This window comes from Eptesicus fuscus, chromosome 8, assembly GCF_027574615.1.
Source record: "Eptesicus fuscus isolate TK198812 chromosome 8, DD_ASM_mEF_20220401, whole genome shotgun sequence".
NCBI lineage: Eukaryota > Metazoa > Chordata > Mammalia > Chiroptera > Vespertilionidae > Eptesicus > Eptesicus fuscus.
The window spans coordinates 15164224-15236312 of NC_072480.1; the positions used below are offsets into that span (position 1 = coordinate 15164224).

The following is a 72089-nucleotide window of genomic DNA, read 5'->3' on the forward strand; positions in this document are numbered from 1 at the left end:
TTGCTAATGAAAAGAAAATAGGATTCTACTGAGTCTCCTATCTACCTACTCCAGGACTTCTGTGAGGATCAGATGAGATGAGGCATGGGAAAATGCTTCACAAACATTTGGTTGAACTGTAAAATGTTTGCACCTGGCTATAAAGCAAGTCATGTTCCTGGGCTGAAGAAACTCCAAGGAGGCTAGTCGCTAGGGAGAGGAAGCCGGGCATTGCTACATAATATCATTACCCAGTGCCCACAGTGACCGTTTCTGGGCTGGGCTGGGCTGTGGGCCGCATTTTGCGCCATGGGGTCTTGGTGGCATTGGTTGTGATATGGTGGGGTGTTGCTGCGGAGTAGTGGCAGGGCCTGTGTCCCACTTGGGGGAAGCTGAGTGTCAGCACCAGATCCATGGTGCTGTTTATTTTTAAATGGCCAGTGCACGTCATGGCAGCTCCTGCGTTGAGCATCTGCCCCCTGGTGGTCATTGTGCATCATAGTTATCGGTCAGAGGGAAGGATGGACACTTAGCCTTTTATATATATAGATAACCAGAAACTGCAAATAACTAAAATGTCCATCTATAGGAAAATGGATAAATTGGCATATGTAATTTTAAAAATTACACAGAAATTTTAAAGAACTAATACAACAACAATGTGAATAACTCTCACAGACATTGAGTAAAAGAAGGCAACACACAAAACAGATAAATGGTGAAAGAAGTCATAGTAGTAATTAATTACTTCTGGTGTGTGAGGAGTTGCCTGGGAGGGGCAAAAGTAACCTTTTGGGATGCTGTAAATTTACTAGCTTTTGATGTGGGTGATAATTACATAGGTCTATCTAATATATAAAAGGCCAGGGTTGTAACGACCTATCACGACCAAAGGCTGACCAACCAGGAAGTTGTTCAGTCAGCACTGGGTTGCCAGGGCGACCCAGCACTGACTGCCCAGCTGCAGCCTGGTGACCCAGCACTTACTGCCCAGGGGGCTGAGACCCAGAGAGAGAGAGGCAGGGTCTGATCTGCAGCCTCAGTGGCAGCTGTTGATCAGTACTTGCCTCTCTCTATCTCTCCCTCTTTCTTTCTGAGCTTTGCCAGCAGCCAGGCTTTTCTTTCTTTCCCAGTCTCTGAGGGGGCTGCTGTTAAGCCCCACCTCTCTGATCAGGCCCAGTGATAGGCCCAGAGATGCTGACTGGCATAGAAACCGACCAATCAGAACCAAATGTGGGTGCTGTGGGGAGCCAATGGCTGCCTAGGATGCGGAGCTTCTGATGCTGACTGGCATAGAAACCAACCAATCAGAACCAAATTGGCTAGCAGAGGAGTGCAGTTGGAGGCAAGATCAGGACTACAGGGGAGGGCAGTTGGGGGCAACCAGGCCAGGAGGGGAGGACAGTTGGGGGTGAGATCAGGCTGGCAGGGGAGGGCCATTGGGGGCAAGATCAGGCCAGCAGGGGAGGGCAATTGGGGGCAACCAGGCTGGCGGGGAGGGCAGTTAGGGGCAATCAGGCCAGCAGGGGAGGGCAGTTAGGGGTGATCAGGCTGGTAGGCAGAGGCAGTTAGGAGCAATCAGGCAGGCAGGTGAGCAGTTAGGAGCCAGCAGTACTAGATTGTGAGAGGGATGTCTGACTGCCCATTTAGGCCCGATCCCTGTTGGGGATCGGACCTAAACAGGCAGTTGGACATTCACCAAGGGGTCCCCAATTGGAGAGGGTTCAGGCTGAGCTGAGGGAACCACCCCCTTCCATGCACGAATTTCATGCACCAGGCCTCTAGTATGTTTATAAAAACTCACCAGGCTGTATACTTACTATTAGTGCACTTTATGTACTTTCCTGTATATATTAGCTTCCTATGGTGACTGTAACAGATAACCAAAAACTTAGTGGCTTAAAATAACACAAATGTATTATCTTACAGTTCTAGAGCTCAAAGTTCTAAAATGGGTCTGCAGGACTGCATTCCTTCTGGACACCCCAGGGGAGAATCCATTTCTTCACCTGTCCCAGCTTCTAGAGACCACTTGCATTCCTTGGCCCCAATCACTCCGACCACTGCTTCCATCATCTCATCTCCTCTGATTCTTCCCCTCTTGCCTCCTTCTCATCAGGATGCTTGTGCCTACATTGGCCCAACTGGATAATCTAGGATAATCACCCCATCTGAAACCCTTATTTTAATCACATTTTCAAAATCACTTTAACATGTAAAATAACATATTCAGAGTTCTGGGGAGTAGGACATGGACATCTTTGGGGGCCATTATTCTGCCTAAAAGATATGAATAATGATTTTTTTCTACCTCAATTAAAAGAAAAGAAAACTAAGTCTATAAATGATAGATTGTTTCACAAACTTCAATGATAATGAAAATCAAATGTATTTTCCAAGCACAGAAATAAGAAGCCTTGCCACTGGAAAGTTTTTTTTTAAGTTAAAATATTGCAAAATTATGTGATGTCTTTTGAATATATTTGAAAATTCAAATGAACTTTTTCAAGTTGAAAGAAAATGAGAACAATCTCATTAAAGGGAAGGATATATCATAAAATTTATCATCAAACTTACATTATTTTAAGATACATAACCTTTTCTTTAATATTTTCCAATTTCCATACTTGCAATTAATATGTAGGAACATGTTTAATGATACGGATTTGGAAATGTATTGCTCTCACTTAGATATTGCTTTAATAGACATGATAATAAGATTTAAACATTTTTATGAACATTAAAATACCAAATTGGATAACTAATGTACTTGAATGTGGACCATGTTATCCAACTTTTTAGGAACATAAATATTTTGAAGGAGGCCAAAGAACAATTTAATCAATTTAACTATAAAAGGTTTCAGATGCAGTTAAAATGTTCATACTTACTTTCTTGGAAAGAAGCTAAATGACTTATAGTGTTTCAAACTATACAATTAGTGGAAAAGGGACTCAGTGCAGTAGTGTAGTTACTACAAAAGCATCAAAACCAACTGAAAACACATAACAAAGGAGATTACAGGATCATATTAATAGACTCAAAGCCAATATTATAAAATTAGTTTCAAGTCATATATGCAAGGATTTTATTGAATTTCATTAACAAGGCTGTTTTTAAAATACTCATACTATTGCCATCATAAACAGGAGTGGGCAAAAGTAGATTTACAGTGGTGAGTACAGTTGTAAACAGTTTATTCTTGTATTATTATTAATTACTAGAGGCCCAGTGCATGAAATTCGTTCGTGGGGAGGTGGGGGTTGGGGGTTTCCTCAACAGTTTAGGCCCGATCTCAGTAGTTGTACATCTGGCAGTCAGACATCCCTCTTGCAACCCGGGACCACTTGCTCCTAACCGCTCACCTGCCTGCTCACTCCTAACCACTTGCCTGCCTGCCTGCTCAGGGTACATCATAGTTTCCGGTTGTTCCAGTTGTTCCGCCGTAATGGTCGCTTAGGCTTTTATATACATAGATTTATTATGTCTTTTTCCATATGAAAACTGTAAACCTACCACTGTATATAAATATATTTTTTATTTTTAGTGTCATACTAAGAACATTATTTATTGAAATTATTTATTTATTTTGGCAACATTATTTGACTTGTTTTTTTACCCTTAAACTAACACTGTCTTGTGAAACCTACTATACAACTTTTTTTAGCCTTTCGTACTAATTTCTGTTCTCAATCCAGACCTTATTTTCTGGTAGTATTAAAAAGTATGATCTCTAAGACATTGTTAAGTACTAAGGCCTGAATGTACACCTCTTTATTTTATAATAATAGCATAATATTGATTTCTTTGAAATTATCTACATATATATTGAGTTATTTATGAATTAATTTAGATTATTTATATAAATGGAGGCATAAGATCTGGTGAGGATGAGAACCCATGAGTTAAAGGTAGAGTTCCTAATGAGGTAAAAACCAAAAACAAGATGATGAAACTAGGGAACTAATGAGCAGAGATGGGGTGGGAAAGATAAAAACTGACAAACTGGAGGCCTGCCTGAAGGATCAGGAGGGAATGCTGTTTTGCTTTTCACTTTTATAAAAGTAAGTAAAAAATGAGTAGTCAACACAGAAACTCCCGGTAGTCTTTACAACCATAAAGCATGTACAAAGGTATTTTTAAAATCTTGGTATTTGCTTTCTTACTACCCATATTAAGATTAAACCAAGCATGTTTATTCTTTATAAAATCTTTGTTATATGGGTTATAAAAAGTCCTGTATAATTTTCAATAAGGACACCAAGACAATTCAAGAGGGAAAGAATGGTCTTTTCAACAACACCTGCATCTCTTTGTGCAAAAGAATGAAGTTGAACTCCTACTTCATACCACATACAAAAATTAATGTACAATGTATGAAAGACCTAAATGTAAAAGTGGAAGTATATAACTCTTAGAAGAAAACATAGGAGTCAATCTTCCTGGCCTTGGATTAGACAATGGTTTCTTAGATATAATGCCAAAAGCACAAGTGACAAAAGAAAAAATGGATAAATTGGGCTTCATCAAAATTATTTTTGTGCCTCAAAGGATATTATCAAGAAAGTGAGCCGGTTTGGCTCAGTAGATAGAACGTCGGCCTGCGGACTCAAGGGTCCCAGGTTTGATTCCAGTCGAGAGCATGTACCTTGGTTGCGGGCACATCCCCAATAGGGAGTGTGCAGGAGGCAACTGATTGATGTTTCTCTCTCATTGATGTTTCTAACTCTCTCTCCCTCTCCCTTCCTCTCTGTAAAAAAAATCAATAAAATATATATATATTTTTTAAAAGAAAGTGAAAAAACAACCCACAGAATGGGAGAAAATATTTGCAGATTATTTAATCTGATAAGGTCTTATATCCAGAATACATAAAGAATTTACAACTCAAAAAAAAAAAAGGATAAATAACCCAATTTTCAAATAGGAAAAGGATCCTAATAGACATCACTCCAAAGAAGAAATATAAATAGTCAATAAGCACATGAAAAGATACTCAACACCGCTGGTCATTAAGGCAATGCAAATCAAAACTACAATGAAGCCCGGCCAGCATGGCTAAGTGGTTGAGCATTAGCCTATGAACCAGGAGGTCACGGTACGATTCCCAGTTGGGGCACATGCCCAGGTTGTGGGCTCCATTCCCAGTGTGGGATGTGAAGGAGGCAGCCAATCAATGATTCTCTCTCATCATTAATGTTTCTATCTCTCTCTCCCTCTCCCCTCCTCTCTGAAATCAATAAAAATATATATTTTTAAAAACTACAGTGAGATATTGTTTCATATCTACTAGGACAGTTAAAATAGAAAACACAGACAATAACAAGTATTGGAGAAGATGCGGGGAAATTAGAACCTTTGTACATTGCTAATGGGATTGTAAAATTATGTAGCTACTTTGTTAAATATTTAACAGTTCTTCAAATATTTAAACATAGAGCTATTATATGAACCAGTAATTTTACTCCAATGTATATAACCAAGAGAACTTAAACATATGTTCACTAAAAAACCTGTATGTTGCTGAAACTGGTTTGGCTCAGTGGATAGAGCGTCAGTCTGCGGACTGGAGGGTCCCAGGTTCGATTCCGGTCAAGGGCATGTACATTGGTTGCGGGCACATCCCCTGGTGGGGGGTGTGCAGGAGGCAGCTGGTCGATGTCTCTCTCTCGTTGATGTTTCTGGCTCTCTATCCCTCTCCCTTCCTCTCTGTGAAAAATCAATAAAATATATTTTTTTAAAAAACCTGTATGTTAATGTTCATAGGTACATTATTAATAATAGTCAAAAAGTAGAAACAACCCAAATGTCCATCAACTAATTCATAGAGAAATAAAATATGGTAAATGTGTTATACTGGAATGTATTTGACCATAAAAGGAATGAAGTTCTGATATAAGCTGCAACATAGATGAACCTAGAAAACGTCATGCTAAGTGAAAGAAGCTAAACAAAAAGACCACATATTCCATGATTCCCTTTCTATGAAATGTTCCAAATAGGCAAATCCCTAAAGTCAGAAAGTAGATTACTGACTGCCAGAGGCTAGGGGAAGGACAGAAGGGGAAGTGATGACTGCTTATAAGTGTGAAGTTTCTTTTGGGGGTGATGGCAATGGTTGCACATGTCTGTGAATATACTCAAAACCATTGAATTGTATACTTTAAAGGGTTGAATTTGCTGGTATATGAATTATGTCTCAATAAAGCTGTTATTTTAAAAATTTCTATGTATAGAGTCCCTTTATATAACAACCTGCCTTACTGTATTTAATATAGAAATCTGTTTCTAAAAACTCAGTTTATATGCTACTCTCTGGGCTTTAGATGAAGTTAAGTATAATTACAATGTACCGTGTTTTTCCGTGTATAAGATGCTATTTTTTTCTAAAATCGTTAGACTGAAAATCGAGGGGTGTCTTATACATGGAAGTCAGGTGAGGAGGGAGCCACACAGGTGCATAGCTGCCCATACCTTGTCAAACAGGCTTCTTCCAATCATGAGCCTTATTGTTACTGACGTCAGCTGATGCCATAATTGGAGGTGGAGGTGGAGAGTGCGCAGATGCAACAGGGGCTGGAGCATTCTGAGCCCGTAAAGATGTCAAAAAATAAAAAGATAAATATCGGGAAGCAATTGTGTTACTCTGCAAAATTCAAACTGAATGTAATCAGCTATGCAAAAGAGTATGGAAACAGAGCTGCAGAGAGATAATTTGGACCTCCTCCCACTGAGTGTATGATCAGACAGTGAAGAAAACAGGAAGAACAACTCCTTAACATGCCAAAAAAGAAGAAGGCCTTAAGAGGAAAACCAGCAAAATGTTTAAAATATTGATTTCTTTTTTTTAAAATATATTTTATTGATTTTTTTACAGAGGAAGGGAGAGGGAGAGAGAGTTAGAAACATCGATGAGAGAGAGACATCCATCAGCTGCCTCCTGCACACCCCCCACTGGGGATGTGCCCACAACCAAGGTACATGCCCTTGACCGGAATCGAACCCAGGACCCTTCAGTCCGCAGGCTGACGCTCTATCCACTGAGCCACACTGGTCAGGGCTAAAATACTGATTTCTTAATTTTGGGTTGTAAAAGTGTGTGTGTGGGGGGGTCTTATACATGGTGGCATCTTATACACAGGAAAATATGGTATTTATTTATTTCATGGGCTTTATTCATTTGCTGTTATTATAAACATTTACAGGGTGCTGATGAATTAAGAACATATACAATGGAATTTTTTTTTCTGAAAATTTGGGGTAGTTCAAGTATCTTCCTAACTTTTCTATTTAACTCTTTTCAAAGCTTTACATATCTTTTTATAGAATGTACTAGAGGTCTGATGCACGAAGATTCGTGCAAGAATGGGCCTTCCTTCCCCTGGCTGCTGGCACCGCCTTTGCTCAGGCCAGAGCCACCTTTCCGCCTTCCCACACTGCCCAGAGGCCCGGAGTTGCTGGGGCAGTGTAGAATGCCTGCATCGTCGCCATGGCAATGATGCAAGCATCCCGCCCCCTGCCGCTGGGTGCCTGTGTATGCAAATTAACCCACCATCTTTATTGGGTTAATTTGCATGCTCACTCCTGATTGGCTAGTGGGCGTTGCAAAGGTATGGTCAATTTGCATCTTTCTCTTTTATTAGTGTAGATTAAGTACTTAGTGTAGATGGGGTATACATTAGATGTTAGACATGATACCTACAAAAGCATAGTTTAAAAGAAGAAATATATAACATTTTAAAGCATTCGGTTAAAAGTTGGAATGGCCAAAATAAGAAGAAAACTAATTCAATCATACTCAGTTCTTTGCAGGTCCATTTTCCTACACTGAAATTCTCTTGGCCATAATATACCCCTGGAGCTTTTTATCATTGCTGCTATTTCAAATTTATTTACTCCAGAGGTTTTGTTGTTTTTGTTTTTAGCAGTTTTCAAATATTGCTGAGTTTTATAACCTTTCACCAACAATTTTAAATAGTCTCACATTCCCTGTGATTTACTCTACCAGTGGCCTACTAGCTATGCCCAGAACTACACTAGCCAAACCCAGGACAACATATACAATCGTAAACAAACATGTCTTAACAGCTGGAGGTATATAATGCCCCCTCAACACGAAAATCTAGGTTCTGACAACCCCTGCAATTGAAATATTCATGTGCAGGATCATTACTGAGAAAATAGGTTTAGAGAGATGGTAACTATAAGTAAAATCTTATGAAAAACTTCATAAATATTTTTACATTCATAAAACTAAAACCATAGACACTAAATGACATTGTACCTATCTTAAATTAGTAGTGTTGAGTACACTTTAACTAATCATCTATTTCTCTTCTTTATTATAGAAACATCTTAGGATCTTCCTCAAATCATTTAAATGTCTGAGATGCTTTGGGAAACTTTTATTTTAAATATTTGGCACAGCTAAGTGTTTTCCAACCTCCCTTTCATAATACAGGTTATGTAGCCTTATCTTTGGCCATGGAAACTTCATTCAAAACACATATCATCAGCCCCTTGAAGACAAGTGACAGGTTTAAGTACTAGACAAGGAGTGTGGATCCCAGTGGATCCAAGGACTACCTTCCCTTCCTTTCTTTATTTCTTCTGGGAATGCAAAACCTACTTTGGTATCACCCTTCACTTATCATCCTTTTTTAAAATCCTCAATGTCTCTTTCTCCTAATTATTGCAGCATAGTACTTAGAATCTAAATTGGTGAGGAAAAGGTACACCAGGACACTTGCATTTTGAGTAAAAGAACTTGAGTTGGGGAGGAAATCACAGAATCCCCCTTGGCTTATTAGAGCCTGCTTTCTCTTCTATGGAAGAAAGGGAGATTAAGGTACTATTCTTCCAGGTTCGAAGTTTTTGGTAAATCACATTTTTTATCCCATGGGGTCTTATTTATAGAACAGTTGCTACTAGCTTCTTTTTTGTCCTTCTCAATATTAAACAGTTTTGCTTTATCCTCTATTATTCTTATTTTTCTGTACATCAAATTCTTTTTTTTTAACCCCATGTTCTCTTTTCTTCCTAATGCCAGATCAGTGTAGTTTCCAAGTCTTCAACCTGGTTTAACTGTTTTAGCAATTGAAAGTATCACATATCCTTTTCTTTGGGTCATTTAGAGACACCCTGTGAAGAACATCTTGTGAAAGTTTGATGGTGCAGCTAACAGAATTGTTGCAATAGAAGGTTCTCAATGTAGATAAAATACTTTATTGATCAGCAAATACAGTTAAATGTAAATGTCAATTTCAGAGGTAAGAAAAAATAAGGAAGCAAATAAACATTAGGGATTTGTTGTTAAATATAGCACCCTAGGGAGACAGTTTGCAAAATGGCTAAGAACAAAGACCCTTGAGGCGGACTGCCTGTGTTTGAATGCAGTGTCATCTCTGATTGACTGTGTGACTTTGAGCACCTTTCAAAATATTTCCTCTGCCTCAGCTTCTTCATTTGTAAAGTGGAGGATAGTTTTCCCTCAAGAGGTTATTACAAGGATTAAGTGATGAATAGCAAGAACCTACAACCAAGACTACTCTACCCAGCAAAGTTATCATTCAGAAATGAAGGGCAGATAAAGAGCTTCACAGATAAGAAAAAGCTAAAGGAGTTCATCACCACCAAACCAGTATTATATGAAATGCTGAAAGGTATTCTTTAAGAAGAGGAAGAAGAAGAAAAAGGTAAAGATAAAACTTATGAACAACAAATACATATCTATTAACAAGTGAATCTAAAAATCAAGTGAATAAAAAAATCTGATGAACAGAATAAACTGGTGAATATAATAGAATCAGGGGCATAGAAAGGGAGTAGACTGACAATTCTCGGGGGAAAAGGGTGTGGGGGGTGCAGGAAGAGACTGGACAAAAATCGTACACCTATGGATGAGGACAGTGGGGGGCTGTAAGGGCAGAGGGTGGGGTGGGAACCAGGTGGAGGGGTGCTATGGGGGAAAAAAGAGGAACAATTGTAATAATCTGAACAATAAAGATTTATTAAATTTTTTTTTTTTTTTTTTTAGTTTGTAAAGACATAATTTTAATGATTGAATATTTTAGTTTCCATCTGAATGTTCCTATTTTTTCTTTTTTTTTTGGCGTTTTTATTTTTATTTTTATTTTTTTAATATTTTTATTGAGGTATTATATGTGTACATATCTTACTATTACCCCCCCCACCCCACAAGATTTATTAAATTTTAAAAAAGAATTGCGGTATATATATACACAATGGAATATTATGTGACAATAAAAAAGAATGAAACCTTGCCATTTCTGAAAACATGGAGGGATGTAGAGGGTATTATGCTAAGTGAAAAGAGTTACACAGAGAAAGACAAATACCATATGATTTCACTTACATGTGGAATCTAAAAACCAAACAAAATAAAGACAGACAAGGGATTGTTACCAAGGGATGGTTGCCGAAGGGATAGAGACCAAAGTAATGGTCACCAGAAGGAAAAGGGCAGGAGAGATTGGTGAAAGGTGAAGGTAATACAGTCAATAATATTGTGATAAGTTTGCACAGTGATAGATGATTACTAGAATTAGTGGGGTGATCACTAATTATTAAAGTTATTAAAATGTCAAATCACTATATTGTACACCTAAAACAAATACAACCAGTATGAGATTTTATACCAACTATACTTACATCTTATCTAATAATAGAGTAATATGCAAATTAACCATCACTCCATGACAAAAATGGCGGCCCCCAAAGCCACAAGATGGCAGCGCCCAGTCCCCTCAGCCCAGCTGCTGGAGTGTCCGGCCTGTCTGCCAGAGCAGCGAGGCTGGACCCACTGCCAGAGGGAGGATCCAGTCTCCCTGCTCCACTGCTGCTGCAGTGTCTGGGCCTGTCAGCCCCACCAGGGTTCGCGGGGACCAAGCAGTGAGGCTGGATCCGCCCCCAGACACAGCAGACAGAGCCCGGACAGCAGGGCATGGAGGCTTCCTTAGCACGGAGGCAGCAGGGAAGCCCCAGGACCAGTAGACAGAGCCCAGACAGCAGGGTTTGGGGGCTTCCTTAGTGTGTCAGTGTTGGTGAAGGCCCAGGCCTGGCAGACAGAGCACACTGAAGGGCATTGGGGCTTCTTTTGCATGGTGGCGGCAGGCAGAGAGCGGAGAGAAGGGCATGGGGGCTTCATCTCCATGGCTGCAGCGAAACCCCCAGGCCCGCAGAGAGCAGAGAACCACGGGGAGTGGGCCTAAGCCATCAGTAGGACATCCCCTGAGAGCTCCTGGATTGTAGGGGGTGTAGGTTGGGCTGAGGGACCCCTGTGCATGAATTTCATGCACTGGGCCTCTAGTACAACAATAAAATTTTAAAAATAAATAAATAAGAACCCATGTGAAGACTGCTAGGAGGGGGTGGAGCCTAGAAACAAGCTGGTCCCACTCCCAGATGTAGCATTTGAGATTCCGGATATCTCAGTTGTGGAGGTCCTCCCAGGGCAAGGTGTCCCAGCCCCACACCAGGCTTCCAGTGCTGGGAAGAGGAGTCCCCACAATATCTGGATGTGAAAATCAGTGGGGTTTCAGTCTGGGTGAGATGTAAGAGTGCTGGAAACCAAGGTATCCTCTTAAAGGGTCTATGTGCAGACTCACGAACACTCAACCTAAGCTCCAGCAAAGGGACAGCAGTTCGAAAGGTGCCAGGGACATATGGGAAGAAATGGAATTGTGTGGCTTCAGGAGTAGGGTTGAAGGGGCAGCCACTACTGTTCCTATGTTGAGTCCTCCTCCCACACAGCCTATAAACACAGGTGGGCACCAGATCTGAATCTGCATTAATCAGGTGAACACTGCTCGCCCCATCTTGGTGACTCCCTGAGCCTCTTTCAGTAGCTGTTCCTGACAGGCAGCCGGCCTCAGCCTTTCCTGAAAATTCTCACAGGTCTGTGGCTGGCCTCTCTATGCTCTGTGCCTCTTGCTGAATGGCCCCAGGTCCTGCGCTGATGGCAGTCAGCTCGGTTCACAGCATGGCCTTTCCCACTTGTCTCTAGGCCAAGCACAGGCAGCTACCAAGTGTGGATTGCTTTGTAGCTCCTACCAGGTGGACCCAGGGCCAGGCACAGGCAGCGGCTGACCTTGGCCTGAAACAGCCCATCCCAAGAGGCCCCAGAACCAACACATCCAATAGCCACCTTCAGACCACAACAGAGCACCACCCAAATAGCTACATCAACAACATACCCAAAGGGTCGGAGGTATCATGCTACCAAACATCAAACTATACTATAGGCTAGCGTAATCAAAACAGCATGAGGCTGGCATAAAAACAAACACATAGATCAATGGAACAGAATAAAGAGTCCAGAAATAAAGTCACACCTATATGGTCAATTAATAAATGACAAAGGAAGCAAGAATATACTATGGGGGGACATACAGAAGGCCAAGAGACATATGAAAACATGCTCAAAGTCACTAATCATCCAAGAGATACAAATTAAAACAACAATGAGATACCATCTCACACCTGTCAGAATGGCTATCATCAACAAATCAACAAATGACAAGTGCTGGTGAGGATGCGGAGAAAAAGGAACCCTCTGCACTGCTGGTGGGAATGCAGACTGGTGCAGCCACTGTGGAGAACAGTATGGAGTTTCCTCAAAAAGTTAAAAATGGAACTCCCATTTGACCCAGTAATCCCACTTCTAGGAATATATCCCAAGAAACCAGAAACACCAATCAGAAAGGATATATGCACCCCTATGTTCATAGCGGCACAATTCACCATAGCGAAGATTTGGAAACAGCCTAAGTGCCCATCAGCAGATGAGTGGATTAGAAAAACTGTGGTACATCTATACAATGGAATACTATGCTGCTGTAAAAAAGGAACTTTTAACATTTGCAACAGCATGGATGGAACTGGAGAGCATTATGCTAAGCAAAATAAGCCAGTCAGAGAAAGAGAAATATCACATGATCTCACTCATATGTGGGATATAATGATCAACATAATTTAATGAACAAGAATAGATCCAGAGACAAATGGCAGGGGAGGGAGAGGGTTAGAGAGCAACCAAAGGACTTGAATGCATGCATATTAGTATAACCAATGGACATAGACACTGGGGCAATAGGGGCTTGCCAGGGGTGGGAATGGCTGGGGTGGGGGGTCAATTGGGAAAAAGGGAGACATATGTAAAACTTTAGACAATAAAAAAAAAGAATATACTATGGGGTAAAGACAGTCTATTCAATCAGTGATGTTGGGAAAACTGGACAAATATATGCAAAAAAATGAAACTGTAATACTTTCTTATACCATATACAAAAATAAACTCAAAATGAATTAAAGACTTAAATGTAAGACCAGAAACCATAAAACACGTAGAAGAAAACATAGGCAGTAAACTCTTTGACATTGCTTTTAGTATAATATATATATATATATATATTATATATATTACATATATATAAGGACAACCTACCTGAATGGGAGAAGATATTCACCAATAATGCATTAATGATAAGGGGTTAATATCCAAAATATATAAAGAACTCATACAACTTAACACCAAAAAACCCCAAATAATCTAATTATAAAATGGGCAGAGGACTTCTCCAAAGAGGGCGTACCAATGGCCAATAGACATATGAAAAGATGCTCAACAACATCACTAATCATCAGAGAAATGCACATTAAAACCACACTGAGCTATCACCTCACACCTGTCAGAATGACTACCCTATATAATAAAGAGCTAATATGCAAATGGTCATCACACCCTCACATCGTCATGCCCTCACACCATAACGGCTCAGACACTCAACACTGGGGAGAGAGGAATGGGGACCAGCCAGGCACAAATGAGCTCACGAGAGAGGAATGAGGACCAGCCAGGCTGCGGCCTGGGAGAGGGACGAGCCGCACGCCCCACGGTCCCAGGCACCAGCGGCTGTGTCTGCTCCTGAGGCCTGGAAGAGGGACAAGCTGCCCTCCCTGCAGTCCTGGGCACCTGCGGCTGTGACCTGGGCAAAACCGCCCGCCCATGGTCCCCTGCGGCTGTGGTCGACCTGGGCAAAGCCGGCCTGGGTCCGGGTTGCCTGCCTGAGGGAGAGAAGCCCGGGTCCTGGGAGCCTGAAACCAGCCAGAGGAGGGAATCCTGGGTCCTGGGTGTGGGGCAAGGCAGAGGCGGTTAGGGGTGATTCAGGCCAGCAGGAGAGCAGTTAGGGGTGATCAGGCAGGCAGGCAGGCAGAGTTGTTAGGGGCGATCAGGCAGGCAGATGTGGTTAAGGGCAATCAGGCAGGCAGGCGAGCGGTTAGGAGCCAGCAGTCCCAGATTGCGAGAGGCAGTTGGACATCCCCCAAGGGGTCCCATATTGGAGAGGGTGCAGGCCGGGCTGAGGGACCCCCCATGCACGAATTTCATGCACCAGGCCCCTAGTCATTAATAAATCAACAAACAACAAGTATTGGTGAGGGTGTGGAGGAAAGGGAGCCCTTGTGCACTGTTGGTGGAATGCAAATTAGTGCAGCCACTGTGGAAAGCAGTATGAAGTTTCCTCAAAAATTAAGTTTCCTCCATACTGTTTTCCATTGTGGCTGTACCAGTTTGCATTCTCACCAGCAGCGACAACATGGGTGGATCTTGAGACTATCATGCTAAGTGAAATAAGTCAGACAGACAAAGTTAAGAACCATATGACTTAACTCATATGTGGGATATAAAACTGAAAGCAACAAATGAACAAACAGGACAAACAAACAAAAACTCATAGACACAGACAACAGGATGGTGGTTACCAGAAGGAAGGGGGATAGAGGATATTAAAGGGAAAGAAAAAAAGTAATAAATAAATAAATTCAAAAAATATTGACTCAGCAATTCCACTTGTGGGTATTTATCCGAAGAAATCCAAAACACTAATTTGAAAAGATATATGCATTCCTATGTTCATTGCAACATTATTTACAATAGTCAAAATACAGAAGCAATCTAAGATTCCATCAAAGGATGACTGGATAAAAAAAAAAGTGGTACATTATAAAACGGAATATTACTCTGCCATAAAAAAGAAATCCTACCATTTGCGACAACATGGATGGATTTAGACAGCATTATGTTAAGTGAAATAAGTCAGATAGAGAAAGACAAATACCATATTATTTTCACCTATATGGACTCTAAAAAGCCTAATAAATGAAGAAACAAAACAGAAACAAACTCATAGATACAGAGAACAAACTGGTGGTTGCCAGTTGGGAGGGTGCTTGGGGGACTAGGTGAAAAAGGTGACAGGATTAAATAGTACAAATTGGCAGTTACAAAATAGTCACCAGAATGTAAAGTAGAGCATAGGGAATATAGTTAATAATGTTATTAATAACTATGAATGTTACCAGGTGGGTATTAGGCTTATCAGGGGGATCACTTTATAAGTTATATAAATGTCTAACCACTATACTATATACCTGAAACTAATGTAAAATTGAAAAATATTGTCAACTATAATTGAAAAAATTTTTTGACTTTTTTTTAAATTAAATTTATTGGGGTGACATTGGTTAGTAAAATTATATAGGTAAAAGTATATAGGGTACAATTCTATAATACATCATCCATATGTTGTATTGTGTGTTTATCACCCCAAGCCAAGTCTCCCTCCGTCACCATTTATCCTCCCTTTACTTTCTCCTACCTCTCTCTCCCCACTGCCTTTTCAAAAATATTTTTAAATTCAAAAATAAAAATAGTCCTAGCTGGTTTTGCTCAGTGGATAGAGCATTGGTCTGTGGACTGAAGGGTCCCGGTTTCAATTCCAGTCAAGGGCACATGCCAGGGTTTCGGGCTTGATCCCAGTAGGGGGCGTGCAGGAGGCAGCTGATCAATGATTCTCTATCATCACTGATGTTTCTATCTCTCCCTCTCCCTTCCTCCGGTTCATAGGTCAATGCTCAACCACTGCGACATACCAACTGGGCAAGAAATACTATACTTTAAAAATGGTAAATTGAACCTGGCTGGTGTGGCTCAGTGGTTGAGGGTCGACCCATGAATCAGGAAATCACGGTTCTATTCCCGGTTAGGGCACATGCCCCAATAGGGGGCTCACAGGAGGTAGCCAATTAATGATTCTCTCTCATCATTGATATTTCTTTTTCCCCTTTGACCCCTCCAGCCCGTCCCAGCCCCAACCCCCACCCTAGGTCCTCAGCACCCTATTTTCTGATCATGGGTTATGCATTAAATAATATTTCTGAACAAATATTTTACCTCATAAAAACTAATTTTATTTTATAGTCTATATAAGTTATGACAGTTTGTAGCCAATTTGGAGATTAATGAGCCATACAAAAATAAATTGCCTCCCCATATATATAGTTTGTTCCCCTTTTCTCTCTTAGTATCATTCTTGTCTCTCTTACTTTTTTTTTCTTTTATTTTTCTTTTCTGTTATTTCTTTTTCTTTTCTTTCTTTCTGCTCTTTTCCCAAGTTCAGATTCACACTCGTTGTTTTTTTTGTTTTGTTTTGTTTTTCTTTCGTTGTTGTTCTTTTTACTCTCCCTCTTCCACTCCTATTCCCTAATTTGTCTTTCTCTGGTGGTTACCTTTATTGGAGGTTATTAATATCGTGAATACAATTCTGTTCAGTGCCTTGTCTGTTGTGCCTGGTTGTGTTGTATTTTATACCTTTAAATCAACGCCAGAGAGAGAAATCTATATAACCAGACATCCGGAGAAGAGAGACCATGAGGAGACAAAGAAACAGCCCCCACAGGAAAGAGAAACAGGCATCACCAGAAAAGGAAGTAAACGATTTAGAGGCAAACAACCTATCAGAGAAAGAATTCAGAGAAATGATCATAGGGTGGCTGAAAAGGATGGAAGACAAATTCGACAATATGAGTAAGAACCAAGAAGAAATGAAGAAGAACCAAGAAGAAATGAAAAATGACATCGCTGCTGTAAAGAACTCAATAGAAAGCATCAAGAGTAGACTAGATGAAGCAGAGGACCGCATAAGTGAGCTAGAAGACAAGATGGAAAAAAATACCCAATTACAACAGCTTCTAGAAACAAAAATTAGAAAGATTGAGGAGAGCGTAAGGGAACTTCGGGACAATACAAAACAAAACAACATCAGGATAATAGGGGTGCCAGAAGGAAAGGAAACTGAGCAAGGAATAGAAAACCTGTTTGAAGAAATAATAACAGAAAACTTCCCTGATATAGGGAAGAAAAAACCCACACAAATCCAAGAAGCTCACAGAGTTCCAAGCAAAATGAACCCCAAAAGACCGACGCCAAGGCACATTATAGTTAAGTTGGCAAACACCAACGACAAAGTAAGAATCTTACAAGCGGCCAGAGAGAGACAGACAGTTACATACAAAGGAACCCCCATCAGACTAGCAACTGATTTCTCAACAGAAACTCATCAGGCCAGAAGGGAATGGAATGAAATATACCAAGTCATGCAAAGGAAGGGTCTAAATCCAAGAATACTGTACCCAGCAAGGCTATCAATCAAAATTGAAGGTGAAATCAGGAGCTTCACAGACAAAAAAGGACTAAGGGAGTTTATCACCACCAAACCAGCAATGAAAGAAATGCTAAAGGGTCTGCTGTAAAAAAAAAAAAAAAAAGAAAGAAAGAAATAGGAAGCAAAGAAGGTACACAGGGGTATAGAATAAAAATGGCGTCAAATAAGTACCTATCAATAATAACTTTAAATGTAAATGGATTGAATGCCCCAATCAAAAGACACAGGGTAACAGACTGGATAAGAAAACAAAACCCAGATATCTGCTGTCTACAGGAAACCCACCTCAAAAAAAAGGATGCATACAGACTGAGAGTAAAGGGATGGAAAAAGGTTTTCCAGGCAAATGTAAATGAAAAAAAAGCTGGGGTTGCAATACTTATATCTGACAAATTAGATCTCAAAGTGAAGGACATAACAAGAGATAATGAAGGCCACTTCATAATACTAAAGGGAGAAATCCAACAAGAAGAAATAACTCTGGTAAACATATATGCACCCAATACAGGAGCACCAAGATACATTAAAAAACTCCTGGAAGATATCAAAGGAGAGATTGACAGTAATACAATCATAGTAGGAGACTTCAATACCCCACTATCACCATTGGACAAATCCTCTAAACAAAAAATCAGCAAAGAAACATCAAACCTAAATGACTCACTAGAACAGATGGAATTAATCGACATCTTCAGAACATTTCACCCCAAAGCCACAGAATATACATTCTTCTCAAGTGCACATGGGTCATTTTCAAAGATAGACCATATGTTAGGACATAGGCAAAGTCTCTACAAATTCAAGAAGATAGAAATCATATCAAGTATCTTCTCAGATCACAGTGGCATAAAACTGGAAATCAACTACAATAAAAACAACCCAAAGAAATCAAATACTTGGAGACTAAACAGCATGTTATTAAACCATGACTGGGTTACCAAAGACATCAAGGAAGAAATAAAAAACATCATGGCAACAAACGACAATGAAAACACAACAATCCAAAATCTATGGGACACAATGAAAGCAGTCCTGAGAGGGAAGTTCATAGCTCTACAAGCCTACTTCAAAAAACAAGAAACAATGGTAATAAATTACCTAACCCAACAACTCAAAGAGTTAGAGAGAGAGCAACAAGATAAGCCCAGTGTAAGCAGAAGGAAAGAAATAATAAAGATCAGAGCGGAGATAAACGACATAGAGACCAAAGAAACAATACAAAAGATCAACAAAACCAAGAGCTGGTTCTTTGAAAGGATAAACAAGATTGATGGACCTCTAGCCAGGCTCACCAAGAAGCAAAGAGAGAGGACCCAAATAAACAAAATCAGAAATGAAAGAGGTGAAATAACAACAGATCCCGCTGAGATACAAAGGATTGTTACAAAATACTACGAACAACTCTATTCCAACAAACTGGACAACCTAGAGGAAATCGACATATTCCTAGAAAAATACAACCTTCCAAAACTTAATCAGGAAGATTCTAAACAGCTCAACATGCCAGTAACTATGGAAGAAATTGAAGCAGTCATCAAAAAGCTTCCGGCAAATAAAAGCCCGGGGCCAGATGGCTTCACAGGAGAGTTTTATCAAACTTTCAAGGAAGAACTAAAACCTATCCTCCTCAGACTATTCCAAAAAATTCAAGAGGAAGGAACACTTCCAGGCTCCTTCTATGAAGCCAGCATCACCCTAATACCAAAACCAGATAAAGACAACTCAATGAAAGAGAATTACAGGCCAATATCCCTCATGAACATTGATGCCAAAATCCTCAACAAAATTCTAGCAAATCGGCTCCAGCAGTACATCAGAAAGATCATACACCATGACCAAGTAGGATTTATTCCAGGAATGCAAGGATGGTACAATATCCGCAAATCAATAAACGTGATACATCACATAAACAAATTGAGAGATAAAAATCACATAGTCATATCAATAGATGCAGAAAAAGCATTTGACAAAATCCAACACCCTTTCTTGATAAAAACTCTCAACAAGGTGGGAATAGAAGGCTCGTACCTCAACATAATAAAAGCTATTTATGATAAACCCACAGCAAACATCATACTCAATGGGCAAAAACTAAAACCATTTCCCCTAAGAACAGGAACAAGACAGGGATGCCCACTCTCACCACTCCTGTTTGACATAGTACTGGAAGTATTAGCTATCGCAATTAGGCAAGAAGAAGAAATAAGAGGCATCCAAATTGGAAAAGAAGAAGTGAAGCTGTCCTTATTTGCAGATGACATGATATTGTACATAAAAAACCCAAAAGATTCCATCAAAAAACTAATAGACTTAATAAATGAATTCGGCAATGTAGCGGGATACAAAATTAACGCCAAGAAATCTATGGCTTTTCTATACACCAATAATGAACTTACAGAAAGAGAGACTAAAAAAGCAATCCCATTTACCATCGCACCAAAAATATTAAGATACCTAGGAATAAACTTAACTAAGGAGGTAAAAGACCTATACGCAGAAAACTACAGGACACTGAAAAAAGAGATAGAGGAAGACGTAAACAGATGGAAGAACATACCATGTTCCTGGATTGGTAGAATCAACATCATTAAAATGTCCATACTACCCAAAGCAATCTACAGATTCAATGCACTCCCCATCAAAATACCAACAGCATATTTCACAGACCTAGAAAGAACTCTCCAAAAATTCATCTGGAATAAAAAAAGACCCCGACTAGCCTCAGCAATCCTCAGAAAGAAGAATAAAGTAGGTGGGATCTCAATACCAGATTTCAAGCTGTATTACAAAGCCACTGTTCTCAAAACAGCCTGGTACTGGCACAAGAACAGACATATTGATCAATGGAACAGAATAGAGAACCCAGATATCGACCCAAACCACTATGCTCAATTAATATTTGACAAAGGAGGCATGAACATACAATGGAGTCAAGACAGTCTCTTCAATAAATGGTGTTGGGTAAACTGGACAGATACATGCAAAAAAATGAAACTAGATCACCAACTTACACCATACACAAAAATAAACTCAAAATGGATACAGGACTTAAACATAAGACGGGAAACCATAAAAATACTAGAGGACTCCACAGGCAACAAAATCTCAGACATATGCCAAAAGAACTTCTTCACTGACACTGCCCCTAGGGCAATGGAAGCTAAAGAGAAAATTAACAAATGGGACTACATCAAAATAAAAAGCTTTTTTACAGCAAAAGAAACCATCAACAAAACAACAAGAAAGCCCACCGCATGGGAAAACATATTTGCAAATGCTATCACTGATAAAGGTTTAATCTCCAACATCTACAGGCAGCTTATGCAACTTAATAAGAGGAAGATAAATGATCCAATAAAAAAATGGGCAACAGACCTAAACAGAATATTTTCAAAAGAAGACAGAAGGAAGGCCAAGAGACACATGAAAACATGTTCAAAGTCACTTATTATCCGAGAGATGCAAATCAAAACAACAATGAGGTACCATCTCACACCTGTCAGAATGGCTATCATCAACAAATCAACAAACAACAAGTGTTGGCGAGGATGCGGAGAAAAAGGAACCCTCGTGCACTGCTGGTGGGAATGCAGACTGGTGCAGCCACTGTGGAGAACAGTATGGAGTTTCCTCAAAAAACTGAAAATGGAACTCCCATTTGACCCAGTAATCCCACTCCTGGGAATATATCCGAAGAAACTAGAAACACCAATCAGAAAGGATATATGCACCACTATGTTCATAGCAGCACAATTTACAATAGCGAAGATTTGGAAACAGCCTAGGTGCCCATCAGCAGATGACTGGATCGGAAAACTGTGGTACATCTACACAATGGAATACTATGCTGCCATAAAAAAGAAGGAATTCTCATCATTTGCAGCAACCTGGATGGAATTGGAGAACATTATGCTAAGTGAAATAAGCCAGTCAATGAAAGAAAAATACCACATGATCTCACTCATTTAGGGATAGTAAAGAACATTATAAAGTGGTGAACAAAAAGATAGATACAGAGACAGTAAAGCATCAAACAGACTTTCAAAGTACAGGGGGAAAGTTTGGGAAAGGTGGGGGAGTTATGAAATCAAACGAAGGACTTGTATGCATGCATATAAGCATAAACAATGGAAGCAAAACTCTGGGGGGGGAGGGCATGTGTGGGTGTGGGGTGGGGGGTAATAGTAAGATATGTACACATATAATACCTCAATAAAAATATTTAAAAAAAAAAAATAAATTGCAAATCTTCATTTTGCTGAGAGGACATTTTTAGAGGATTGTAGCATTAATTACAAGATAAATTCAGAATTTAAGAAGTGGCATGATCTGGTGGAGCAAACACAAGCTTAGGAGTCATACTGATGTCTTTGAATCCTACCTTGTTTATTTCCTAGTCATCTGAAGCTAATCTAGTTCTTCATCTATAAAATGGGGGTGGGGGAAACAATATCCACCCTGAAACCTTCCAAGAATCCAATTAGATACATATGTGAAAGAGTGCTTACCTCACAGACAGGCAGAAAAAATTTCTCTACAACATTCTATATCAACTTTCCCTTCCTTTCCAGTGGGAAGAAAAGCAGAACACTAATACTTCTCCAAATAATAGTCAAGGATTTCAGTAAGAGAAAATTCCATGTGTAAAATGATTACCAAGACAGTACTTTACAGCAGTGAGGGAGGTCTACTGTGAACCAGTTCAATAATCGCTTTGGTTATTAATTCTATGCTTACTAAATCTCAAAGTACAAAACAGTATTTGTAGACAGCAAAGAGACCCTATTCCGTGGAGAAAAATCCTTCATAAAGAATATGTACTCAAGTCACTAAAAAGTTACATACAGGAACCAATTACATATTAAGTGGGCATTTTATGTCCGTTTTCCCAAGACTTGAACCCTGGGAAAGCCTTCAGGATGAAAAACCTTATCTAGGAACAGAGGTTTGAGCTAGGTTAATTCTAGAGTTTGTCCATTTTAGACGCCAAGTAGATTCTGAAGATGTTAAATTGACCAGGGACGGATGATAAAATAGGCAAGAACATGACAGGTGACCGCCACGTGAGCCTTTTACATGTAAGCAGAAAGGAATAGGCAGCCCTAACTGGTTTGGCTCTAGGCGGACTGAAAGGTCCCAGGTTCGATTCCGGTCAAGGGCACGTACCTTGGTTGCGGGCACATCCCCAGTAGAGGGTTGTGCAGGAGGCAGCTGATCGATGTTTATCTCTCATCGATGTTTCTAGCTCTCTATCCCTCTCCCTTCCTCTCTGTAAAAAATCAATAAAATATTTTAAAATATATTTAAAAAGAGAAAGGAATAGGCAGAGGGAAAGAGGGCTTCCTGACAGCCTTCTTGCTGCTTCCAGGGTTCCCTTCCCACTCCTCCGAAACCTCAGTTCACGAAGAGGATGCACTTGGAAGAGACAGGTCAGGAATCACCCTCCGGGACGCCCCCCCTCTCAGTGGCCTCCAGCGCGCTCCAGACCGCCGGCATCAAGGGCCAAGAAATGCGTTCTCTCTGCACCTAAAAGGCAGCAGGGCCGCCTCTGGTGCGCATCCAGGTGCAATTACTCCAGGGGCCTGTGCGAAAGTTCAGAATTTGAGGAAATTCTTCAGAAACCAGCCATGGCAGGGGGACGGAGGCTCTCCGTAGAGACAAAATTCTCTCAGCCCTGGGCGCGCGGAGTGGTTACCTCCCGGCTCTTATCAGCGCCCACTCCCCCAGCCTGATTTGCCTTTGTCAATTTATCTTTAAAGATAATGTCGACGTGGGAGGTGCAGTGTTAAAAACACAGCATCGACGACCCCTCAGTGTTCAGTGGACGCAGACACCCTCGCGCACCCTAAGTACTGGGGCGCACACGCGAGGCCGCCCCATGGGGGAAACCCTGCGCAGGCGCCGGCCGTGCCCTTTTCGCCGCCGGGCCGTCACGTCCTCTGCCCCGCCCCGGCCCGGCTCGCCCCGGCCCGGCCCGGCTCGCCCCGCCCTCCCCGGCTCGCCCCGCCCTCCCCGGCTCGCCCCGCCCTCCCCGCCCCGCCCCGCCCTCCCCGGCTCGCCCCGCCCTCCCCGGCCCGCCCCGCCCTCCCCGGCCCGCCCCGCCCAGATACTAGCCTAGCTCCTCCCCGCCCCGCCCTCCCCGGCTCGCCCCGCCCTCCCCGGCTCGCCCCGCCCTCCCCGGCTCGCCCCGCCCTCCCCGGCTCGCCCCGCCCAGACACTAGCCTAGCCCCGCCCCGCCCTCCCCGGCTCGCCCCGCCCAGACACTAGCCCAGCCCCGCCCCGCCCCGCCCCGCCCGCATTCTTTGGCTCTTCCGCCTAGGGCGGCAGGCCTTCACCTCAGCCTGCGCTGCGCCCTCCCAGCCTGGGGCGTCGCTGTCCGGGCCTCCGCGCTCCACACAGACACCTCCGGCGCTCGGGCGGGCCAGGTGGAGAGGAGGGGTGAGGGCGGGGTCGCCGCGGTCTAGGAGCGAGAGGCCGCGGAGGAGTCCGTGGTCCCTGCGTGATGGCCGCCTCGGTGTTCTGCTGCCTGCGGTGCTGCAGAGACGGCGGAACGGGGCACATTCCTCTGAAGGAGATGCCGGCCGTGCAGCTGGACACGCAGCACATGGGTAAGGACCCTCCCTTCGCCAGACCCAACGGCCCACTCGGGGTCGGGCGCCGCTGACAGGTCCGGGGCGTGCGGGCGCCGAAGGACCACCTTCGGCCCAGCCCCGCCGGGCGCCGCCCCCGCTCCTCCCCCAGCGGCGTCGCCCCGACCGCGTTTGGTGCCGCGGACCTCCTCCGGACGCCTGCTGGCTCCGCCTCGGCCTGGCTCCGAGTTCACGGCTACGCAGCCCCTGTCAGCGGGAGGTGGGTGCGTGGCCCTCCCCACTTTCACCGGAATTTCCCAGGAACCTCCGTGGAGCCCCCGCCGCTGAGGCTCTCCGGAGGGGCGCGGAGAGCGGGCGGTGCTCCTACGGCGCCCTGCTGCCGAGCGCCCATCCAACCCTGAGCGTTTGCAGAGCGCTCTTAACCCCGTCCTTCTGCCCGGACAGCCAGTTTTCTCTTCAGCCCATCAGTTATAGGGTGAAGCCTGATGATTTCTTGGAAGTGATTTTCCTTTCATCTTCTAAAGTCAAAACGAGGCAAGTTGCCGGAGCCTGAAGTCGCATCTCAGATCACACACTCTGCCATTTCAGCTAAAACCTCTCATTACCTTACTCCTTCTTAGTCACGATGAAAGGTGGTGTAATTTTACTAGACTGGCCTGTTCCCAACCGGTCAGGCCATTGCAAAATAAAATAGCACTTTGCTCCTTTGCATCTATGTTTTTTTCCTCCCAGTTTCAAATGGGCATATAACTTCTTATCTAATAGTCTTCCTCTCCCTTCTGTAGCCTCTATCCCCACATTATTTCTGTTCTTAGACTTTCCCCACATAGCTCCATGTTTCTGGCGTTGGGTTCTAGAGCAGATGTTTCCCACTATAATTATTTCAGAGTACTGTCTTTTTGTGTATTATTGTATTCTAAATGTACTTATGCACTTTCGATTTTCCCCACATCTCTCATGGGCTACAGGACATTGCATTGAAATAACAAAGGCAGTTCTTAGGTGCTGGGAACACAGCAAAGGGTAACCATATGTAGTTCTTGGAACTTAGGATCCATCAGCTTTAGTTCTTTTTATCTACTGCCAAAGTCCTGATCTACTGCAGTTTGCTCTTCGGAGCATTCCTTTTCTCCGGTCTCTTCTCTATGAAGAGCTGGTCAGTTGTACTCATTCCACTCACCTTTTCAACATCTGCCCAGCAGTTTCAGGAGAATAATGTCATCTCCGAATTCTCTACCTGCATGGAGAAAACCTTTCTTCCGTTAAGTTCACATTCTTCAATCAAAGAAGACATTGGGTTTTAGAAACTGAATAACGTGAAAGAGAGGCAAGGCATGTTGTGTTAAGAGTACATTTCAAGCATAAATTCATCTTTCATTGAAAATATGAGAAGCACACTAAGCAAATATGGGTATACCAGTATTTGGGTATGTGAAAGATAACCTAAAGAAGGTGATTGCTTTTTTTTTTTTCTTTAACAAAATAGTCTACTTTTCACATCCAAATGAATGTTTTCTCTTTCAAAGTTGTCACTTATTTTGGTGATATCGCATTTCAACATTTTGAGTTCCTCTATTGGAATTTTCTGTGGCATAGTTTTTGTAAATGTTTGCATTTTTTTCCCCAGATCTTTTGCATTAATTGTGAATTGACTTTTTAGTAAGAACTGTCTTCCAAGGTAACTAAGGTAGCTACTTTGAAAAAGATGCCATATATTTGAAAATGTCCCATGTTTCATAAAACATACTCTCTTTTAAAAATCTTTTTTGTTGAGAATATTACAGATGTCCTCCTGTTATCCCCCTCTTGCCCCCCTCCACCCAGTTCCCAACCTGCCCCAGGCCTTCACCACCCTGTTGTCTGTGTCCATGTGCACACAGTTCTTTGGTTAACCTCTTCCCTCCTTCCCCCTTTCCTCTGAGATTCGTCAGTCTGTTCCATGTTTCCGTGCCTCTGGTTCTATTTTATTCGTCAGTTTATTTTGTTCATTACATTCCACATATGAGTGAGATCATGTTATACCTCTCTTTCTCTGACTGGTTAATTACGCTTAGCATAATAATCTCCAGGTCCCTCCGTGCTGTCTTAGGGTAATAGATCCTTCTTTTTTACAGCTGCATAGTATTCCATTGAGTAAATGTCCCACAGCTTTTTTATTCACTCATCTATTGATGGACACTTGGGCTGTTTCCAGATCTTAGTATTGTAAATAACGCTGCCATGAACATAGGGGTGCATATATTCGTTCTGATTGGTGTTTTGGGGTTCTAATGATATATTCCTAGAAGTGGGATCACTGGGTCAAAGGGCAGTTCCATTTTTAATTTTGTAAGGAAACTCCAGTTCCCCACAGGGGCTGCACCAGTCTGCATTCCCACCAGCAGTGTGCTAGGGTTGCTTTTTCTCTGTATCCTCACCAGCACTTGTTGTTTGTTGATTTATTGATGGTAGCCATTCTGACAGGTGTGAGGTGATACCTCATTGTCACTTTAGTTTGTATCTCTCTGATGATTAGTGATGTTGAGCATTTTTAATAAGTCTCTTTAGTAAGACCATTTGTATGTCCTCTTTGGAGAAGTGTCTATTCAGGTCCTCTGCCCATGTTTTAATTGGATTGTTTGCTTCCTTTTGTTGAGTTGTATGAGTATTTTATTTACTTTGGAAATTAACCTCTTACCAGATGTATCACTGGCAAATATGTTCTTATATACAGTGGGTTTCCTTTTCATTTTAATGTTGGTTTCTTTTGCTGTGCAGAAGCTTTTCAGTTTGAGTAGTCCCATTTGTTTATTTTTTTCCCTTTATTTCTCTTGTTCTCCTAGATCAGGGGTCCTCAAACTTTTTAAACAGGGGGCCAGTTCACTGTCCCTCAGACCATTGGAGGGCCGGACTATAGTTTAAAAAAAACTATGAACAAATTCCTGTGCACACTGCACATATCTTATTTTGAAGTAAAAAACACAAAACGACAAAAACACCCGCATGTGGCCCGCGGGCCGTAGTTTGAGGACGCCTGTTCTAGATATGTATCAATGAAAATTCTGTTATGTGACATGTCTGAGATTTTGCTGAAAATTTTTGGAGTATTTGTTCTAGATCTGTGAAATATGCCTTTGATATTTTAATAGGGATTGCATTGAATCTATAGATTGCTTTGGGTAGTGTGAACATTTTAATGATGTTAATTCTTCCAATACATGAACACAGTATATACTTCCACTTGTTTGTATTTCCTCTATCTCTTCTTTCAACATCTTGTAGTTTTCTGAGTACAGGCTTTTTATTTTACCTCCCTGGATAAGTTTTTTTGTTGCCGTGGTATTGCTGTCGATATCTCCTTCAAAGTTCTCCAGAAGTTTATTTTATATATTTAGGTGCTCCTAAATTGGGTGCATATATGTTTGCCAGGTTTATATTCTCTTGTTGGATCAATCCCTTTATTATGTAGTATTATGTAGTGACCTTCTTTGTCTCTTGCTATAACCTTTATTTTAAAGTTTATTTTGTCAGATATGGGTATTGCTACCCCAGCTTTTTTGTTTGTTTCTATTTGTATGGAATTTTTGTTCCCATTCCTTCACTTTCATCCTGTGCTAGTCTTTTGTTCTGAGGTGGGCTCTTGTAGACAACATATATATGGGTCATTTTTTCGTATCCATTCAGCTACCTTATGTCTTTCGATTGGAGCATTTAATCCATTTATATTTAAGGTTATTCTTGATAGGTACTTATTTATTACCATTTTTATTCTTTATGCCTATTTCTTCTCTATTTCTTCTTCTCCCAACAGTCCTGTTAGCATTTCTTGATGTGCTAGTGTGATGGTAATAAACTCCTTTAGCCTTTTATTGTCTGGGAAGCTCCTGATTTCCCCTTCAATTTGAATGATAGCCTTGCTGGATAGAGTAGTCTTGGTTTCAGATCCTTGCTTTTCATTACTTTGAAGTATTCATGCCATTTCCTTCTGGTCTGTAGTGTTTTTGTTGGGAAATCAGCCGACAGTCTAATGGGAACTGCTTTTTATGTAACTGACTATCTCTCTCTTGCTGCACTTAAAATTCTTTCTTTGTCTTTAATGTTTGCTATTTTAATTATGATGTGTTTTGCTGTGGTTCTCTTTGTGTTCATTTTGATTGGGATGCTCTGTGCTTCCTGAACTTGTATAACTTTTATCTTTGCCAGGTTAAGGAAGTTTTCTATCAATATTTCTTCAAATAGGTTCTCTATCCCATGCTTGCTTACTTTTCCCTCTGATTCCCTTATGGTACAGATGTTGCTCAGTTTCATGTTGTCCCACAGTTCCCTTACATTGTCCTCATGCGTTTTCAGTAATTTTTCTTTTTGCTGCTCTAATTGAGTGCTTGCCTCTGCTTTACTTAGCTGTTTTTATGGCGATTCCTCCTGTTCTTTTATTTGGGACCTATTTCTTTGTTTCCCCATTTTTGCCATTTCTTTGTGTGTGTTGTCTGTGTATCTGATAAGCGTGCTGTGTCTCCCTGTCTTGGTGGGGTGGCCTTCTTGTGGAACCCAGTGGTGTATTCTCTGATCTTCTGAGCGGGGTGCTGTAGGAATGACCCTTGTGTGGGTTGTGTGGGCTGTCCTGTGGGATTTGGGTCTTGATTGTTGTGTTTGTTGGTGGGCTCAGCCCTCAGGCTTGTTGACTGTAAGTCTCAACCCAACCACATCATGCCAACTGTTACACAGGTGCTCAAACAACAACAAAAAGACAAAACCAGACCTAACCAAAAACAACATGGAAAGAAACAAAACAATAATAAAAACAACAGCCACAACAAAAAGTCTCTTCAGGTCTGATCTGCAGCCCCCTCGGCAGTCAGTGCTGGTCGCAGTGCCCGCAGTGGTGGACCATCAGTGCTGGGTCGCCGTGGCAACCCAGCACTGACTTCCGGTCGGTCGAGCCTTTGGTCGTTTTGGATGTTACGGACCCTGGGTTTTCATATATTATGATGTGCTCTGACTGTATTCAAATTGGCCTTGACTTTCTAATTAATAAAATTGTACAAATTACATAGATCCAAATATAGGGTATCTTTGTACTAAAAGAAATAGAATACATCTAAATTCCCAAATTATTCACATCATTCCAGTGTGTTCCTTGAATATACTTATCTTTTTATATAAAATATCTCAGTACCTAGCAGAATGCCTTGGAGATAAATGATATTAAAGTTAGAGAATAATACCATGTTCAGAGTTAGTTCTGTGGTTCTGACAGTAGACTGTATTGTATAGAGGGTCTTCTGATATTTCTGTTAACTTAGCACCTTAGGATGATATCCAAGACAGTAAGTTATCTACTATAGGAGCTTGACATTAGAGGATTTTAGTATGTATGGGAACCACAGAGCATTGCCGGTTAAGAAAAAATGCCATTCATTCACATAATTCTTTGAAATGTGTTTTACTTAAAATGCTTTTAGTTACAAGTAGTAAAAATTATAACTCAGAATTGTTGAAACAATGAAGGAAATTTATTGGTACATTTAACTGAAAAAAAGTACAAAGGCAGCACGAGCTTGAGGAAAGACTGCCGCCGAGGACTGGGTTTCTTTTCTCTTCTGGAGGCCAGCTTCCAGGATAACTTGCAGCAGCTCCCTGGGCTTCCTCATTTAGGGCCAGCAAGAATGAGAGAGTGTCTTTATCTCTTTGTTTTCTGTAGAAGTCCTGAGACTATCTTTGATTTTAGTGGCTTAGTTCATATAACCATTTTTCACTTAATCACTGTGGCCAAGAAATATGGAATGCATTGATTGACTTAACCTAGGTCAAAGCTGTAACCCTGAAGCCAGAGATTGAGTCAGCTTCCTTGGAACTGTTTTGATCTCCAGAGGGAAGGCTGTAGGGAAACGGAAAACAGATGCTACATGTCCACCGCAAAGTGCTTAGCAGAGCATATTTATTCGTTCATTTTTAGTTATTCGCTGAGCATCTGCTAGATGCCAAGCACTACATGGTCTTTACATCAAGAAGGAGCTGGGTCCTGGGTGCTCTTCACTTTAAATTGCTGGAGGTATATTTTGCAGCCAGATGTAACTTATTTATAAAGTTACTCAAAATTTGGAGTTTAACATTTATAATGAGAAACAAATGGATGCTAGTGAATTTTTAATAATTATATAATAGGGTCTTAGTTTTACCTTTTTTAGGAGAGTGTCTGTGATAGAGTCTGAAAATTTAGAATTGTGATTGTGGTTGAAGATTTTGCATTTCTATTATGTATTTATCTCAAATAATTTTTGTTTAAACATGAATTCAATAGTGAGTTAATGTAATAATTGCCTCCCTGCTAATACCTTTCGTTACTATGCCCTAGTTTTATTTAACCCCCTTAGAAGAAGTCCTATATAATTCTAATAGCCAGATCTTCTTGGCTTTTACACTTACTACTGGTCACAGATCTTGGGAGTCACATGCCTCAGTGCTATAGTATATTTCTTACATATTAGAATTAAATTAAGTCTCTTCATGTTCTCTTATATACATCCTTAATTGAAATTTGGAAAAGAATTGGACTTGAGGTCACACTACAGTTTTTTTTCTTACAGTCTCATCTTTCAAATGTTATTTGAGCTAAACTAAAAATTTCCATGAAAATAAAGTGCTTTTAATGATATTAAAACCTTTATCATTTATAGTAGCTATCTTATAAACATTTTTGAAATCCTAAAGTTAGCATTTTTCAGTGTTACCTATTTCAAGAACAAAGATGTATGTTTCTTTCCATATTCCATGTACTCTTCAGTTCTTCCTTGACTAATGCACTAGCATAGTACTTTGTACTTAGTAGATATTCAGCCAGCTTTTAGTAGATTGTTTTAATTCATCTGAATTGAATTGAAAATTATACCAATTTACCAGTTTCTAAGTGTTTATGCTTTTATTAAACTAAGAGATTTAAGAAATCAAATTGATTTATTGGCTAAATATTAAAGAAAGTTTTTTTTATTTTTAAACTATTTTAAATATCAGCATAATTCAGGGTTTGGAACTACCTAATTAAACAGATTTGTAGTACAAATGAATATTAAATATAAATGTTCTCTCAGGAAAAAAATAGTGAATTAAATATTTAAGTATTTATCATTATTTCCGTACCTTAAAGTACATATAATGTACTTTTTTGTTGTTGCCCAAGAGCTAAAAATGAAACAGAAATTAACCTTGATTGTTGGATAAGAAAATACAAAACTTTACACTTGTCTGCATTTTTTGTTTAGGAACAGATGTTGTTATTGTAAAAAATGGAAGAAGAATATGTGGAACAGGAGGTTGTTTAGCCAGTGCACCTTTACATCAAAACAAAAGCTACTTTGAATTCAAAATCCAGTCCACAGGTTGGTATAATGGTACTTTACTAGTATAGTCCTAATTGTTCTAAATATTAGGAGTAATTTTCAATATATGAAAAAGATTAATGAGGTAGTAAAAAAGCTCTGAACTCTTACTTAGAAGACATTTTCTTCCACGTCTTTTTTGTGTGATTCTGGTTTAATTAGTTAATTTAGTTTAATTAGATTTAGTCTTCACCTCTATAAAGTGAGATTAATGGAGCTGCCTGCCCTTCCTTTCCTTCTTCACATGAGCTAGAAAGTGTTTTTTTTTAATATTTTTTTTATTGATTTCTTTTTTTAGAGAGAGAGGAAGGGAGAGGGATAGAGAGATAGAAACATCGATGAGAGAGAAACATCATTGATTGACTGCCTCCTGCATGCCCCCCACAGGGGATTGAGCCCACAACCTGGGCATGTGCCCTGACAGGGAATTGAACCAGTGGCCTCTTGGTTCCTGGGTCAATGCTCAACCACTGAGCTACACAGTCTGGGTCATGTAAGTGTTTTAACAACAGGACATACTAGATCATTATGAGGCACTAGCATTATCCTATCTAATAAAAGAGTAATATGCAGCTGAAACCGGTTTGGCTCAGTGGATAGAGCATTGGCCTGCGGACTGAAGGGTCCCAGGTTCGATTCCGGTCAAGGGCATTTACCTTGGTTGCAGGCACATCCCAAGTAGGGGGTGTGCAAGAGGCAGCTGATCGATGTTTCTCTCTCATCGATGTTTCTAACTCTCTATCCCTCTCTCTTCCTCTCTGTAAAAAATCAATAAAATATATTTTAAAAAAAGAGTAATATGCAAATTGACCCTAATTCCACTACACCCACAAGCCACGCCCACAAGCCACACCCACCAGCCAATCAGGAGCAAATATGCAAATAAACCCAACCAAGATGGCTGTGGCCACAGAGAGCAGGAGGGAGGCTTGGCTTTCCTCGGCAACAGAGGAAGCCAAGCTTTCCGCCTGCCCTTGCCGGCCTAGGCCTCCACTCAATGCTACAAAGTTTCAATTATAGAAGGTAAACAAATCCAAACAGAAATGGCGGCAGCTACGGAGCTGGAAGAGCTGGAGGCAAGGGTTGCCCCTGGCAATGGAGGAAGCAAAGCTTCTGCAGCCCTGGTTGGCCTAGGCCTCTGCTCCAGGCTACAAAGTTTCAATTATAGATATACATAAATCCCAACAGAAATGGCTGCCACCACAGAGCAAGCAGGAGGCTTGGCTCCGCTCCAGGCTACAAAATTTCAATTGTAGAAGATACATAAATCCCAGATACCAGGGCCTCTGGTTGGGTCACCAGGGGGCATGGCCGGCCTGAAAACCACCACAGGCCCTTCACCCAGGCCGCCCCACACCCCAAGGGAACCACCACCTGATCCAGGATACCCTTCAGGGCAAACCAGCTGGCCCCCACCCATGCACCAGGCCTCTATCCTATCTAATAAAAGAGTAACATGCAGATTGACCATCACTCCAATACACAAGATGGCTGCCCCCATGTGGTCAAAGATCATGCCCCCATGTGGACACAAGATGGCCAGCACAAGATGGTCAGCAGGGGAGGGCAGTTGGGAGGGACCAGGCCTGCAAGGGAGGGCAGTTGTGGGCGATCAGGCCAGCAGGGGAGGGCAGTTGGGAGGGACCAGGCCTGCAAGGGAGGACAGTTGGGGGCAATCAAGCCTGCAGGGGAGGGCAGTTAGGGGTGACCAGGCTGGCAGAGGAGAGAAGTTGGGGGTGACCGGGCCTGCAGGGAAGGGCAGTTGGGTGGGACCCAGGCCTGCAGGGGAGAGCATTTGGTGGGGACCAGGCCTGCAGGGGAGGGCAGTTAGGGGTGACCAGGCCTGAAGGGGAGGGCAGTTAGGGGCAAACATGCTGGCAGGGGAGCAGTTAGGCATCAATCAGGCTGGCAGGGGAGTGGTTAGGGGGTGATCAGGCTGGCAGGCAGAAGCGGTTAGGGGCAATCAGGAAGGCAGGCAGGTGAGCAGTTGGGAGCCAGCAGTCCTGGATTGTGAGAGGGATGTCTGACTCCCGTTTAGGCCCAATCCCACCAGGATCGGGCCTAAACGGGCAGTAGGACATCCCTTGAGGGTGCAGGCTGGCCTGATTGGAGAGGGTGCAGGCTGGCCTGAGGGACACCCCCCTCCACTGTGCACGAATTTTGTGCACCGGGCCTCTAGTTATTAATACTAGGGACTCGGTGCACGAAGATTCGTGCACAGGGGGGTGGGTCCCTCAGCCCGACCTGCACCCTCTCCAATCTGGGAGTCCTCAGGGAGCCCTTTCCAATCCAGGAGTTTCTGTCTGTCTTTGCAATCATATGAGCAAATTGTCTGAGACCCCAACCCAGTTTGGTTTGATGCTCACAGAATAATAGAGGCATTTTTTCTTTGCTTCATTGGTGGAAATTTCCTGGAAGTTTTAGGATATCTTTCCTTTAATTTTTCCTAGACACTCTGATTTTACTTATGTCTCTCACCTTTGCTTTCCCTCCATCCCCCATCACAGTAGTAACTTGCTCCAGGCTCACTTTGCTCTAGTGTCTAAGAGATCTCTCTGCCACCAGAACTATGATTCCCAGCATTCCTGGTGCTCCCCACACTCTGGGCTTCCACTTCCGGTTCTGGGGCTGCCACCAGAACTACTATTCCCAGAATTCCTGGTGCTCCCCGCGCTCTTGGTTTTCCCTTCCTGCTCTGTCTCCATCCCACGGCCTCCTGCTCTGCCAAGTCCTCCAAGCCTCCAGCTCTCCCTCTCTGCTCTCCATCTGGCGGCTTGGGGAGCCAGGTTCCCCAAGCCGCTCCACTCTCCACTGGCTCTCCCGCTCTGCTCTCCACCTGGTGGCTTGGGGGGAGCCACGTCCCCCCAAGGCACCGGCTCTTCTGCTCTGCTCTCCATCCAGCGCCTGTGTATGCAAATTAGCCCACCATCTTTGTTGGGTTAATTTGCATACTCACTCCTGATTGGCTGGTGGGCATCATGGAGGTATGGTCAATTTACATGTTTCTCTTTTATTATATAGGATAATTATTAATTTGCAGCTAGGTGCACCATTTCATTTGGTCAAGCATATAAGGTATAGACTCTTACTATTTATTTTAGGATAAAATCAATCTTACAAATCTGAGTTTTTCTCTTAACTCCTATTAAGATACCCTAATTCAGTATTATCTGAAGCAATCAGCAGATTTAGAATTCCGATAGAAGTCTAAGTCTATGCTTTTTAAAAAAAATGTGTAGAGTTTCTTGAATTGTATAACAATTTTACATGAATATTTTAATAGTTAATAATCAGTTAAGTTGTGGCAGTATTGAATATGGGGGAATTATTTTATTTATTTTTAAAAGAGAGAGAGAAACTTGATTTGTTGTCCCACTTATTTGTGCATTCATTGGTTGATTTCTGTCTGTGCCCTGACCAGGATCCAATCTGCAACTTTGGCACATGGGGATGGCACTGTTACCAACTGAGCTACCGCCCAGGGCATGGGGAAATTTTTTATAAAGCTTTATTATGAGGAAACTTCTAGTGAAATACAGCATGGAGTAATATAGGTACAGAATAGGAAAACTAGAATGGAGTTAATCAATCCTATTCTTATGCGACTGGCTTGAATGATATAAAACATTCCTCTGGAGATTGTTTTCTAATTAGTTTTAAATACTGATTTTCTTCAGTGTATGAAATAAATATAATCTGTCCTCCATCCCATTCTAAGTTAACTAACTGGCTGCAGAATGTCTCTGTTTACTGTTTTCTTCTGAGGTATAAGGCTCAAGCAAATACTGATTTAGGCTCAAGCAAATATTTTCTTCAGCCTTAAATCTAACACTAATTTTTATGTGGATTTTCTGTAAAGGATGGTGTCCCTAGGATAAATGTGCAGTTGGAGTTTGTTGCATTGATCTCAATGAAAGCTTGAGACAGTTATGCCAAAATGTTATCACAGCATGCATAGTTCTTTAGCATAAGGAGACTCTGTAACTCTATTTAGAACTGTTGTCCTGTGAAATTCAATGTGTAGCTTCTAAAAAATCATTTTTAGAGAAGAAAAGTGAATGAAAATAGCTAGTATATTTTAAAATATTTACTCTGTTTACACATTTTTATATGATCTCTTGTCACTCTTTTTTTTTTTTCTTTTTTTCTTGTCACTCTTAAAGTTGTCCTACTTTGAAGAGTAAATTATAATAGTCTATTTAGGAGGATAAGGCAGTGAAGTTCAGCTTTTTGATGGCCTCACTCAGTGCAGAAAAATTGATTGACAACATGATCTTCAGATCTTCTTCCATTTATAGAATTTGTCCTAAATTATTTTGATTAAAAAAAAAATGAGAAGGAGACAGTTTGAAACAAAATCCATAGATCTAGGTAATCTGTTTGGCTGAGAGCTGTTTATTCTGAGAGCTGCTTGCTTTAAAAGTCAGCCTAAGACCAAAAGGTTTTTAATTCACTGATTCAAGTATTGGATGAGGAAATGATTTTATACTTTATGAATAATTTTTTCTCTATGATGTTGACCTGGTCATATATTATTTGTCACATATTATATATAGATGCAAAAACAAGAGATAGTAATTTCTCACTTCTCAGAGATAGTGCTAGAAATAGTACCCCCAGGCCCTTTAAATTCAATGTGTAGCTTCTTTAAAAAAGCATTTTTAGAGAAGAATGAAAATAGCTCATATATTTTTTAATATTTACTCTGTGCTTTACTTACACATTATTTTAGTACTTACACCATTCCAAGTGCTTTACTTGGATTATCTCAGTATCTATATATACAAGCCCAGCAGCCATTAAGACAGAACAACCAGAACAACTGGTTGCTATGATGCGCACTGACCACCAGGGGGCAGATGCTCAACGCAGGAGCTGCCCCCTGGTGGTCAGTGCGCTCCCACAGCAGAAGCACCGCTCAGCCAGAAGCCGGGCTCACTGCTGGCGAGTGCAGTGGTGGTGGCAGGAGCCTCTCCCACCTCCACGCAGTGCTAAGCAACGGCGAGGCGAGCGAGCAGGCGGGTGGTAAGAAGAGAGTGGTCCCAGATTGCGAGAGAGAGAGATGTCGGACTGCCGGGTTAAACTGGCAGTCGGACATCCCCCAAGGGGTTCTGGATTGCGAGAGAGCACAGGCCGGGCTGAGGGACCCCCTCTCTGTCCACTCTCCCCCTCCTCCCCCCCATGGATTTCATGTATCGGGCCTCTAGTATCTTATAATAACTTTGTGAGGTAAGTACTGTTGGGATCCATAATTCACAAGTGAGTAAGCAGAGAGAGGTTAAGCAACTTACCCAAGGTGACATAGCTACATTAGGATTTAAACCTAGGTACAACTCCAAGGCCCATTCTCATCTCCTAGGCTATGCTGTGTCTGCAGAGAACCTACCGTAACTTGCAAAAGTATAAAAGATTTTTTTGAAAATAAAAATTCAAAACAATAGTTCATTATATTTTTAGGAATATCATTATATTTTTAGGAATCTGGGGTATTGGTGTTGCAACTCAGAAAGTTAATTTGAATCAGATTCCTCTCGGCCGAGATGTGCACAGTCTGGTGATGAGAAATGATGGCGCTCTATACCACAACAATGAGGAGAAAAACAGGCTGCCAGCCAATAGCCTTCCACAGGAGGGAGACGTGGTGGTGAGTGTTCTTCAGGAGCTGTCTTCCACTGTATATTGTTAACTTGAACTGCTTTTAGTATATGTACTTTGCCTGGGAGTTTATGGTTTGAATTCCAAAGCACGGGGTGGTACATTTTCCAGAGAGAGCACTTGGTGAAGATGCTGCTGTCTTACCCAACTGTCTGCTTTCTACAGCTGTTGCTGGTGAGGGATATCAGTGTGAGCCCTTATTTCCATTCAGGAGAGTTAATGACAGATTGGCTGCTGATCAACATTTCCTGCTTCTCTAACATCAGAGAAATCTTGGCCCACAATTTTAAAAGTTCACTCACCCGGAATAGGTATTTTTGCAGCTGGAGATCTCAGAGAAAATTTTGACATTTATTATTTAAATTTTTAGGAATTTCTGTTAAAGAATAACATTTTATCAGGAGTGCTGGTCTTCATTAAACTAAATCTTATTAAATTTACTTCACTTTCTTAACTTTTCAAAGAAATGGACTTGAAATTCTAAGGCTTTACTAAAACTTCCCTATTGAAAATATTATCCAAAGATCCCTTCCTGTCTTTTTCAGATACTTCCTCTCAGATGATGTTATCCAAGAACCTTGTACACTGAGTTCAGGCTGTTAGCTATTGATTGAGAACAGAGTTCTTGGTTCTCCTTTACCAAAAGTGCCCTTATACACAGAACTGTGAGTTCCTGGCTCTGGTACCAAGTTGAAAGGAATCTGTAAATAATTAGGGAAAGTTTCTAATAATAAGATGACACAGACAAGGTAAATTCAGGTAATTGAGTTGAAATACACAGTATTTTGGAGAAAATGAAGAAAGATGTGGAAAGATTTTTAATTATGGTCTGATCTCTTTTCTGCAATTCAAAAAATATAAAGAACACTTGGATTTTAAATAGGTAAATTGATAAGTGTTTTCCCCCTGAGACTGACTAAAGAAAAAAGAAGATGAAAGACAAACTTTTTTAAAAATCTGCTTTTCTCTCTCCTTTTTAATAGTTGTTTCTGTATTAATAGATCATTGCCAGGTGTTCACAATATGGAATACTGTTACTCAAATGGTTATTTCTTTTTTTATTTTTTTATTTTATTTTTTAAAAAAATATATTTTATTGATTTTTTACAGAGAGGAAGGGAGAGGGATAGAGAGTTAGAAACATCGATGAGAGAGAGACATCGACCAGCTGCCTCCTGCACACCCCCCACCGGGGGATGTGCCCGCAACCAATGTACATGCCCTTGACCGGAATCGAACCTGGGACCCTCCAGTCCGCAGACCGACGCTCTATCCACTGAGCCAAACCGGTTTCGGCTCAAATGGTTATTTCTTGAAAGAGAATCTCGAAGTCAAGTTGATGCTGCCAACCTGTTTACACTAAAAGATGAAATTCAAACATGAGAAAGGATAATCAGTAACAAATGTTTTTCTTTGTTAATGTACTGAACTTCTGTGTGTTATTCTTGCCTTCCTATTTCATTCATTGAGATGACTAATACCACAAGTTGACAGATTTAAGAAGGCCATTTTTTCTTTCAGCATTATTAAAACTAGAATTTTATTTTCATGCCCATTTAATAAAAGGAGGACTAAAAGAGATGAAATAAATGCAGAATCAAGAAAATAAGACATTACCCTGCCACATTAATTTTATCTTCCTAGTTCAAACACTTGAAAACAAATTTCATCAAATTGCTCACAATGGCATAGGAAAAGTAGAATGGATTATAAACCAGGAAAAAACATTCTCATATATGTAGAATTTCAGTTTATACTCTGAGGAGAAATCAAGAAAAATAAGCTTTCAACATTTAACCAATGATTATATTCATACAATAATCATACAATAACAATGACCTACTACAGCACTAGGAAGGCATGCCTGAAACAGTTTATGCTTATTTTTTCCTTTTATAAATAGTTTTGAAAAGTGTAAACTACATTCTAAAATGGCATTTTTAATTTAATTTTAGAGAAGTTTGGTAAAAATTCTATGCAATAATAAGAGCAAATACTTACTAGCATTTATTATGAGACAGTCACTGTTTTAAGTGCCTGTCAGGGATTAAATTGTTTAATCCTCACAATGATCCTATGAAATAGGTAGTATTGTTATCACCATTTTACAGATTAGGAGAAGTTAAGTAACTTCTTGTACAAGGTGATTCTAGGGTTATAATACAGACAGTTTAATATGAGCCTGTTCGCTAAACCTGCAAACAATTATTGATAAATGCACCATTATGTGAAAATCAAACCTAATTTTTAGACATGTAAAAGGACAGGTTAAGTTGGAAAATATTTGAACCAAATGCTGCTGATGGGGGTGGGGTTCTCACATGCTTCCTCACTTCTTTCTTAGGTATTGGGATGTATTGGGATTTTGCCCTTATGCTATAGGTTATGCTGCCACCAGGTGGTGAAGGGTGCCTGGATTACCACCTGATCTGAACTGCTAGATTTCCTGTATCCTCTAAATCAAGCATGTCAAACTCAAAGGCTAACATGAACCAAATAAACAAGGTTTAAGTTTATACGGGCTGCAAAAAAACAAAAACTTCAATTTGCATGAAACATAGGTTCATTTCGATAGAGACATGCTGAATACAAAGGGCTGAGATAAATGAGTAATCGTTAACATAAAATAATAGAACATTTTAATAAAAATTAATTTTTCTTCTTGAACATTAACTTACCAGACACTGAATAACTGCACAAATTAATAAACGTAATGCAAATAAACCTATTTTTCTTGTTCTCTGAAAGCAAAATATTTCCTGTTGCGCACACCAAACAAGTCAGTACAAGACTAATGATGTGGTAATCGGCTGCTAAAATATTCACTGCTAGTATTAGTGGAGAGAAATGGTGCGCCTGTGCATAAGGTGTGTAAGGGAAATGAATGCAACACGATTATAGGAATCAGTCATTAGCAAACATTACAATTCGTTATTAATTATGTATAATAGGATTTTGTAAAAATTAAGTTATGAAATCTTTTTTTTTAAATATATTTTATTGATTTTTTACAGAGAGGAAGAGAGAGGGATAGAGAGTTAGAAACATCGATGAGAGAGAAACATCGATCAGCTGCCTCTTGCACACCCCCTACTGGGGATGTGCCCGCAACCAAGGTACATGCCCTTGACCGGAATCGAACCCGGGACCCTTGAGTCCTCAGGCCGACGCTCTATCCACTGAGCCAAACTGGTCTCGGCAAGTTATGAAATCTTTATTAAAATGTTTCTTACATACCATTATATTGGCTGGGCCACAGAAATATTCCTTGTGGGCCACAAGTTTGATATGCTTGGTCTAAAGAGAGTTAACACTGCTTTTTATGTAATTACTAGAGGCCCCATCACAAAATTCGTGCACTGGTAGGGTCCCCAGTGGCTGCCGGCTGCCAGCCAGGTACTCCTTCCCTTCCCCCAGCTGGCCCTGCCCCCTGGTCGAACTCCTGGGAGAACTTCCAGTTGAGGGGACAATTTGCAAACTACACTTTTATTATATAGGATTTTTTTTTAAGTGAAACAGACCTTTTCATTAAAAAAGCTAATCCCAATTATCAATTAGCTTTATTATTATTATATTTAAACTAGAGACCTGGTGCATGAAAATTAGTACACTGGGGGGGGGGGCAGTTCCCTCAGCCCGGCCTGCGCCCTCTCGCAGTCCGGGACCCCTCAGGGGATGTCCACCTGCCAGTTTAGGCCCACTCCCCGATGGACAAGCCATTAGAAGGACATCCTTAGTGCTGCTGTCGAGGTAGAAGAGGCTCCCGCCACCACCGCTGCACTGGCCAGCCATGAGCCTGCTTCTGGCTGAGCGGCACTCCCCCTGTGGAAGCGCACTGACCACCAGGGGGCAGCTCCTGCTTTAAGCTTGTGCCCCTGGTGGTCAGTGCACGTCATAGTGACCAGTCATTCCCAGTCGTTCTGCCATTAGGGTCAATTTGCATATTACCCTTTTATTATATAGGATACCTAAACTGAAATGAAACAAAGGTAACTTGTTTATCTTTCTCAATAATCCTTAACTTTTAATAAACCATTGTTTAACCTTGGTTTTGCTAAAATTTGAAGAAAATATTTCATATCCTTTAACACCATGACTTATCTGAGCCTTTGCTGTCTTAACTGGAAAGTGAGGGAGTAAGACTAGATCATCTATGAGATCTTTTTCTACCTCTAAAAAGCTTTTAAATTGGTACAATTTATCCACAGTCAAAAGTGGTTGCTTCTTGATCTGTGATGATTTCTCTGTTGAAAAATCTCTGCTGTCTATTCTTAATTCTTCCAAAGAAAGCTCTCTTTCTGTCATCAGTCAGTAACTACTATGCAAAGTTTTAAAGAGTGTTTTAAAAGTTTAAAACTACATGCAAATTAAAAATAAGTATTCCAAAACCATTCTGCATAGGTTTAAATCCCATCCCTGCCACTTTCCAGCGGTGCAGCCTTGGGTAATTTATTTAAACTTGGTGTGCTTTAGCTACTTCATCTGTAACATAGAGATGATAATAATACCTGTCTTGTGAGAAGTAAATGAGTAAATATGAAGTGCTTAGAATAGGGCTTGGTATCTGAGTGTTTTTCAGCATTTTAGTAATAATTGTTAATAATTGTTATTTATATTTTTACCATTTTTAATAATTTCTTTTGTTCCTAGGGTATTACATATGACCATGTAGAATTAAATGTATATTTGAATGGAAAAAACATGCATTGTCCAGCATCAGGTATACGAGGGACAGTGTATCCAGTTGTTTATGGTAAGCTAAAATATTTCTAAATATTATTAGATATATGTTAACTTTTGCTGAGGACTTTTTATAGGAAATGTATTCAGTAGGATAAGGAAGGTTTTTATTCCCAATAAAATGTGTGTAAGTATTATAGTTTCTGTATAAGTGTGTCCTGCAAGAATTGGGGTACTTAAGAGATAACCCTATACCACTTAATTACTTTAATTTTTATTATGGAAAATATTAAACATGTTTAGAAATAAAGAGAATAATATAATGAACCTTCATGTACCCACCACCTATCTTCAAACATTTATTGTAGCCAATTAGATTTCATCTAACCCCAACACTCCTACTGTTTTTCATCTTTCTTCATTATTTTGAGACAAATGCCAAAAAATAAGGTATCTCTCTTTAAAAAAAATAGCCAGAATGCTTTTATCACTCTATTCTGCTTTATTTTATTTTTTTTATTATATTTTATTGATTTTTTACAGAGAGGAAGAGAGAGGGATAGAGAGTTAGAAACATCGATGAGAGAGAAACATCGATCAGCTGCCTCTTGCACACCCCCTACTGGGGATGTGCCCGCAACCAAGGTACATGCCCTTGACCGGAATCAAACCTGGGACCCTTGAGTCCGCAGGCCAACGCTCTATCCACTGAGCCAAACCGGTTTCGGCTATTCTGCTTTATTTTTTATATTATCAACTTTAAATCAACAGGTGCATGGTTTTAGTAGATCTAAAAATATTTTATCATTTAACTACCTTATTTAAGTTCTTAGAATTGAGCCATAATGAAAGCTAATTATTAACTTTTTGCAGTAATTTCCTAGAAAATTAGCAATGTTAGTAAGGACATACTGTTTGGGATATCAGAAAAATAATAATAAATATAAATATTTAATAATATAATAATAACTATCAGAGCTTGTGCTTTACTTTTTAATTAAGGTTTTTAGTCTTCTTTTCTCATAAATTACTATTCAGTGATTTTACCTTCTGTATCTTTGCATGTAAAAGTGTTTTTTTGTTTTGTTTTTTAAAATCTCACCTGAGGATATGTTTATTGATTTTAGAGAAAGGGAGAGAGAGAAAAACATTGATGTGAGAAAAACATCTATTGGTCGTCTCCAGGAGCCCTGTCTGGGAACTGATCCCGCAAGCTTTTAGTGTATAGGTTGACGTTCCAACCGAGCCACCCAGCCAGGGCAAAGGTGTACTTTTAAACTCTATGTAGGTTAGTTTTCTTTCTATATTGGGCATACCTAAAAGCAATTCCTTTATTTACTTAAATAAATGGAAATGTAGTTTAATATTAAAAATCATTTAGCCTGAGAAATGAAATAAATATCAGTAGAATGACTGAATTATATAAATGAGTAGTAAATAAAATTATTACTGTAAATTATATCTGTGATTCATCATTATTTTTAATATAATAAAATTGTAGGTAATCCTACCTAATAAAAGGGAAGTATGTAAATAACCATCACTCCGCTATGCCCACGATTGGGCCGGCGGCAGGCTGGGGGCAGGACTTGGGGTGGCCAGTTGGGCTGACAGGATGAGCGGGAGGACCGATGGAGCCGGCGGAAGGCGCCGGTGGCGGAACTCGGGGTGGCCGATTGCGTGGCTGCCAGCAGTAGTTTTCCTCTGGCCACCCGCCGATCAGAGCGCCTCCCGATGGGAGTTCCTCTCGGGGTGGCCGATCGCGCTGGCGGGAGGCACTCTGACCGGCGGGTGGCCAAAGGAAAACTGCTGCTGGCGGAAAACTGGTGCTGGCAGCCAGGTGAAGGAAGGTCTATTGCACGAAACTTCGTGCAACGGGCTTCTAGTAAATTATATATAGTAAGGTATGTTTTATAAATTGGAATTGATAAATCAGTGCAATTAAATAAAATATTTTAGTAGTCTGATACTATCCTATCTAATAAAAGAGAAACAGGCAAATTGACCATACCTCCGCTACGCTACCAGACAGTAGGAGTGAGTATGCAAATTAACCCAACCAAGATGGCGAGGCCCATAGCAGCCAGGTGGCGCTGGGGCTGCCGGGGCGGATGGGAGACACAAACCTGCACGGAGGCCGGCACCCAGCAGCCCCAAGCCCCACCATGGTCGCGCCGGGGCTGCGGGGGGCCGGATTGGAGACACAAACCAGAAAGGAGGCTGCACACAGCAGCCCCAAGCCCCGCCCGCCATGGTCACGCTGGGGCTGCGGGGGGGCAGATCGGAGACACAAACCCGCAGGGAGGCCAGCACCCCACAGCCCCAAGCCCCACCACCGCGGACCTGGGGCTGCGGGGGGCTGGATCGGAGACACAAACCCGCAGGGAGGCCAGCACCCCACAGCCCCAAGCCCCACCACTGCGGACCTGGGGCTGCGGGGGGCTGGATCGGAGACACAAACCCGTAGGAAGGCCAGCATCCAGCAGCCCCAAGCCCTGTCACCGCAGACCTGGGGCTGGCGGGGGAGGGGGGTGCGGATTGGAGACACAAACCCACAGGCCTGGCACCCAGCAGCCCCAAGGCCCAAGGTGGAGGCTCGGGGGGTGCTGGGGGTGGGAGGGGGTGGGGAGCAGAGACACAAACCCACAAGAAACCTGTGGAAAGGGAGATAAACTATCGTAACTTTATCTCCCTTTCCACAAGATGAGAAAACTGCCCCTGGATTATTTAGTGATGTGGCCCACATCTTTCTATAAACACAGGGTATGTTATGACCACTCCCAGGAAGGTCTGGTCAGAATACCATCTCCAGGGAATAATGCTACTGTGGCAAGTCATCTAAGAGAGGAAACAAGCTTTTGTTGGGTTTATTCTGAAGGTCAGAGAACATGCCACCCCAACATATGCTGTGTTATTATATTGATGATCTTGAGCTGCAGATGCTTGAAAAACAGCAAATGTATGCAGAGGCTTTCACTGAAGTCTCCTGATCTGTCTAAAATCAGACCCCCTCAAAAGAAGCTTAAATGTCATAGGTCCCCTCGATGGGAAAAGTGTCATCAGCCAGTGAATACTGACGCCTGTCACAGTACAGGAGAGTAGAAGTTGACATCACACTCAAACTTTGTTACAAACTATTTCCTCCCACCCCCATTCATCTTTCCTAAAAATCATTTACTCTCCTCTAAGAGGCCTACATCTCCCGTCCCCTTTCCCTAGGAGGAAGGTATTTAAATCTGCATTCTAAGCCACCTTGGGGAGTTACTCATTTTTCCCTGGGATCTCCCACATATACACGAGGTACACGTGTTAATGAACTTTTGTTTTTCTCTTGATGATCTGTCTTTCATTACAAGGGCCTCCACTAAGAACTCAGAAAGGTAGAGGAAAACTATTTTTCCTCCTCCATAATTCTATTTCGGGAAATCAAGTCCCCAGCTGAACAATGAGGTTGGCTCAGGTACCAAGCAGTCCTGGCTGACGGGAGGGAAGCTTCTAGGGAGAAATCAATGATATTGGCATCAAAGTGGGATGGAGGGCACACGCATGGTTGCTGGTGGGAGTTTAAAGTAGTTCAACATTTTTGGAGGATGATTTGGTAAATTTGATAGAAATGTTCAAGGTACATCCAAGAGTCTTCATCTAGGAATCACATCTGCTGAGATAAAGCACAAGCGCATAAGCTCTGGTCAGAACCCAGGATGCTACTGCAGGCTCCCCTTCCACGATAGGAAAACCTGGGAACAACCTGCATTTTTAGGACAAGGTGGCATCTATACTAATAAAAGGGTAATATGCTAATTAGACTGAACATCTTCCGGACGACCTTTTGGATGTCCTTCTGGATGTCCTTCCCGACAAAGCCATGTTGGCGGGGCCAAGGCAGAGGAGGTTAGAGGCGATCAGGCAGGCAGGGGAGAGCAGTTAGGGGGACCAGGCCAGCAGGGGAGAGCAGTTAGGGCAAACAGGCTGTCAGGGAAGAGCAGTTAGGGGGATCAGGCTGGCAGGCAGGTGAGCGGTTAGGAGCCAGAGGTCCTGAGGGGTCCCAGATTGGAGAGAGTGCAGGCCGAGCTGAGGGGACCCCCTTCCCATGCATGAATTTTGTGCACCGGGCCTCTAGTCACATATAAATGTAAAACTTAAGTTTCCTTACCCTTTGTCCTCCATCCCATTCCTCTAATTCTATATCAATCCAGCCATTCATTTTGTCTGTTCTTATATTCAATCTATGGGGGAAGAAAAACTGTATAACACTGAAGAAAAGTGTCATTGCAAAGTTGACTTCCAATGTAATATAAGCTCTCAATATTTTTGGCAGTTCCTTTACATCTCTAAACATCCCAGACCTTCCCTATGCTTCTTGAATTTCCTACTCAGTTCTCTGCAGATGACCTTACCCTCTACTTTATAAAGAAACAGGCTATCAAGATGACCTTCCCTCCCTACCCTCCTGAAGCTTTTCTGGATCTACTCCAATCTTGCCTCCTTTCATCGCTTCTCAGAGGAAGTGGTGCCCTTCATGTTCGGAAACTCATTCTGTAATCTAGACTTAAAACTCCCCAACTCTGAGGCTTCACTTTTTCAGCTCTTCGTCTGTATCTCATGTCATCAACCTCTCTCTTCAATGCCTGTAAGCATTCTGAATCGTTGTCATCTGAAAAACTCTTTCTTAAACTCTACCCCCCACTAGCCCTATGTTTATCCTTCCCGGCATGGCTGCATTTCTTATAGAATAGCCTACACCACTGTCTTTATTGTATCACTCATTTGTTCTTCAATCCAGTTTGGCTGCCTTTACTACCACTTCACTGAAACCACCCTTGTTAAAATCACTTATGACTTCAAGAATGTCAAATCCAGTACTTAACTTTTTTTCAGCATTTATTATGAAATATAAAATATTTAGTAATGTTCATTAAATATATCTGTGCAATTTGACAAGAGCTATAAAATAATAATCCATGTCATTACCATAGTCAAGATAGCCAACATATTTATCACCCTTAAAAGTTTCCTCCTGCTCCCTTATAATCCTTCCTGCTCCTCCTCATCGCAGCCCCAACCAGGCAACCGATGATCTGCTTTCTGTCACTATAGATTATCTTGCATTTTTAGAGTATTATATAAACAGAATTATTTAGTTTTTATTTTCTTTTTGGTCTGGCTTCTTTCACTCAGTATAATTATTTTAAGGTTGATTTGTGTTATAGTGTTAACAATTCAACTTTGTTTGTTTGTTTGTTTATTGCCAAATAGTATAGTTCATTATGTGGAAGTACCACAATTTGTGTTTCCTTTCATCTTTTAATGGATATTTAGGTTATTTGTAGTTTTTGGCTATTAAAAATAAAAGCTGTTACAGCCCTGGCCAGTGTGGTTGTGGGTTCGATTCTCGGTCAGAGCACACCTAGGATGTGGGTTCGATCCCCAGTCAGGTTACGTACACGTGGCAACCCATGGATGTCTCTCTCTCTCTCCCTCTCTCCCTCTTTCTTTCCTCTCTCCTTCTCTCCCTCTCTTCTCCCCGCCTCTCTTTCTCTCCCTCTCTCTGCCCCTTCTCTTTAAAATGAATGAGCATGTTCTCGGGTGAGGATTGAAAAAATAAAATAAAGCTGTTACAACTATTCATGTATAAGTCTTTATATGGCTATGTGCATTCATTTATTTTGGGTAAATGTTGGTAAAAACATGTAATGCTAAATAAGGCCTGGAGACTAGTTACCAGTATTTTATCAATGTCAGTTTTCTGGATTTAATATTGTACTGTAGTTATGTAAGATGTTACCCCTGGAGACTTTATATTATTTTTGCAACTTCCTGTGAAGCTATAATTTTTTTCAAAATGAAACTTTAAAACAATGTTAATTGTAGAAAGTTTAGAAAATACTAGTTGGCAAATAAGGAAAAATTAAAATTACCCCTAGTCTGCCCTGGCCAGTGTGGCTCAGTTGGTTAGGAGTCATCCTGTTCACCAACCGGTTGCCAGTTCAATTCCCAGTCAGGGCACGTGCCTAGGTTGCAGATTTGATCCCTGGTAGACAACCGATCAATGTTTCTCTCTCTCCTTCTTCTTTCCTCTCTCTCTCTAAAAAAAAAATATATTTATATATATATATTTTATTCATATATATATATATATAAAATGTACCCATACTCACACCCTTTAGATATAATTATAAATAATATTTTGATGTATAGCCTTTCAGTGTTTTTGATAGATTTTGGTTTTTTTTGTGGCTATTTTTACCCAATAGAATCATGTTTTATAACCTGGACAGTAGATGTGTTTATTCTCTTTGCCTATTGATATTATAGTTATTCTGGAAACAGTTTATTTTATAATTATGTATTCATACAAATTAAGGTGTTTGCTTCTAATTTATTTTGTCTTTTTCTATCTCTAGTTGATGACAGTGCAATTTTGGATTGCCAGTTCAGTGAATTTTATCATACTCCTCCACCTGGTTTTGAAAAAATACTATTTGAACAGCAGATCTTCTGAATGTATTTGTTTTTGAAACTTGTACTTCTGCACTGTTAAAAGTGTTTACCATTTAATAAAGCTTTACCTGACCTATAGATGAAAATATATTATTAAAAATATGCTTGTTAATATTGTTTCAGGAACCAATGTATTCAATATATCACCCCAAAATTGTGATTTAAAGTACTTATGTTTTGTGATATGAAATCAGCATTTTGGGCAGTTTATTTAATTCTTATTTAAGTAAATATAACTCTGGGTATGATTAACAGTATTAAGTTGAAATATGTATATATATTTAAAAGGGAATCTGTCTTATATAAATTATTTGTTTTGATAGAGATGTAGAGTTGGGTGAGTTTTTGTCATTCTGAAGTTTAGAGCTCATTAACTATTTTAAGTTTGCAGTCCAATAATTTTGTGTCTCGTGTTCTTTTTTATAAAGTATAACAGTGACAGAGATTTATATTATTGGCAACTTCACTTTTAGCAATTTATTTACTGAGATGTATCATTTTCTTAAAATTTAAATTGCCTAGTTTGTTCGTATGTCTTTGCTTTTGATTTGCTTTGTGAAAGGAGATAAGTGTTCTAGTATTGAAGACCATTATGCTGTGTTACTTCAGTTCCAGAGTAAGTAGTGGTGACTGGTGATGTAGTACACTGGCAGACACTTAGAATAGTGGGATGCTTTAAACTTAAATGTAAATGAGATTATTCTTTTAGGGACTTTTATTTAAACGTGTGTTTTTTCTGTAAGGAATAAAAATATAATAGTAATTAATGAATATTCAGTACTATATTAAATACATTTTCTTCTGTTCTGTTAATTATACAGTAAATTCACTTCACCCTTGATTATTTCAGAACTTTAGAGATAAATGAATCCTCTTCATGACCCTAAGCCTTTATGCAGTTTTCAGCAAGAATCTTTGAGTTTGTACCCTACTAACCCAATCTAATCACTGTACATATCTTGGTACAGCCTCCTTTTCAAATGAACATGCCAAGGATGCATGCATTTTACTCCTTCGATAACAAGGGATCAGTATGTTGTACTAGAAAAACATGAGCGTTAGAATCCAAGATCTGAATTGTAGTTTTACCTCCTAATTCCATTATCTCCTCAAGTGAGTTTTTCAGTGTCTCTGAGCCCAGATACCCCATTTATAAAAGGGATAATCATATTTTTTTATAACATTTTATAACTAGTTAAATAAGGTAATATATGTAAAACACCTTAATCATCATAGGCACTTAATGAATGTAACTTGCTTGTTGACTCTAACATAGTGATTTTCATAGTGTGGTCCTCAGACCAGTAGCATCAGCATCACCTGGGAACTTGTTGGAAATGCACATTCTCAGGCCCCACTCACTGAATCTGAAACTACTGGGGATAGTGCCCAGGAATCTGTGTTTGAACAGCCCTTCAGAGGATTTTAATACTAAAGTTTGAGAACCACTGCTCTAGAGAGAATTCTTTGAGGATTATTGTCTACTATGAATTTTCTAAGGATTTAAGACAAACTATTTTTGACCTGTAGACAAAAGAATACTGTACAATATTTTTTTTTTTTTGCTTATTTGGTAGACAAACACATGATATTGTGCTTTGAAAACATTGATTTACTTTATTAACATAGAAGAGAAACCAAGATGGCGGCATAGGTAAACACCTAAACTGCTGCCTCGCACAACAATTTCAAAACTACAACTAAAAAACAGAACGGACATCATCCAGAACCACAGGAAAGCTGGCTGAGTGGAAATTCTACAACTAGAAGGAAAGAAAAAAGCTCACGGAAAATCAGAGGAGCTGCAAAGGGCTGAGGTACAGAGACACGCACACAGAGAGGAAGGGCAGCTGAGTGCCTGGCTGGCTTTCTCTGGCGGGAGAGGGAAGGAAGCCCCTAACTGCACTGAACCCCAGTTCCGGGCAAAACCCCATGGACCCAGGCTCATACGGGGGGAGTCTGGACTGTCAGGTAGAGAGAAAGGCGCACGAAGACTCGGGGAAACAGCGGCGGGCAGGGGTCTGGAGGCGCGCGCGCGCAGAGAAGACTGACTGCTGAGGTTGCCGCTAGCTCTTCCTAGCGGAAGGGAGTCGGAAGCTCCTGACTGCACTGAACCCCAGTTCCGACTGCACTGAACTCCAGTTCCGGGCAAGCCTGGGGGAATCTGGACTGTTAGGCGGAAACTCAGGGGAGCCGCGGAAGGCAGAGGTCTGGAGGCGCACGCTCAAGGGCAGGGCTAACGGGAAGCCAAGACTGTGCTCAGCCCTGAGACTCCGCCCCATCCAAGCTGAGCACAGAGGCTTTTGCAATTTTGCAAGTCTGGTCCTATAAAGCTGTCTCCAGCACAGGTCTCCCGGTGTAGACACAGCTGATACACATAAGCCAATTGGCCTAGAGGTCAATTCCTCCCAGTGATACCAACAACAATCAAGACTTAACTACAACAAGGCTGTACACACAGACCACAAAGGGGTGCACCAAGAGTATCCACCTCAGGTGACTGGGAGGCCGACCCACTAGGCCATATAGGACACCTAGCACACAAAGCTACTCTATCAACGTAGGGAATAGGCGAAAATGTGGAGACAAAGTAACAGATCACAAACGAAAGAAATGGAGGGAAAAAAATGACTGGATATAGCATTCAAAACCACAGTCATAAGGTTTTTCAAGAATTTCCTAGAAAAGGCCGATAAATTTAGCCAGACCCTTGAGGATATGAAAAAGGACCAACTAGAAATTAAACATACACAGACTGAAATAAAAAATATACAGAGACCCAACAGCAGACAAGAGGAACACAAGAATCAAGTCAAAGATTTGAAATACAAAGAAGCAAATAACACCCAACCAGAAAAGCACAAAGAAAAAAGAATCCAAAATATGAAGATAGTGTAAGGAGCCTCTGGGACAACTTTAAGCGTACCAACATCTGAATTATGGGGGTGCCAGAAGAAGACAGAGAGCAAGATACTGAAAACCTATTTGAAGAATAATGACAGAAAACTTCCCCCACCTGGTTAAAGAAATAGACTTACAAGTCCAGGAAGCGCACAGAACCCCAAACAAAAGGAATCCAAAGAGGACAACACCAAGACACATCATAATTAAAATGCCAAGAGCAAAAGACAAGAGAATATTAAAAGCAGCAAGAGAAAAACAGTTACCTACAAGGGAGAACCCATACGATTTTCAGCTGATTTCTCAACAGAAACTATGCAGGCCAGAAGGGAGTGGCAAGAAATATTCAAAGTGATGAACAGCAAGAACCTACAACCAAGATTACTCTACCCAGTAAAGCTATCATTCAGAATTGAAGGTCAGATAAAGAGCTTCACAGACTAGAAAAAGCTAAAGGAGTTCATCACCACCAAACCAGGATTACATGAAATGCTGAAGGGTATTCTTTAAGAAGAGGAAGAAGAAGAAAAAGGTAAAAAATTATGAACAACAAAAAGACATCAAATACATACCTACCAACAAGTGAATCTAAAAACCAAGTGAATAAAAAATCTGATGAACAGAATAAACTGGTGAATATAATAGAATCAGGGGCATAGAAAGGGAGTGGACTGACAATTCTCGGGGGGAGAGGGGTGTGGGAAGAGACTGGACAAAAAAAAGAGACTGTACACCTATGGATGAGGACAGGGGGCGGGGGGGGGGGGACCCAGGTAGAGGGGAGCTATGGGGGGAAAGAAGAGGAACAACTGTAATATCTGAACAATAAAGATTTATTAACAATGAAAAAAAAATAAGAAAGACCATTTTGTAAAGAAATCAAGGGAAAAGGAAAATAACATCAGTTAGGAAAGACAAGGTGAAGCCATAGATAATTCCTAGTTTTAAAATGCAGGCGTAAAGACAGGCTACAAATTTGGCCCTAAGCTACCTAGTAACAAATGGAAAGAAAAAAATTCACTAGTTACATGATTCCTGAGGTTTTGTTTTGGCCTGATTTCTCAGGGAAAAGCCCAATTATTCCTGGTACTGCAGGCTGAGAAAAAACTCTCCCATGGACCCTCTAACATAACACTTAGTGGGAACTATCCAAGTACTTTGTCTACATCGTTGCCTTCACATCTCAGAAATATTCTATGAGGTTTTTCTGAGATGAGGAAATGGAGGCTCAGAGAAGTTCAATAATTTTACTCCACCTAGCTTTTGGCACTTCGTTATGGCAGCCATAGCCAACTAACACAAATCCTGATGTAGCTGTGTTTCAACTGTGTGCAAATAACTTCCCTTAGATTGCTTCAATTACTTGATCAGAAACCCAGAAGATAAACCCTCCCCCACAATGTTGCTGAGAAATTTAAAGGAAAAAAACGTAAGTGAAAGTATCCAGCACAAGGTTTGGAACATAAGTAGGTGCTTAGTAAATGTTGGTTGAATCTGAGTCTTTCCTGCTTGAACAAACCAAGTAGCTTTTTCAGCTAGCTGACGGTGGCCAGTTCGGCACTCTGGGGATGCAAGGTAGTACTGACACAATTCGTCCCAGGCCTCCAGAAAACGGAGTCAAAAGCATTGCCCACTCTTTGTAACCCCTTCCCACCCTTTGCATTGGCCTAGGGCAGTGGTCGGCAAACTGCGGCTCTCGAGCCACATGTGGCTCTTTGGCCCCTTGAGTGTTGTTCTTCCACAAAATACCACGTGCGGGCGCGCACGTACAGTGCGATTGAAACTTCGTGGCCCATGCGCAGAAGTCGGTTTTCGGCTCTCAAAAGAAATTTCAGTCGTTGTACTGTTGATATTGGGCTCTGTTGACTAATGAGTTTGCCGACCACTGGCCTAGGGCTCCTCCAAACGTTTTATTCAGCCTTGTCTTGGAAGCAACCCTTGTTCCTCAGGTAGACCTCTAGAGGGCACGCTGTCTCCACAATTCGCCCCTGATTCCAAGGCGCCTGGTGAAGAACAGAATGCGATTTTGAGGCCTGGTGGAGGGTTCAAGTCTAGCTGTCTTCTTTCCGACTGCCTCCTCCCTTCACCCCGCCCCCTTCCAGCGGCCGACCTGTGTTAACCCCGGGGAGGGAAGCTTCTCTCACTCCCCAGCGCGCACACACACATCCGGGCAAGTGCTTCCAGTGCTTCGCTGAGTGCACCCTAGCAAGGCACCTTTGTGGCCAGAAGGAGCTCTAAGTGTCCAGCCCTCCAGAGAAGGGCCAAGTGATTCGCAGACTGTCAGGGGCCCAGCAAAATCCCCACGGACAAGAAAGCCAAGCAGTCTTTCTTAATCCTTTCCCTTCTCCCAGGAAACCTGCTGCTGCTGTTGTATCCGCTGGTGACTCGTTAGGAAAGTGGTGTTGAGGATTAATGTTTTGCTTTCTTTTCTCCCCTTCTCTATCACTCAGGAAGGTTGGTTTTCACAGCCACTCCCATGAGCACTGAGAACAGTTTATGAGCACGTGTTTTAATTGTTTACTGCCTCTCCATTGAGGGAGTCAGGGCACATTAAAAAACAACAGCGGTAGCTACATGTATCCCACTGCCTGTCAATGACAGTTTTTCTTCCCAGACAGAGCCTTCTGTGCCTGAAAAGCTAACCGTTGTTAATTTGATGCTCCCTGTCACTGCATTTTTTTTATGGTGTAGGCCAGGCATCCTCAAACTACGGCCCGCGGGCCACATGCAGGTGTTTTTGCCGTTTTGTTTTTTTACTTCAAAATAAGATATGTGCAGTGTGCATAGGAATTTGTTCATAGTGGTTTTTTTTAAAACTATAGTCCAGCCCTCCAACGGTCTGAGGGACAGTGAACTGGCCCCCTGTTTAAAAAGTTTGAGGACCCCTGGTGTAGGCTTTAAAAAAAAAATCTTTATTGTTGGAAGTATTACATATGGCCCCTTTTTTCCTCCATCGACCCCCTCCAGCCCACCCCTACCTCCCCCCTCCCACCCCCACCCTCTCACCCCAGGCTCTCACCACCCCACTGTCTGCTGTCCACAGCCTGTCACTGAATTGGTACTCTGAGGCTGTCCATGTGATATTCTCCTACTCTTTTCTGCAATCATCCATCCACCCACCTGTTCACCCACCCATTCATCCACCCGTCCATTCATCCATATATCCATCCATCCACATATCCATTCATTCACTCATCCATCCATCATGCAGGCGTCCAGAGGCCACAGCATGAAGCCATGGAAAGGTGTTCCTGGCTTGGTTTCTGCCCACAGGACCTTTGTGATGCAGTAGAATAGTGCTCACTGGAGAACAGGCACCAAGAGAATATTCAGAAAACACTTTTTAACGAAGGCGGTGCTCATGCAAAAGATGACAATTCTTTCTGGGGTTTTTGTTGTTTGTTTTTGTAGCAATTCTTTTTTAAATGATAGGAGTGATTAGAGGAACCACTGGGAGCCTGGAATTCTGGTTCTCTCTGTTGCACTCATCACCCCTGAGCCTCTGGACGTGGTCCTTGCTTTCTGTGCTTGTGAAACCAGGAGCACGGGATTCTTCCTGGCGCTGCTGGTGTCTCATGTTACCAGCTGGCGCCATCAACTGCAGCAGCTTTGAAACTCCTCTAATATCTCTCCTGCCCGGTGCACAAGGCAAGATGCTGTCCATGTGCAAGACGAACTGTACTGAGAACTCTGGAAAAGAGATCCTCGCACGGAGACAGCCTCGATGCCCCCACCTTTGGTGCATTTATTTGGCTATAGGTTAGAGGACACAACGGGCTGATCTGCCTCTGAGTCCCTCCCAGAACGCTTTGATCTTCTAACATCTTTGTTCAAAGATGTCATCACCAACATATAAGTAAATACTATTGGGTGCCATAGAAAGCAAAGACACTTGAAAGGTGCTTGCGAGTGAAAGTCATACAGAAGAGCTGACAGTCTGCAGAACAATGCTTGTGCCTTGGGTAGAGCCTACAGAATCCAATCTTCAGGCCAAGGCACCCTTTCCTTCTCCCCATCCTCACTGAGCACCCTTACCCCAGCCTAGTGTCCAGTGGCCTCACCCTGCCCATCCTAAGCTGCAGGAGCAGGGAGAGTTCAGCATTCAGAGGGAAGCAGGAGAAGAGGCAGGGCTGGCTCTGCCCCTCACAAGCTCCGTGAATTTGGGCAAGTCACCTGGTCTCCGAGCCCAGTGTCCTCATCGGTAAATCGAGGATAGTAATATCCAGTGCACAGGATTCCCACCGAGCACATGAAGTGATAGGTGTAACACCACCATGTGACATGTGGTAAATGAATGATAAATATTTTTTGTGAAGAGTGTTACCTTCCCTGGAGTATCTGCATTTTACCAGGGCTCAAGGTCCAGCCAAAGGAATGACCTCGTAATGTAGATTGCAGGTCATGACCAGGAGGGGAACTATATTTGGAAGCATTGGTCATTTTTCTACTGCCATCGTATCACAAGCGGGCAGCTACCAGCCAGAAACCAGTTCTGACCCTAGAATCTTACAATGATTATGGAAATATTTAGAATACTGTCTTCCTTATATTTGTAAAGTGATTTAGAATTATCAATGAAGTTTTACTTGCATTGGCTCATTTGACTCTAATCATAGTCCTTTTACACAGTTAGTACAGATACCATAATTCACACTGAAGAGATGTACAGGCTGGAGCTCCCAGAGGTAAAATGACCTGAGAGGAAGCAACTTAAACCCAGGGTCTGACTCCTCTGCGTTCCAAGTTCAGTGCTCTTTCCACAGTGTCCCCAGGTACAGGCATGACATGCTGACAAACTTCACCAGACAGAAAGCCTGGATGACATTGTCACACCATGTCCCACAGTGGCCAGTGCCCCTCTCCTGCAGAAGCACATATCCAATTGCATGCTGGGCACTAGTGTGGAATGCGGTTCTTACCCACAACTTCACTTTCCGGCTAACTTCTCTGGAACATATTTGCCTGTACCATGGACGGAACTGAACTTTTGATCTTGCCCTAAAAGTTGGCTCCTTCTCCACCCTTTCCATTCCAATGCACGATGCTCCCATCTTCCCCAAAACCTGGTGCCTTCCATTCCCTCACCCACACATCCCTAGTCCTTCCTCCACGGAGATACAGCTCCATCCACACCCTCTTCACTGCCCTAATCCAAAGCACCATCTTCTTTTGTCTGACTTTAACTTGCATTTAGTCACTGGGAGAGCTTGTTAAAACTGACTTCAGGATCCCACCTGGGAGTTTCTGATTCAGTGGGTTTGGATGGAGCCGAGAATGTGCATTTCTCTAACAAGTTCTCAGTGATGCTGATGCTACTGGTCTGAGGTCCACACTTAGGCGTCATCTGGTATAGATAACTATAATAGCCTCCTAGTGCAGGTCACCTCCCTCCAATCCATTCTCTATATAGCAGTCAGAGAGATCTCTGCAAAATCTCAGTTGGATCCTGTAAATTTCTCACTGTCTTAGTGTAGGCTGCCACTGACTGGGTGGCTCATAAACAACAGAAATTTACTTCTCATAGTTCTCAAGACTGGGAAGTCCAATATCAAGGCACCAGCAGATTTGGGATCTGGTTAGGAACCACTTCAGAGTTCATAGAGTCTCTTCTCTGTGTCCTCACATGGTGGAAAGGGCAAAGTGCTCTGAGGTCTCTTTTATAAGGGCACTAATCCCATGTCCTGGTCACATCCCAAGGGCCCCACCTCCAAATATCATTACTTTGGGGGTTAAAATTTAACATATGAATTTGGGGAGGACACAAACGTTCAGTCCATAGCACTTGCCTGAACCCTTCATGGCTTCCCATTGCACTTAGGAGAGGGACCGTGTCTGTCTCATATCCTTAGAGCCTGGCAGAGTGCTGTACGGAGCTTCTTCAACGTTCACGCCATCAAACTAAACACCTGCCGCCCCTCCTGATTGCTTTTACCTGCCAGCCTCCCTGTCACTACCTTCATTTTCACCAGCCATTTCTGTTGTTGTTTGGGGAGTGATCCTGACACCTTGGCCTCTCTATTCCTTGACCTTCTCACCTCAAGAGATCTTTAGCTTTCCACTCAGGAGGTCATACACTTGACCTTGTCATCACCTCTAAATCTCCATTTGAAGCCCTTCACTTCTGGCCCACCTCTTCCTCTCTTTCTAGCTTATTGCCTCTAATGCTCCCACCCCAGCATTTTTTTTTTTTTTACCTCATCAAGGCCCCTGATTCTTTGGCCCTATCACTTTTTCATCATCTGTCATATCTTAGTTTTTCACTTCCTTCGTGACTCTGCTGAGGTTGAATGTCCATCATTAAAAATACTTCCTCATAAATACCACTAACTCCTTGGCTCTCTCTTTATCCTCGATTAAACCCAGTTACCCCTTACTCCATCCCTGTACCCAGGCAGGAAAGAAGAACACCAACCAGGGTAACTGTCCTTAGTTAAATTGATGGCCACAAACCTCAAAGGTCCCCACACATTTCCCACAAATCCTACATAAAAGGTGGTCCTGGACAGACAGCACAGGCACTGCCAGGGAGGTTTTGGCAAATGCAGAAGCTCAGGGTCCACCCAGACCTACTGAATCAGGGTCTGCATTTGAACAAAGTCCCCACGTGATTCATTCCCACATTAAAAGTTCACAAACAATGCCCTGTGATTTGCTTTTTGGACCACCAGAAAAATCATTCCTCATCTTTTTATTTCTCCTCAGACCTGTGAACCCCCATGGCCCATCACTCAGCCTCACACTCCATTAAAAATTCAGAAGCAGTCATACCCAACTTCCTGTCTTCTCTTCGTCTCTTCCACCTGCTTCCACCTGTGCTGCATCCCATCTTCCCTCCGGGTTCAGTGGGAGCAGGGCCCAGCTCTGTCAGAGGCCATTGTCTCTCTCTCCTGCATCCCTGAATCATGAGTTGCTCCATGCTTACAGCACATTCTAGTGTCATCTTGAAATCTTCCCAACCCTACTTCCCGCTCCCACTACCCACTTCCTGACTTCCTAGCAAACTCCTGGGCCCTCTCTCCGACATTTTCATGGCTCACTCCTGCTCTTCATTAAGGTCTTTGCTCAAATGTCTCCTCAGCAGAGAGGCCTTCTCTGACCACCTTTTACAAAATATCACACACACACACACACACACACACACACACACACACACACACTATCTTTATTTTTTTAAACACATCACCACCTAGTATGGTCTCCATTTCTTTAGCGCCTGTCTCTCCAGAATGTAAGCTCCAGGGAGCGGGGTCTTTTTCTATTTTGTCTGTGGCCATATTCCCAGAGCCTGGCAGGCACGCTTGTTGCACAGATGAGTAGAGACTAGTGTGGAATGCCACACACCAGGAAGAGACTCAAGGCTACCAAGAAGGCCTCTGGAAGGGCAAGGCCTCAGAGATCCCTACACTTGATGAAAGGTGATGGGACAAATAATAGTGTTTTTTCTCTTTCCGTTGCTTTCTTAGTTGGGGTTCATTTGTTGCCAGGATATAGAAATGCACTTTATCTCAAGTAAAAAAGAGGAAGATGGTTCTTATAAGAGTAAGGAGTATCTTGCTGAACCACTTTAGGGGTAGTTCAGAGAGGCCTCACAGGCATGAAAAAGTCACCTGATGGTCTCCAGAGGGTCTCCCTTCCCCATACTCTTGCCCTGGTGTAGAACCTGACCTGTGTGTAATCAATAGGATTGTGGGAACAATCGTGTGTGACTTCTGAAGTTAGGTCATAAAAGACCCTGCCGTTTCCACCTTGCTTTCTCTTGGATCACTTGCTCCAGGAAAAGCCAGCTGCCATCTCCTGAGGACACTGAGGACAATGGAGAGATCCACCTGGGGGAAGACTGAGGCTTCCTGAATACAGCCAGTGCTACTTGCCAACCATCAGGGCTTTCCTTCTTGGAACAGGATTACGCAGCCCTCGTCAGGGCTCTCTAGTCTCTGCCACTCCATTCTCTGTTCTCTTGCTTTCTGTGATCAAATGGTCTGTTGTCTGTATTGTTCTCCCACTTCTCTCTGCAGATCGGCCTTTTCTATTTACTATTTAATATGGCAAATGAAGAAAAATGGTTGCCAGTTTGGGTCTACACCAGGAGTTTGGCCAACTTTTTTCTATAAAGTTCCAGGTAGTAAATATTTTATGTTTTCTGTTGTAACTTTTCAACTTAACTCTAGTAGAAAAGCAGCCATGGATAATAGCTTAGTGAATGGGTATGGCTGTGTTCTAAGAATATTTTATTTAACAAATTAGGTAGTGAGCTGGTTTTGACCTGAAGTTTATAGTTTAGCAACCTCTGGTTACAGGACCTCACAGCCTCAGAGCCCAATACTGTTTGATCAGCTAAGTCTGAAGCTGGTGCCCACTCTTGGAGAATCAATGTTGACCAACCAGCAGCAGTGGAACCCTTTGGCTTAAGGGAGGGGCATGTACAGGTTCTCCAAGAAAGGAATGTGGCCAGTTAGGAGATAATATGCATCTTTAGCACAATCACACTTAATAAGTTCATGAGTGTTAACTAAACACACATTAATTGACCATCTACATTGTGCTGAGCACTTTGGTAGGATCTGGGAACATAAAGAGAATTGCTACATGCTTCCCAATGATAGGTATCATGAATCTCATGCTTAAATGTGCCAAACTTGCCGTAAAGTACTTAATGTACATTATCTCATTTAACTCCCAAAGCAACAATGAGGAAAGGAACGTTACAAGCCATTAAGTAACCTGCCTAAGGTCAGACAGTAACAGGGACCAAGCTGCCTACTTCAAAATCAGGGCCCTTCACCCTTATGACTGCTGCTATTCAATGCTGCCTCCCAGATTCCTTAAGGATCTCTGCCCTCATAGTCTACTAAGATTTTATTGTTTTATATATTCTTTTTTGATTTTTTTGTATAGTAGTTTGATGTCCTTTTCTAAAAGTCTTTTTGCAGTTGATAATCTCAATTATGTACCAATGATCTCGGTAGTTAATAAAGTGACTCTACAATTTAAAATGACATTGGAAGGAGCCCTGTTAGCTGGACAGAGGCTGCATCTGGCCAACGTCCTGGTGTTTGGGATTTGTGGGCCACTTATAGACCTGCAGCTGCTGTGGCTTATCGCAAAGGCACATTTAGGATTGTTGATGATGAGGTCAGGGATTTAGCCCCAGTTAGTTTCTTTCTCTCTCTCTAAACTCTCAGAAACTGAAATGTGAACAAACATTTTAATAGTCCATTTGCATTATTATTCAGAAAATTAGAAAGTAAACAGCAGTAACTTAAATACAGAATTTCCCAGAAGAGGTTCCTTATTTTTTTAATCATGATACATTTTAATTTGCTTTTTCAAGGAGCCCCTTAGACACAATAGAATTTAAACCTTGGATATTACTGTGTTTCTATTCAGGTTCAAATCCCCATTAATAATATCTACAAAAAAACAAAAACGACCAACCTGTTTCAGAACACCATTATATTTGTATTAATACAACTTTTATAATTCTGAAATATAGTAGTAATATTATAATTTTTAAGATCTGAATTGTGATTCTGTTTCAAAAACAGAGTCTTATCTTTTTTTATATATATTTTTTATTGATTTCAGAGAGGAAGGAAGAGGGAGATAGAAACATCCATGATGAGAGAGAATCATGGTGGATCGGCTACCTCCTGTAAGTCCCTCACTGGGGATTGAGCCCACAACCCGGGCATGTGCCCTTGACCGGAATCGAACCTGGGACCTTTCAGTTCGCAGGCCAAACCAGCTAGGGCATGGAGCCTTATCTTGAAGAGACTGTGGTAGAGTGAAAAACCTGGCCACAGTGCTTTGCAGTTCCCCCATGAAGGGAAGGAGTCTGCTTTCCTGCTCTTGTATATGGGTTCACCTTATGATTTGTTTAGATCAATGAAATGACGTGGAAGTGAAGCTGTGTGGGTTCTGAAGCCTAGACCTCAAGGGGGTCTTAAGAGTTTCCATTTCACTCTCGTAAAACACTGCCACTGCCACATAAAGATGCCAGAATTAGACTAATAAAATGATGGAAGATGACATGGAGAGAGAGAGAGAGAGAGTCCCCACTGGCCGTTAGCACCAAGACCCCACACATGTGTGCGAGGCCATCCTAGACCCACTCACCTCCCTCAAGCTGCTAGATCACTGCAGCTGCATGAACCACCAGAGGGGAGACCATTAGAAAGAAATGACCCAGCTGAGCCCAGCCTAAATGGCAGAAGTGATTGTTGTTGAGCAAATAACTGATTGTTGTTGCCACCCACTATGTTTTGGGATGACTTGTTATATAGGTGATAGATAACTGATACAGAGATCCATACCGAAATATTTATGCATGAAATTATATATTTTCTTGGATTTGTTTAAAAATAATCTGATGGAAGACATAAGTTTGTGGAGGTGTTTGGTGGGATGTAGATGAAATAAAATTGGCTATAAACCAATAGTTGTTGATGCTAGATGGTAGATATATGGGAGATTCATTATTCACTGTCTTCTTTTTAATTCTTTATAAATACTTGACATTTTCCCTAATAAAATGTTTTTTGTTTGTTTATTTATTTTAAATGAGTCAGCATTGCAATATTGCAAACCAAGTGGAATATTACCTTTCTAGTATGGTATAACTTAACCTCTAGTGTTGAATATTAGAAGACTTCATATTTGGTTCCATAAAAAAATTAGAGTCAAGACCAAATAAATCAAACAAATGGGATTATATCAAACTAGAAAGTTTTTTTCACAGCAAAGGAAATCATCAACGAAAGGGAAAGACAACCTACTAAATGGGAGAACATGTTCACCAGTGGTACATCTGATGAGAGGTTAATATCCAGAATTTACAAATAACTTATAAAACTCAACACCAAAAAACAGCAACACTCACAAACAATCCAATTTTAAAAAAAGGCAAAGGACCTGAATAGACACTTCTCCAAAGAGGACATACAGATGGCCAATAGACATATGAAAATATGCTCAACATTACTATTAATCAGAGAAATGAAAATTAAAACCACAATGATATATCAACTCACACCTGTTGGAATGGTTATCATAAATAAATGAACAAATCACAAGTGTTGGAGATGTAGAGAAAAGGAAACCCTTGTGCACTGTTGGTGGGATTGCAAATTGGTACAGCCACTATGGAAAATAGTATGGGAGTTCCTCAAAAAATTAAAAATAGAACTACCATATGATTCAGCAATTCCACTTCTGGGTATTTAGCTGAAGAAATTCAAAACATTAATTTGAAAAGATATATGCAGCCCTATGTTCATTGCAGTATTATTTTTTAAAATATATTTTTATTGATTTCAGATAGGAAGGGGAATCATTGATTGGCTGCCTCCTGCACGCCCCTACTGGGAATCAAGCCCAAGAATGTGCCCTTTACCGGATAAGAACCTGGGACCCTTTAGTCTGCAGATCGACGCTGTATCCACTGAGCCAAACCAGCTAGGGCTCATTACAGTATTATTTACAGTAGCCAAGATATGGAAGCAACTTAACTGCCCATCAATATATGAATGATAAAGAAGATGTGAGAATATATATATACGTATGTATGTATGTATATATTTTTCCCAAAAATGTATACATACTTTAACACCTGATCTATTACATTTTGAAAATGAAATGCATTTTAATAAACACTGCCTTTATAATTATTCAAAGTATGTATACATTTTTTGGGGGGACACCCATTTGGGACAACATGGGTGGACCTAGAGGGCACTATGCGTAGTAAAATAAATCAGACAGAGAAAGACAAATACAATGTGATTTTAATTTACATGGAATCTAAAAACCAAAATAAGTGAGCTAACACAGATGTAAAAATCCTAAACAAAATACTAATAACTTGAATACAACAGTACATGAAAAAAATAATACATCATGATCTAGTGGGGCTTATTCCAGGGGCACAAGAATGGTTCAATATATGCAAATAAATCAATGTATACCACATTAACAAAAGAAAGGATAAAAATAATATGATCTTATCAATAGATGCAGAAAAAGCATTTGATAAGATACAACATCCATTTATGATTAAACACTCAATAAAATAGGAACAAAAGGAAAGTACCTCAACATAATAAAGGCCATATATGATAAACCCTCAGCTAATATCATACTCAATGGTGAAAAACTGAAAGTTTTTTCTCTAAGATAAGGAACAAGACAGGGATGTTCATTCTCATCACTATTATTCAACATAAGAGTTATGGAAGTCTTAGCCAGAGCAATAAGGCAAGATAAAGAAATAAAAGTCGCCAAAACTGGTTTGGCTCAGTGGATAGAGCGTCGGCCTGCAGACTCAAAGGTCCCAGGTTCGATTCCGGTCAAGGGCATGTACCTTGGTTGCGGGCACATCCCCAGTAGGGGGTGTGCAAGAGGCAGCTGATCGATGTTTCTCTCTCATCGATGTTTCTAACTCTCTATCCCTCTCTCTTCCTCTCTGTAAAAAATCAATAAAATATATATTTTTAAAAAAAAGAAATAAAAGTCATCCAAATAGGGAAGAAAGAAGTCAACCTCTCACTTTTTGTGGATGACATGATTCTGTATATAGAAAACCTTAAGTACTACACCAAAAAACTATTAGAAACAATAAACAAATATAGTCAAGTTGTAGTATACAAAATCAATGTGCAAAAATCAATTGCCTTCCTGTATACTTACAACAAAACTTCAGAAAAGGAAATGGGGAAAAATTTCCTTTTGCAATTATAACCAAAAGAATAAAATACCTAGGAATAAACTTAACAAAGAGCATGAAAGACCTATATACTGAAAATTACAAAGCATTATTTAAAGAGATTGAAAAAGACACAACAAAATGGAAAAATATCCTGTGTTCATGGATTGAAAGACTCAACATAGTTAAAATGGCCATATTACCCAAAGCAATATACAGATTTAATGCAATCCCATCAAAATCCCAATGCCATTTTTTAAAGAAATAGAATGAGAAATCATCAGATTTGTAAGGAACCACGAAAGACCAAAGTAATAGCCAAAGCAATCCTGAAAAAAGAAAAGAACGAAGTTGTAGGTATCATGCTACCTGACTTCAAATAATACTACAGAGCTACAATAATCGAAACAGCATGGTACTGGCAGAGAAACAGACACACAGATCAGTGGACCAGAATAGAGAGCCCAGCTATAAAACCACATGTATTTGGACAGATAATTTTTGACAAAGGAGCCAGAAACACAAAATGGAGTAAAGATAGTCTCTTCAAGAAATGGTGCTAGGAAAACTGGAAAGCCACATGCAAATGAATGAAACTGTATTACAGTTTGTCCTCATGTACACAAGTTAATTCAAAATGGACCAAAGACCTAAATATAAGACTGAAAACAATAAGTTACATAGAAGAAAATATAGGTACCAAACTTATGGACCTTGGTGTTAGAGAATATTTTATGAACTTGACCCCAAAGGCCAGGGAAGTAAAGGCAAAAATAAATGAATGGGACTATATCAAACTACACAGCAAAAGAAACTGACAACAAAACAAAGAGGCAGCCAACCAGATGGGAGATGATACTTGCAAACAGTAGCTCTGACAAAGGTTTAATTTCCAAAATATATAAAGAACTCATACAACTCAACACCAAACAAACAAACAACCCAATCAAAAAGTGGGCAGAGGACCTGAAAATACACCTCTCCCAAGAAGACATATGAACAGCCAATCTATACTAATAAAAGAATAATATCCTAATTACAACGGACATCTTCCAGACATCCATCTGGACGTCCTTCCAGACAAAGCTATGGTGGAGGGGGCCAAGGTAGATATGATTAGGGGTGATCAAGCCTGCAGGGGAGGGCAGTTGAAGGCGATGAGGCCTGCAGGGGAGGGCAGTTGGGGGCGACCAGGCTGGCAGGGGAGGGCAGTTAGGGGCAACCAGGCTGGCAGGGGAGGGCAGTTGGGGGGGACCAGGCCTGCAGGTGAGGGCAGTTGGGGGGGGACCAGGCCTGCAGGGGAGGGAATTTGGAGGTGACCAGGCCAGCAGGGGAGGGCAGTTGGGAGCGAACGGGCTGGCAAGGGAGGGCAGTTGTGGGTTACCGGACAGGCAGGGAAGGGCAGTTGGGGGCAATCAGGCTGGCAGGGGAGCAGTTAGGCATTGATTGGGCTGGCAGGGGAGTGGTTAGGGGGTGATCAGGTAGGCAGGCAGGTGAGTAGTTGGGAGCCAGCAGTCCTGGATTGTGAGAGGGATGTCCGACTGCCAGTTTAGGGATCGGGCCTAAACTGGCAGTCAGACATCCCTTGAGGGGTCCCAGATTGGAGAGGGTGCAGGCTGGGCTGAGGGACACCTCCCCCAGTGCACAAATTTCATGCACCAGGCCTCTAGTATATAAAATAATATTGAATACCAACTGCAATTTAACAATAAAATTAAAAGATAATAAAATTTACAATAATGCAGTAGGCCTTGGGGGTTGAGTACAGGATGGAGGGTGTCAATGGTGGGAGTAGAGAGGGACATCTGTAATACTTTCAAAAACAAAGATAAATTTAAATAATTAATAATAATTTTTAAAAATAAATAATAAAAATGAAGTCTAAGCATCACAAATCATTTTTAATTGATAGGTACACCTGAGACCATCCTGAATGAGACAATTAGTACCACATATTAGAAAAATGATAGCCAGTGATCCTAGTTTCTAATCTATATATATAAAAGCTGAAGCAACCATTATGACCAGACAACCAGATGACCAGACAACTTGCCGGTAGTTATGACATGCACTGACCACCAGGGGGCAGATGCTCAATGCAGGAACTGCCCCCTGGTGGTCTGTGCTCTCCCACAGCCAACCTCCCATGGTCCATCCCCCTGGCCAGCGGTGGTCCCTCCCCCCGCCCTGCCCAGTCTGATCAGATTGGCCCCGATTGGGGCCAGCTGGCCAACCTCCCTCAGTCCCTTCCCCCAGCTGGCTGGCTCCAGTGGCCCCAATCGGGTCTGGGTGAGATGGCTCTGATTGGCCCCGATCGCCAGCCAGGCCAAGGGACCCCACCTTTGCACAAATTTGTGCACTGGGCCTCTACTAAATAAATAAGTAAGTAAAGAGAGTCTCCTGTAGACAACATACTGTATAGCTGGATCATATTTTTAATCCACTCTGCAAATCTCTATATTTTGATTGGAGAGTTTAATGCATTTACATTTAAAGTAATGACTAATCAGAAAGGCCTTACTTTTGTCATATGCCTTATAGCTGTTTGTCCCTCATTTACTGCATTACTTTTTTCTTTTCTGTTAAGTTTTTTTGTACTGAAACATTTAAATTCCTTTCTCATTTGCTTTTATGTGTATATTCTTTAGCTATTTTCTTTGTAGTTACCATGGATATTACATTTAACAATCTAAGCTATAACACTCTAATTTGAATTTGCACCAGCTTAACTTCAATAACATAAAAAACTGCTCTTTCACAACTCCATTCCTACCCCTTTGATTTTTTGATGTTACAAAATTACATCTTTATACATTGTGTAACCAAAATATAAACTTTTAAATGTATTAATCTTTTAAATTATGAAGAAAACAAACTGTAGAGTTACAAACTAAAATTATAATGCTGGCTTTTAGACTAATAATTATTTTTAAAATGTAATTGTTTCCTAAATCATATCCTATATAATAAAAGGCTAATATGCAAATCTACTGAATGGTGGAACGACCGGTCACTATGATGCGCACTGACCACCAGGGGGCAGATGCTCAATGCAGGAGCTGCCCCCTGGTGGTCAGTCCACTCCCACAGGGGGAGCGCTGCTCAGCCAGAAGCCCAGCTCACAGCTGGTGAGTGCAGCCATGGTGGCAGGAGCCTCTCCCACCTCTGTGGCAGCGCTACGGATGTCCGACTTACAGCTTAGGCCCGCTCCTAGCCGTCAGTTGGACATCCCCCAAGAGCATCCGGACTGCAAGAGGACACAGGCCAGGCTGAGGGACCCCCCTCCCCCACCCCCTACATTTCGAGTGCATGAATTTCATGCATTGGTTCTCTAGTACAATATAAAAAGTAGAGTTAAAAACTGTTACAATAATACTAGCTTTTAGATGTTCTTATATTTACCATTATTGAGGTCTTTATTTCTTCATACAGCTTCATGTTATTGTCAACTGTCCTTTATTTCATCCTGCAGTACCCCTTTGAGCATTTCTTATAGAGTAAATCCACTGGAAACAAACTCTGTCAGGTTTTGTTTATCTGGCAATGTCTTAGTTTCTCCCTCACATATTAAGGACAGTTTTGCTGGATATTAGATTCTTGGCTGACAGGTGGGTTTTGTTGTTGATGTTGTTTGCTTTTATTAGCACTTTGAATATACTGTCCCATTGCCTTCCAGCCTTCAAAGTTTCTGATGAGAAATCTGCTCTCAGTCTTAATGAAGATCCCTTGTATGTGGCAAGTCACTTCTCTCTTGCTGCTTTCAAGATCCTCTCTGTCTTTGTTTTTGAAAGTTTGATTATAATGTGTCTTGTTGTAGGTCTCTTAGTTTTTAATGTCTGGTTCCCAAAAGGGTAAAAAGAGAAACATAAAGAGGAAGTAAGAAGAAATGCTGATCCTTTAAATCCCCAGACTTCACTTCAGCTGGAGGAGATGGAGCATGCAATAATGGGGATTGGTCAACAACAATGCCACTTGCTTCTTTGCCTGCCCCTCTGTGATCAGAAGCAGCAATCAATGATCAGAGAACAGATCCCGGTATTTGGAGAACAGGGTCTTCTTTGCCCACCTTGACTCCAGCAGGCTGTGTGTAAGTTGCTCCAGGAACATGTGCACAGCTGCCTACGGTGGTTCTGCAGTGTGCGGGGTGGGTAGTTGCTCTGTGCAAAGAATTTACTATTCAAGCCTTTCCCTGGAAGTTGCAAACCTTGAATAGACTTCAAAGTTCCAAACTAGTTATATCACACAGATTCTATCAGTGCAATTGTTATCTAGATAGGGAGACAGATTCCTGGTGATTCCTACTTTATCATCTTCCCAGAATCTTCTCCCCATTGTTGAATCTTATGCCACAAGTTTCCATGACATTTATGAGAATTCTTGAATGGAAAAAAAAAATGAACACATTGCTTTGAGAATGAAAAGTAATTATTCTGTCTAGAGCAGGGATGGGTATCGTCTTGCCCGCGAGACATATAAGGCCCGTGAAATCATTTGGTCTGGCCCTGCCAAGGCATTAGGGGTGAGTTAATTAAATGTTTGAGCAAATATAGCAGGCTAATTTTTAAGTTGATAATTTTGTACGGCCCATGAGTGATGTTATAAATATCCAAATGGCCCTTGGCAGAAAAAAGGTTCCCCACCCCTGTGGTGAGGAAAAACATTAGCTAATATTTACATACTACTTAACATAATATTTAAGTAAAATAAGTACGTATTTATTCTGTACCTGGTCATCATGTTCTTGGACTTCTGATTACTTAAAAGAGCATGCATGTCATAGTCAGTTTAATCTCAATATCTCTTCAAAGGATTGTTGTAATCTTGAAACTATGCATATTTGTTAGAGAAAATAGCATCTATAAAAATGCGTGTGATAAAGATTGCATTTGTCATCATCACTGTGGTTTTTCTAAAATCGTTGCCTTTTCTCACTAACTTTGTCAAAAATACCAACTGAATCTGACCTCTATAATCTGGTTACAAATAATTCACCAAATGTGTAAACTGTCTGTTTTCTTAATTAGTTAGGGAAAGTATCTCAATGCCTTTCCTTCCTGAGAAGGGAATTTCTGCAAGTGAAGTGAGTCAGTGGTTCTAATGGATTATTTTGAAAGAACAAATCAAACTCTGATTCTTCCACATCAATGTATATAGTTTGTGAAAGACTGCTTAGGAGGAAAGATAAATGAGAGGAAAAGAGCCTAGAACAGAGCCACGAGGAACAGCACTGAAGATGTATCAGTGTGTCAGACACCCCGTGCCTGCTTCATTACCTCCGGCCCAATTCTTTTAGGTCCAGCAATTGCTATGGTAACCACAGGCAAGTATACCCTCTCAGCACCTCTGGTCAGCAGCCTGTTAAATCTCTAGCTTGCTACTGGGATGTGGGCAGGGACTTCTCTACCACCAACCATGACATGCCTGAGGGACCCACCGAGAAATTCTGACATGGGTGAAACCCCAGAAGTACTAGGGAGTTACCCACCTTTGGGCAACCTTTGAGAGGTTGGGGGCAGCGAGACAATGTTGAGGCCCGTTCCCCCCAGCAACTCAGAGTCCCCAGCGGGATCAAGTCCTAGTTGCTCACAGCAGGAACTGGCTTGATCATACAGCCTTGGATTCAGTCTCCCTACTTTCTGCTTTTATCCAGACCCAGCTCCCATTCCTTGGGGTCACTTTCTAAATAAATTACCTACACACAAGTCCTGTCTCAGGGTCCAACCAGTAAAGTAGAAAGCATTGAGTATTTTAAACAGAGGGAATGCATTCAGAGAAATGGTAACATGTGTGGCAGAAACACCTGAGAAGCCCACAGTCAGAAGTCACTGACACATCTAGGCAGGAGGGAGAAAGGACAAGGGTGATGTCAGCAGAGCCTAGAAGACATAAGAATCACAGTGGGCCTGTCAGGCAGGAGCTGGAGCGAGAGATGGCTTTGCTGTCCAGAGATGGAAGATGCTGACGTGGCCTTCCCATACTAGCAGTTAGCAGCTGTGCATCACTGCTGGTTGCCCAGGACCAAACCAGAGAGGGTCGGACCTGCATTACCACCATTTGTCCACCATCCAGAACTGTAATGTCAGTGCTGACATGTACACATAAGGAACTGTTGGACATTGAAATTGGGTCTCAAAAGAACTGTTGGCCCAGAAAGAAACTCACTACAGACTGATTCATTTGCCTGTCACCATAACCATTATTGCTTGTCTCACATTCGGTTCTTATAAGTGTATTTCTAGTAGCACATGATCTCACTCATCTAGGGGAAATGATGAACAACATAGACTGATGAACAAGAACAGATCCAGAAACAAGGAGGCATGGATCAGACTGTTGGGCCTCAGAGAGAGGGTAGGGGAGGGTGAGGATAGGGGGGAGAGATCAACCAAAGGACTTGGGTGCATGCATATGAGCCTAACCAGTGGTTAAGGACAACAGGGGTGTGGGGGCATGTGTGGGGAGGGGTGTGGGATGGGGATGGGGGGATGAGGACAAATATGTGATACCTTAATCAATAAAGAAATTAAAAAAAAATAATAATAAATAAAATAAAATGTGACTACTAGAAAGTTTAAAACAAAACAAAACAAAAAACAAGAGATGGCTTTGCTGCTGGAGGTGCTGCCCTCCACCTGCCACTGGCAGAACTCAGCCAGAGGCCAGCTGACACGGGAGCCTAGGAAATGCAGCCTGTCGGGGTCAGCATGCTGCAGCAGAGGGTAGAGACAGGAGCAGGTCAAGGAAGGGACAAGACAAACTGGTCTGGACTGGCACAAAGGAACAGGCAGGGGGAAATAAAGCAAAAGATTGAGAGTGAATGACCAGAGAAGTCTAAATGCTCTAATTTTTTAAAATGTGCATTGTGAGATTAAAGAACTGTCCCAATTAGTGTATACCCATTATTTCCTTTCTAGGTCTCTGAGAGGGCTTGATAGCAGGAACACCCAGTAGCAGTGAGCACACTGAGAGCCCCCATTTTGGTTTATAATATTATCCTATGTAATAAAAGCCTAATATGCAAATTGTCCCCTCAACCAGGAGTTTGACCGGAAGTTCGACTGCTCGCTATGAAGTGCGCTGACCACGAGTGGGCGGCGCGGAGCATAGTGGGCATTGGTGACGTGGTGCTGGCAGCTGGCAGTGGGTGGCAGTGGAGGCGCTGCCAGCCCTGATGGGCCCCAACGAGAGCAGGACTGCAGCAGGATGGTGGAGCAGGTGAGCAGGTGGCGCCAGGCCAAGGCGGGTGTAAGCAGGGCCCAATTGCCCTGCTGATCACCCTGCAAACGGTGACCAGCGGAGGCAGCAGGGGGCGGGGCTGCCACCTGGCTCCCAGGCACTGAGGGAGCTGAGGGGGGGGGGGGAGCAATGACTCAGGAGGAGGGGGGCGTGTAGGGGCCCAGGGGCCCAGGTGCTGCCCAGGGCCCAGAGGTCGGCTGGGACCTGCCCTTCTATGCCAGATACTTGCACTTCAATCGCCAGCCAGGCCTAGGGACCACACCCACGCACGAATTTTGTGCACTGGGCCTCTAGTTCTTCAATAAAAGGAACTAGGGCTCCTTGGAAAAATGGCTGATTCTAGCAGTAGGTTAGGGCCGTGGTCGGCAAACTGCGGCTCGGGAGCCACATGCGGCTCTTTGGCCCCTTGAGTGTGGCTCTTCCACAAAATACCACGGCCTGGTCGAGTCTATTTTTGAAGAAGTGGCGTTAGAAGAAGTTTAAGTTTAAAAAATTTGGCTCTCAAAAGAAATTTCAATCGTTGTACTGTTGACTATTTGGCTCTGTTGACTAATGAGTTTGCCGACCACTGGGTTAGGGGATATAGAAGATGAGCCTGGAGCATCTGTAAAAGCAGACAGTAAAAAAGTGCTAAAACAAACAAAACAAAAACACCTGCACAATGATGGAAGCATGTGAAAGGGACAAAGGAGCCAAATAAGAGAGCCCCCAGTGGAACATCTGAGCAACAAAATAAAGTAGTAATGGAACAGAATCCAAAGTATGGAATAAACATCCAGGAGTCCAGACTGATATCTAATCTAATAATAGACAAATATGCAAATTGACCACACCTTTGCTACACCTAAGCCACGCCCACCAGCCAAGCCACGCCCACCAGCCAATCAGGATGAATATGCAAATCACCCCAACAAAGATGGCGGCTAATTTGCATATCAAGACAGTGTTGAAAGAAGCCAGGGGCGAAGGG

The 72089-nt window shown here is 41.7% G+C and overlaps 1 protein-coding gene across 1 annotated transcript; it reads left to right on the forward strand.

Annotated features, from left to right (window-relative positions):
- The first annotated feature begins 23830 nt into the window (after positions 1-23830).
- SPRYD7 (SPRY domain containing 7) lies at positions 23831-49095 on the forward strand. The gene is made up of 5 exons (XM_008152080.3): positions 23831-24109; positions 31330-31446; positions 36924-37090; positions 41752-41854; positions 48186-49095. The coding sequence occupies exons 1-5, from the start codon at positions 24004-24006 to the stop codon at positions 48281-48283; spliced, it is 591 nt and encodes a 196-aa protein (XP_008150302.1). The 5' UTR covers positions 23831-24003; the 3' UTR covers positions 48284-49095.
- Positions 49096-72089: the final 22994 nt, after the last annotated feature.

Excerpts from the sequence above, each read along its gene's own strand:
- SPRYD7 (XM_008152080.3), top strand. The coding sequence starts at position 24,004 with ATGGCCGCCTCGGTGTTCTGCTGCCTGCGGTGCTGCAGAGACGGCGGA. Across the intron at positions 24,110-31,329 it reads GCTGGACACGCAGCACATGG|GAACAGATGTTGTTATTGTA; the intron begins GTAAGGACCCTC and ends TTTTTTGTTTAG. Across the intron at positions 31,447-36,923 it reads ATTCAAAATCCAGTCCACAG|GAATCTGGGGTATTGGTGTT; the intron begins GTTGGTATAATG and ends TTATATTTTTAG.